General features: G+C 44.4%; 1 protein-coding gene across 1 annotated transcript; it reads right to left on the reverse strand.

Moving 5' to 3' along the window:
* Positions 1 to 4,342: 4,342 nt before the first annotated feature.
* Positions 4,343 to 31,945, reverse strand: LOC136480368 (probable flavin-containing monooxygenase 1). Its single transcript, XM_066477938.1, has 6 exons — positions 31,625 to 31,945; positions 11,998 to 12,234; positions 7,801 to 8,035; positions 7,483 to 7,658; positions 4,855 to 5,216; positions 4,343 to 4,752 (listed from the first exon to the last, which is right to left on the reverse strand). Exons 1-6 carry the CDS (start codon positions 31,943 to 31,945, stop codon positions 4,395 to 4,397), a joined length of 1,689 nt encoding a protein of 562 aa, XP_066334035.1. The 3' UTR covers positions 4,343 to 4,394.
* Positions 31,946 to 72,089: the final 40,144 nt, after the last annotated feature.

Raw genomic sequence — 72,089 nt, forward strand, 5'->3', positions numbered from 1 at the left:
TGTATTAAATAGCCAGGACACTTATATTCTAAAATAAATCTTAGTTTGGCTTTTAAAGGATAGGCCCAGCAGTGGCCCAAAGGTACTGTGCTAGGCCACATCCTGCTTATGGCCGAGCCGGTCCAGCCAACTCTCCCCTTAAAAACCTAATATACAGCCCACTTAGAAAAACCTAGTGGCTGGGATGATCTCATCTATTGAACTCAACGGACGGCTAGGATTTAGCCAAACAAAACTCATGGGTATAAGTACCCGGCCAAAACCCTAATATCTACAGTTACTCATTTTCATTTATGCTTCCTCGCACAGTAGCCACACAGGGACACTCATAAATCTTAGTGGGAAAGTTTATTTGAACAGAAAATACACTCATAAAAATAGAAATTAACATTAATCAACTCAAAACTTAATTAAAATGCTTAACTAGTGCGCTGAAAATAAATAATAAATGAAACTATGGTTCTCGAAAAAGAAAAACTCAATAAGGCCCATAAAATGAATGGACCCACTAAAGGCCCATGGCCACACTTCAGCTGGAGTGGCCTGCTAGGCCCACGTGGCCTCTCCCGTAGAGCCCAATAGCGGCCCAAACCATGAAACCCTAATAAAAATTCAATCTTGTCCATTGATTTCGATCGAACAGACATGGTTGATCCTTAGCTCATATAAATAAGATCCAAAACCCTAACTGACTTCTCACTCTTCACTCTCTTCTCCTCATTCATGCATGCGGCCGCACATCAGGGAGGGAGCAGTGCACGGCGTGACATGGCTAGCACCTCGGTGCTCGGCTCGCCGGTGTGCATGTGTGGCTGAGCCGCATGCGGCGGCGTCGAGCTCCGTAGCCCAGGTGCCCTTACGCGGCGCGGCGGCGGTGGTTAGGAGTAGCGAGATGGTGTCCGGCCTTTCGCCGGTTCCAAACTCATCATCACCGCCGGTTTTGGCCCCTCGGCAGTGAAAGTCATTGGTGATAAGAATGATCATCACCACCGGTTAGTAACCGGAAAAACCTATCGTGTTATGGGCCGACGGTGATTAGGATTTATAGAAATTCTAAAATCGGGGATCAAAAAATAGTAAAAAAAATTAATCCCAAAAATCCCCCACCCACCAGTCGCATGATTTTTCACACGAAATACGCGCGCTGCGTGTCTGTAGGATTCGAACCTTAGACCTGTGTCCTCGCGTGTAGCTAGTCTAACCATGCCAACCCTAAGTCACTTGTATGCATATGGCATATTCTTTCCCCTAGTACTCACTATTTAGGATTTAAAAATGAATATTTGGGACCCTAAATGACTTCAAATAAAAAAGTCATTAACTACAAAGTTGTAGTTCTCATCAAGATCTATAACTTTGTTTTTGATCGTTTCACCATCCGAGGTCGTTTGATAGACATGACTTTCAAATTGTCAGAACTTTAACTATACTTTTCGGACCTCAAATGATTTCAAACGAAAAAGTCATCAACCACAAAGTTGTTGCTCTCATCGAGATCTACAACTTTTGTTTTTGGTCGATTTTCCATCTGAGGTAGTTTGAAAATTTTGATTTTCAAAATGTTATAACTTCAGATACAAATTTGACACCATAAATGATTTCTAATGAAAAGTTGTCAACTACAAAGTTGTAGCACTCATTTAAATCTACATCTTTGTTTCTTATCATTGTTCCACCTGAGGTCATTTGTACAATTTGAAAAAAAAATGACTTCAAAATAGGAAAACTTCAAACAGAATTCTAGGACCGTAAATTATTTCAAATGTAAAAGTCATTAACTACAAGTTGTAGATCTCAATGAGACGTACAACTTTGATTTAAACTTTGTTTCCATACGATATTATATGAAAAGGTTATGAATTTTTTTATGCTACAGCACATAAGTCAAACCGTTGGTGAAATAATTTTCACCGCAGGTTCGTAACACAAACCGGCGGTGAAAATGAGTCAACCATCACCACCAGTTTACGAACTGGCGGTGATAATCGCCGCTATTTTCACCACCAGTTTGTAACACAAACCGGCGGTGATGAGCATCACCAATGGTTTGCAGCAAATCGGTGGTGAAAGTGGCAGCGGTGATGATGAATTATGTTGTAGTGGACGGCTGCTATAGGAGCGCGCGGCGGCGGCTGATGCGTGCTGGCCGTGTGGAGGCCGAGCCGTGCTTCCGTGGTGACTTGCCCTTAGGGGCACTGCGGCGCCCTCAGCCACGTGGCACAGCCAGCGGCGAGCCCATGCGGAGCTTCCTCATGCCTGTGCGGGGCTTTCTCATGCCCGCGCGGCAGCGCCCTCATGGCCTTGCAGGGCCAGCCAGCGGCAGCGGTGGAGATCTGGCCTTGAGAACGTGTACGAACCACGCGCTCGTGTGGCTGATGCGAGGCCGGCAACAGGTGGCGACCCGGTCTCCATACCGGACACGAACCACACAGGTATGCGACCGATCTCTGATGCTTAGGGTTAGGGTTGAGGATTTTTGAGACTTTTCTCGTGTTTTGCCCAAATCACCTCCTTCTAAGTGCTAAGTAGGGTTCTAATCTAATGGAAAACATCACTGATTACTTAACCATGATTAAAAGTGTTTAACAGTCAACCCTAAACCCTAATTACTTAGCTTAAAACATGAAATTAAACTTAGATCGCATCTAATTAATGTCTAAAACTTACTTGAAACTAAAAACACTTCTAAATGGAACTTTGATTACATAAACATACACTGAAACAGATCTAAATATGCATATAAACACCATCTAAAAAAACTTAACAGAGGCTAAAACATCATAGAAACTTTAAGGATCATGTTAGATCTATGACTGGCTTTGATACTGATTGTTGAAACTAATCTTAGGCATACACAGATGCATCTCAAACATAAACAAGATCTTATTCATAGTATAAAACATGATCACGAATTTAAAACAAAGTGTGGAATTCTTAGTCTAATGATAGACCTGAGTTGGGTGTCGTTATTAGAACCTCTTCGGGTGTTGGGGTCGGTGTACATGATGCAGGTTCACCGGCTAAGGGCTTGGATGACCTCTATCGATGAGGAGGAGATCGCACCGAGTAGCGGCGGCCTTCTGGACGATGCCACCAGGATTGCCCTGGACGTGGTGTGAACCTTCCAAGACCCTCCAGTGCTCTTTTAGATCGGCTTCGGTTGTGCTTCACGTGGTTGTTATGCCACGGGCGTCACTCCTTATATATAGAGCACTATGGGCCAGGGGGCCACACCCTAGACGACTTAGGGTTGCCGCCGATCATGGCAAAGCTTGTCTAATTGGATAGGGACCTGACAGTTTGACCAAAACTTAGGCTTTAAAGTTAATCTCATGATTAATGTTGGATTATCCGAGATCACCTTACAACAGTTTGCATTCTATTTGAATTAACAACATGATTCACTATGATACATTACTGCATCACCCAAATCCAGAAGTGATGCCGATTCTGGATCCCGGCAGCAGAAAATATGTGTTTTCATGATTTAAACTCAAGAGCTCAATATTCTTTCAAGCGTACATACGAGTTGAGCTACACAACAATTGTAACTATACAACTAGTACTATCTCTTAACTACACATTTACTAATCTTACATTGTATATTTAGCACTATAAACAATCTCAAATGAAAAGTTTTTTATTGCAAAATTGTAGATCTCGTCAAGTACTACAAATCCGATCCGATAACTTATATTGAATATTTGGACATGTAAGCCATTTCAAATTAAAAAGTTGCCAATTACAGAGTTTTAGAATTTCTTTGAACTCTATAATTTTGGTATGAAGTTTACCTTGATCCGACCTCATATAAAAAAGTTATGATTTTTTATGCAAAACAGCATATCACTACCGGTTGAAGCTACAAACAGACATCGATAGCTGACTTTCACTATCGCTTCATGGCTACAACAGGTAGTGGTATTATACTTCCTTTTACTGCCAGTTGAAGTCATGAATCGACGGTGAAAGTCCACCTATCACTGCCGGTTTCAAAGCATCCAACATGATTGCCTATTCTGTTGTAGTGGCTATGTTTGGACTCCTTAAAAGTTGAAAATTTCAATTCACTTACGCGCAATCAAATTGCCCCACATTTAATTAATTAACTTGACTGCCTAACATCATCACTAACCTTGTAATAATTAAATCAATCGTACAGCTACTGTCATAACGGAGATGCATTCATAGAAAAGGTTGTGGCCTGAGAATTGATTTATTGCCATATGCCAATCAAACAGTATTAAAACATCCATGGAATCGGTGTTATATTTTCCACCACACGTATGGTGTCCACGAATCACATCACAGAGTGCACACTGGCCACAGTTTCATCGACTAGACGTACTTGCCCGTCTGAGCTGGCTCGCCGCTAGCTAGAGGAGCCCCACACATCACTGGATGCCGGCATAGTCGGCGGGGCCGTATGGCTGCAGCCACTCTGCGAGGACTCCCCCCTGCTTCCTCTTGGCGCTGTACCCCATGTCCCGGCAGAGCTGGTCGTTGTACCACGTCGTGACGCTGGCGAAGCACGATTTCAAGCACAGTCCGCCGTTGCGCCGGTTGTTCCGCTGCGCCCACTGCTCCCACTCCGCCACGCTCCTCTCCATGGCGGCCACGCCGGGCAGCCGGAACGCGCCGGCGAGCAGGTGCGCAACCCACTTGGCCATCATCTCGCAGGGATAGATGCTCGACGCGCTGTCCAGGTACCCGGCGACCGCCATCTGAGGTATGCGTGGGTGCACGCAGTGCCTGCGGGCAACCGATCGACGAGCAAACATACGCGGATTAGCAGTTCAGTTTCAGTGCTAGACTTACTACAGCGCACAAAAAGAAAAACAAGAACGGACTGACCTGTAGAGAGGAAGCATGGCGGCGTCCGGAGGTCCCGCCACTATCTGGCGGAACCAGGACGACACGAAAACGTCCTTGAGTAGCCGGTCGGCGTCGAAGCCGGTGGCGAAGATGACCACGTCGGCGTCCACGTGCTCGCCGGTGCCGTCCAGGACCAGGCCGTCCTCCGAAAAGCTGAAGGAGTCGTGCTTCTTGAGCACGATGCTGCCTTGGTCCACACCATCGTTGAACCTCTCCGGGACCACTGATAACCGCCAGGCCCTCATGGATTGCATCAGGCTGAAGTCTGGTACCACCCCGGTTTTCGGTGTCGGGTTGTACATCTTGTAAAATGTCTCCCCCAGCTTACCCATCAGCGAAACCTGGTGGAGGAATCCAGTGCGGTTATTAGGTTCTTCGCGTGTAGCTTTATTTAGTACTCCCTCCGTTCACAATTATAAAACGTTTTGACATTTTTAGATATATATAGTTTTTGCTGTATACTTATATGTATAGTGAAAACAATCTAAGTACATAGCAAAAGTAATGTACGTGGAAAAAAAAAAGTCTTATAATTTGAAATCTAGGGTGTACGTATATTATATAGAATTTGGAGGAAACGTCTCATTCATTTTAATTAATAAAAGGTAATGATTACTTATTTTAGCCCTTGAAATATATTGCAAAGATATGAGATTTCTACTGCGGCAATTCCATCCTTATCTGGTCATTTCATCCAAAATCGGACAACTTTGTATTAATTGGCACTCCAACTATTAAAACAGTTCGATTTTCACCCTTATCTGCTTTCAGAGGTGGTTTTGCCACTAGTGCATCAGATTATGACGTGGCAACTGATCTGACAGAGACAAGGACAAACAGCCTATGTGGCACTTTATATACTACTAGTGCCTGTTCACCAAAAAAAAAAACAACTAGTGCCTACACTATCTAATAGCTGAGGAGGGGCCCTTGCGGCTGGAGGGCCTGGAGCGCCCGCTTGCCCCCCTTAGGGCCGGCTCTGTCATGCTAACCTATGTGGCAAAATTGTTTTCACGGAATTTAAGTTTGTATACTTAAATGACCATTTCCTGGCATAGTATCTGAATTATAGCATAACGGAAATCAAATCAAGTTAAAACATAATTTTATCATGTAACAAAAGGAACATGAAAACTAAAAGAAGATATGAATTATATTTAATCGGATCCATACTATTTTCTTTGAATTCCAGACATGCAGCCTCAACATCATCTGCTAGATCAGTCGCCATACTGGCAAAATTAAACCACTTTTAAGACAAACCATATGTGAAAAAAGAGTGGTTTTGATAGTTTGACGACCAAAATTACCTGGTTCTCGATTTAGAGTTGCAGCTTATTAGACTTTCAAATGTTATTGAGGCAAAAGATTAGACATTATTTCTTTAAATAGAACAATCCTTATTTGAGGTATGTCAAAAAGTGAAAAAAATGGAAATTTCAAAACTGACATAGGCCTGGCTAGCTGCAATCAGTTAGAGCATCTCTAATAGTTTTCAAAAAAATAATAGATAAATCAATGAGTTTTTCAAGTAGCTAAAAAAAGTAAGGAGCACATTTGTGGGTTCCCCCAATCATTTCCAAAATCTCGCTCCTAAAATATAGAAGGTAATTTTGCATCCAGAATCTCAGACTATTTTCAAATCGCCCCAACCAATTTTATACTCTTTCTCTTGTACAATTGCACTGGGAACCTCGTCCTTACTCCTTATTCTTAACCACGTCCTTCCACTTCCAGATTGACCAATCGATACGGGCGTGTATATTTCCGCGCGATCGGATCAATTTTCCAAAGTGTGCAAAGGTTGGAAGTTAAGATAGGGAGTTGCTAGAGCGATTTTTTTTCATTCTTGCCATAAAATTAAAACTGGGAATGGTTTTTTTTTTGTAAGGAAAAAACTAGGAGTGGGTTTTGGAAACTCTTAGAGATGCTCTTCCACTACCACCAAGGCTCCACCGCCCATGAGTGGTCAGCCAGCGGCTGTGCCACTGCCACTAGATGGCTAACAACCGTCATCCAGGCAATACATTTAAATAAAGGCGCTAACAAACACACGTGACTCCCTACATTCCTATGGATACAAAATAATACGTGTGCCCCCTTCCCTCTCCCTAACGCCAGCCTCTTCCCTCTCCCAGCCCGCCTCCTCTCCTTCCTCCCCCTACGTCGCCCCAAAAATAAGTGACCAATCGATAAGCAAAAATTGAAGTAAATGATGAGGAACAAAACTATTATATACATAACATTTAAATAAAGAATTTATATTTGTGCAGCGCCTGAAATGTAGTGGCCAGGTACGTACGCAGATGTTATTTGTCGGCAAAAACTTGTACTCTCTCCGTTCCAAATTATAAGATGTTTTGGCTTTTCTTCATTTATAGCTTTTGCTACGCATCTAGATATAGAAATGCCAAAACGTCTTATAATTTGGGACAGTGGAAGTACTACACATGGTAATATAAAAAACATAGAAGCTATATGAAATTACACTAAATATTTTCTATTAATACTCCCCCACGCCAAAAAAATAAAAAATACCCCCCACAATTTGACCCACAGTTTTTCTATAAATTTATTTATATAGAAATCTTAACAGGGTCGTCATACCAGTGGAGTGAGCAGTGTAGCAACAAGGCTCTGTGCGAACCCTTCTCCTGGCTTGTGAACCATCGACTCGGCCAATCGAGAGGTCATAAGATTCCCAAGTTTGGCACACCAGGGAAACTTGAGGTCTACCAGCCAATGTGCACTTCTGTACACCAATGTACATGGGTATTTGGAACCTGATAGTCACGGATAATTAACGTGTTTCCATAATGGACATACTGCATGCAATGCCCAAAAAAACAAAAAGGAAAAAGAAAACAAGAAGAATATAATAATCAAAGCCGAAACATGCATGCATCTGATTATATAGTCTCTGACCGTTGGCCTCGGCACACTGTGCGACGATATCCAGGCCTGACTTGCCGCAGCCAACCACGACGACACGCTTGCCCCTGATCAGCTCAGCGGCATCCTCGTTTGGCATTCGCGAGTAATCCGCGGAATGGAGGACGTGCCCGCGGAAGATTCCAGGGCCACCCTGGTGTGGAAATGCAGGGATCTTTGCCACACCGAATCTTCCAACACAGAGAATCAGGAAATCGAACTTGTACGTCTGCAAAACAAATACTAGGATTGTACCGGTCACTTGGAACCAAGTGACATTGAAATAGAGTGGTATACTAGAAATAGGGGCGCGGCGTTGCCACGCCTGCCCTAAACACTTCCCCTCTATTTGGGCCAGTATTACAATGGATAGGAGGCTCTTCCATCTGTTTCAATCCATTAGACTACCAATGGTGCGTATGTTTTACTTGTCTCTGCATCTGCTATAACACCAAGTCTAATAAAAGGCTGTAAACATGCTGAATGCTGAGGTGAAGGGGAGAGGAGATGAGAGAGAGGAGAAACGGGCTGTAATCTAACAGCCGGCTTAGACACGGGAATCGAGAAACTTTATGAGAGAGATAAGTGGACCATGTATTAATGCTGAAGAGCTAACTACTATATACTATATGGGTGGGTTGAGAGGTAGACTGCAAGGATCCCTGAAGCCAGCAGCCAGCTGTATTATTATTCTTGCTCTAAGAAACACGAGGTTTTCTTTACCATTTTCAGATGCTCCATGATAAGGGCCTGACCACTTTATCAATGATCTAATTATCATCATACAGAGAAATTGTTTGAAGATAGCTTGCTTTTCTCTACTGCCACTTGTGAAAGACAGGTGAGCTGGCTTTGGGAATCTCCCATTCACTGCATAGCCGTATATAATCTGTAACTGACATTAGTTAATGGGTAAATATTTTTTCAAGGTAATATCAAATTTTGTGCTTGCAGAACATATAGACCAGATTCTTACAACGATATTAATGCAGGCATAGCCGCATAGGTACTAATGGCTAGTGTAGGGACCTAGGCTAGTGCATGTGGCTTTGCAACTGGTAAGCCTGTTCGGTTGGCTGGTTCGTATCGTTACTCGTTCGTGAAGAAGTACTGTTGGCTGGTTTGTGTGAGAGAAAAATACTGTTCCGACTGAAAATTTACGATCATTTACGACAAGCCACAGCCAAACGAACAGGCTGAATAAGGCCTTCCACAGCGTGGAAGTGATGCCCACCAAAATCTAGGCCCCACCTGAAAAAAAATTGGCATCACTCAAGGACGCTGCAGTGTGCACTTTGATTCTTGGAGCCTAATTTCTGGAGGAAGAGTCAGAGGTGCAGAGGCTCATGTACGATCTCCCTCTCATATGTGCATGGCTCAATGGCGAACAAAATACTTGTTTAATGAATGGGCACCGGTGCTTCAACATGCGTCTTGCTCCAGAATCTTTCATTTCAGGCATCGGTGTTGGCACCGACTCACAGTGTGCGCAGTAGTGCCCCAAGCGGAAAGAGAAAATTTTAGCATCACTCTAGGAGCACACTGCGGAAGGCCTAACAAGGATCCCTAAAACACATTGCAACTATGAATAAACAGATCAGACATATTCTAGCTACTTGATCTAATAACAGCAAACAGTGCTATTTCTTTTCAGTCGCAGCATGTGTTCGTCCACGGTAGAAGCATTTATTTGAGGGGGTAGGAAAAGGAGTAGTGCCTTTCAATTTCTGTGCCCAGTTGCCCACCTATTTACATGCCTTGATGAGGAGTCAGTACTTGAAAAGCTTTAATAAGCACAGGGAACATGCTAGTATTACTCAATGTTTTTTTAACCGGAAAATCACTCTCTGCCACAACATCATACAAAAAGATTAGTGCTCACATTGCAGAACTAAACCAAACTAAAGTGGCTTGTATATTGACTGTAACTTTGTTTTGTTTAATAAACGGGCTAGGAGCAAGTTCAATTCAAATTCAGGCCATGGTTATCAATTTTAATTTCTCTGTAGCTATATCCATGCTTAAAGAAAGTTTCTTGGTTATGATATATTCAGTATTATAATACTTGTAGTCAAGTGAAAAAGGAGGCATGCAACATCTTTTGTACTACCTACCATCATCCAGCATCTAGTTTGTGGAACTTGTATGTTGCCTTCATCAGACACGGGAAGAGAAAACGGTGAGTTCCAAGTCGTGACATTTTGAAAGGGCATTTCATCGAACAACTTAGGAGCGTCCATCAACAAGTAGCTGCAGCAGGCATAGCGTTGGCTAGGCGTTGCACCACGCCCCAACTCTGCCGACTGCCGTCGTTGCCCCAAGCCGCGTCGGGCCTCCATCACCGTGGCCTTAGGCGCCTAGTCATGGAGTTGAGCTTGCGGTGTGGCTCCGGCGTTGGTGCAGCGGGCAGCCATGGGTAGGCGGGAATGCGGGATACGGCTGGGATGAGCGGCGGCCCACGCCGCAGAGATCGAGTCTCCGTGAAACGGCAAGCTTGGTCCTCGTCCGTGCTGCCGAGTGCCGACGCCTTCGAGGCAGCCCACGCCCACTGCGGATGAAGGGCCGGAAGGACAGTGGAGGGTGGTGTAGGCTGAGGGAGGCACAGGCGGAACGGGAGAAATGGGCGAGCGCCGAGGTAGGCGACGACGGTGCGAGAGGATCGAGAAACACGGCCGAGCAGGCTTCGCGACAGTTCGCGAGCGCTCAGGTTTACGGTTTAAACGGGCGACAGACCCCGAGACCCGCGACGTCCCAGATCGAACGTTCAATAACGCGAGTTTGCAGAATCCGACGGTGCCGAGCTTTGGAGGTGACGTGGCCGAATAAAATACGAGATGCTATGGTGCGACTTTCGTCTTGTACAAGATATGCAAGAAACGTGTGGGCTTACGATAATGCTGGCAGACGGGTTCCGTTAGGACGGCTCGTTCCCGGACCTGCGCAATGATCCGGCCCAATAGACCCCCACCGCTCCACCTTCAGTACGATGCGGTTTCTCCAGAAAATAAAAAACACAGCGACATTTCCTTTTCCCCACTGCCGCAAGCATCCACCGTGCCGCCCGCCCGCCGCTGGCCTTCTCCAACGCGGCGACCTTCCCCGTCCGGATGCCGCGCGCCCACTCCGCCTTGCTGCTGCCGCGCGCCCATCCCGCGTCGCTCGCTCCCACCCATCACACTCGTCTATCCCGCGTCGCTCGCTCCCGCCCGTCGCGCGCCCCTCCCGCCCAACCAAGCCTAGCCCGGTGCTGCTAGCGCCGGTGGTGGTGGTGGTGCTCGCGCGCCGCTGGCTGGAATTGTCTAGCCCCGGCCTTCCCGATGTTGCAAGCGCATGTTTCAATTGTTTTAGATGTTTTCTAGCTATATTTCAAGTGTTTCATGCAGATGTTGCAATAGTAGATCGAGACGCTGCATATGTTGCAATGGTTGTACACATATGTTGCAAGTGTCTGTTCCCAATGTTTAATCTGTTTTTTCGACATATGTTGCAAGTGTGTTTATCTGGATGTTGCATATGTTTCACACATATGCTGCAAGTGTTTTATTTAGATGTTGCATATGTTTACAATTATTTTCAAGTGTTTTTATGTGTTTTTGCAAGTGTTTCAGAAGCACGTTTTGAATGTTTTAGCTGTTCCGTACGTATGTTAGAAGTGTTTCATCTGAATGTTTGAAAAGTAGATCGGAGTGTTGCGCATGTAACAATGTGAGCCTACTGCTGCAGCCGCCTGCTGCTGCTGCTGCTGCTGGGGCGCTGTGCACAGAGGGGAGCGGCGTAGCTGACGTGAAGGGGCGCGGGAAGCGAGGAAGCTTGGAGGAGTGACGCGGACAGGCCCCGCCTATGCGTGCAGCAGGCGTTGGCGCTGGCGTTGCAGCAGGCGCGGGCGTCCGGGTGCCGGTGCTGCCGGTGGGCTTAAGGCTGCGAGTTTGAACCCGCGGCTACAGGTGTGCATTAAATCGTGTGAGTTTGTCCTTAAAAATCAACGATTTTTATATACATAGATAGAGGCGGACGGTCTAAAAACCTATTATAGCTGCCTCTAAAAACCATTCTGTGCGTCTATTTTTTTAGACAATGGAACAAAATTCCGGCGTCGGGTGATAATAAACAGCTGATAGTCACAAGAAAATACCAACGCCATTAAAGGTCCGGTCCTCTCGCTCCCGTGGACATTTCTTGGACGGTTCATACATACTCCAGGACGCCGAACCGCCGCGCGTACGCCGTGAGGTACGCCAGCACCTTGTCGTGGCGCGGGAACTCCTCCACCGCCGCCTCCGCCGGCCACGGGAAGTCGGAGAACCGGTACATGGTCCACGGAGTCTGCAGCCTCGTGCAGGCCAGCGTCCGCGTCCACACGCCGCCGGCCGCGGCGCCGGCCTCGAAGACCACGGGCCGGAAGCCCTTGGCTAGCGCGTGCTTGCACACCTAGCTATACCGTGCACACCTAACTATCGCCTAGTATACTTATTGTGTGGACTCAATCGATGTGTTGCATTTATATGATTAAGATATAACCATAGAAGTAGAGTTTGAATTATAGGAAACCTTTACTCTCTCGTTGTTCTGCCACCTAGCTATACCTTACTAGCTAGTTATCTTAAACTATCTTTATCTTGGCTTGTTGCATCAACCCTTCCTACCATAATTCGATTACCCCCTTGCACTAGTTGATACTAAGTTGAGGTAAACATATAGATCTCTCATTTATTATCATTCCTAGCTACCGCTTTCCCTTGGGAAAAAATAAATAAAGATACCTTGGAATACTCTCGGGTGAAGTGCTACAACGGTATATTCTCTGCGCTTGCAGAATTCTCCAATAGACATAAGAAATACCAACAAGCATTTCTGGCACCGTTGCCGGGGAAAGCATAGGCCAAGGAATTTTAATAAATTTGAATCTTGAGTTTGCCATCAATTTAATTATCGATTAGTTGTAGGGGCTTACCCTTGCCTTTGCTTCTCTTTATCCCAAAGCAAGGCATTGTATGAGCGGTTTCCAACTACCGAGCATTTTCATTGACGACCCCAAACAATTGTTGAGGAGAACTAGATGCCGTCAAGTTCCCCCTCAAAAGTTTATCTCAAATTTGGATCATTCGAGGAAGGAGGCTCCGCACCACCACTTAAGGAGGCTATGGCTCAGAAGACAATCTCCGACTTCTCGGACCCATTGGCTACCAATGTGGCCACGGGACCCCAAGTCAACTTGGGGATGCCACTTTTGAAGAATGGTTCTGAATCCAAGGTTTCTACCATGGGCTAACCAACATGGCCCGTAGTCACCTAGATGCTGCCGTTGGAGGAACATTCTTCACTCAATGTGAAAGATGCCAAGGATCTCATAGAGAAGATGGTGACCAATCAAGGGTGGAATGATGAACGCCTCCAACCAAAGAAGAGAGGTATGCACACCATTCATGTGGTGGACATGCTCTCTGCCAAAATGGATCTCTTGATGACTAGCCGTTAATGTTACAATAATAATTATAATAACCCTCCGTCATTGAAAGATCTTGTTTTAGGCCAATATAAAATTAATGAAAGTATTAATAAAAAGTAGTTTGCCAATGACAAGATTCTTGAAAATCTAAATACTAAAATGGACAGCTTTGCTTCTACCGTTAAAAATCAATTGAGTTTTAATAAAATGTTAGAAACACAATTAGCTCAATTAGAGGCCGTTGTCCCATCCTTCGAGCAAGGTAAGATCCCTGGAAAACCCGAGGATCTGGTCAAAACTATTAATTTGGTCACAACAAGGCTTGGTATGCCTCAGCTTCGCTCTAGCTATGGTCCACTCCTTGACCTGCCATTCATGACCAAGAAGGGTGATCCTGGCCGCCCAACGATCAAGTGCTCCATCGGACCCCAAGTCTTCCCTGAAGCTTTCTGCGACCTTGGTTTAGGAGTCAACATCATGTCCAAGGTAACGCACGATAAGCTACTATGTGGTCCTTTGTCTGCAACCTGTATTCGTCTGCAGCTGGTGGCTCAGACCATCTATTTCCTTGAGGGACTTGCCAAGGACGTCTTGGTAAAACTTCGTGAGGAGTTTGTCCCCATAGACTTAGTGGTGCTTGACATGGGAGAAGATGAGGAAATGCCTCTCATCTTGGGAAGGCCCTTCCTCAACACCACCCATGCCTGCATTTATGTGGGTTTCAGCTAAATTCATTTCTGCATCGGCAGAAAGAAAGAAAGGTTTGCTTTTGATTCTTCCACCTCTACAGAACATGCTAACAAGCAGGTCAAGGCAACTTGGCCCAAAAGAAAGCCAAAATCCGTGCCCCACAAGAGGAATCAACCCCCACAGGTAAAGAAGGACGAACCCGCCAAATCACAATTGAACCCACAAACAGAACTCGAACAGGTCTGGTAGAAGAAAGAGGTGCAAACATCTGGGTCTCTGTCTCCAGGACCGTCTGATGCACCCAAGCAACGAACACAATGGAGAAGTCCAACTCTAAGGACTTAAAACATGGAGCCCTCGCCGAAAGCTAACTCTCATATTTAATTTTCAATTGCATTTTCACTTTGCATTTTTGTTTTGAATTCTTCATGTTGGATTTTTTGACAAAACCTTTTCCTTCCATGCATTTGAATTTTAGATAAACTTTTCAAATTTTTTTGAGAAGATTTGGAGGGAAGAGTGGGGTCGACCGATCCCTCTAGGATGCCTTCTGCCACTTTGAGAAAGTGGAGAGCATGAAGTGACAATGGGGGAACAAAAGAAAAAGAAAAGAGGATCAGGGCTTGGTCGACCAACCACCCTACCATGGCATTTGATGGATTTTTGTCCTCCCCTCCCTTTGTGTTGGAATCCCATGCTTTGAGCATTTGGGAAAATGGGAGAAAAGAGAAAGGAATTGGTCGGCGACCACTCCATTTGAACTTTTGTGAAATCTTCTTTCACCATTTAGTATTGTTGGGAATCCAAGACAAATGCCAGTGAGTGGAGTGGCAGGATGAGGCAGAAGGAGGTCGAGGGACCTCCTCGTGAGGCCTCCATCTTGCCACATCCTTTGGCTATAAATTACCATGCTTGGGGAGCTCATCTTCAAACTCATACTTTAGAAATTTCGAGTTCTAGCTCTCCCTCTTCCCTCAAGTTCTTGTGAAGTTTTCTCTAAAGTTTAGTTCATAATTAGCCACTTAAAGAAAATCCAAAAATAGTTTCCTGTTTTTAGTTGCATTTCAAGCTTGTCTTTGATCTTAAGTCACTCTCCCAAGAACATTTGTGGTGGTTCATACACCCCGCAAGAATGATTTGTGGAGCATGACTACCCACAAGAATGGTTTGCGGAGGCAACTACACTCCACATGGACTACTAACTTGAACAACTAACGGCTAACACTAATGCTAATCTTTTGTCGTCCTAGTTGTGTTTTTGTGTCTCTTCTTGCTGCATAAATGAAGAACCCATTCAAGAAGGTGATGAAGAAGGTGAAGGATGCAGTTCATGGGAGCTCGTCTAGGCACTCCTGCCACTCTGATGATGATTCTAAAGGAGGGCGAAGAGGAGGTTCTACCCGCTTCTCTTAGGCAATAGAGGAAATGCCAAGCGACGAACAAAGCCAAGAGGAGCAGCATCATGGTGCATATGAGCAAGCTGCACCCAGTGAAAGTCAATATCATGGTGCAATTGTTGTTCCCCCACTGAGAGCAATGGATAATGAGAGTGGTCTCATGTTTAACCAACAAGAGTTCCAAAAATACCTCTCTATCAGTTGGCCAAAGCCTCCTTGACAGATCAGGTATGGATGTGGAATTCAATACCGTCTTTTCTACTATCAGTTGGCTAGGTTTCTGTAACTTTGCTGATGAACTAGGAATTAGACTTCTTACCATAGAGTTCTTGTGCTCGTTGCAAGTTTCTCATGATGAAGTTTATTTTCGCGTTTTTAATCAGGAGTCTAATCTTACATGGAGTCAGTTAAATGTTGCTCTTGGTTTCGATGATGCATGCTTGCTAGATTTAAACCTTGCCGCCCGTAGATTTAATAAAGCTGAGTTTTCAGAAGCTATAACAACCTCACATAACTATTCTAAGCCAAGACCCAATGACATCTGTAACCCAACCCTGCGCTTTCTTCACCGTTGGATGACTGTAACTTTTTTCCTTGCCATAATGTTCGGCCCTTAAGAATTGATGATTTAAGATTGTTGCATGCCATGGTCCATAAAATCCGTGTTTCACCTTTCAAGCTCTTAGGTACTCATTGGCAAAGTGTGTTTAGTAGAGATGGCTCCATCGACTTTACCTCTCTAATCACTCGCATTGCTGATACAATGAACCTGCTAAATGGTGCACATCAGTTTCAATATATTGCCACAGCTAGGCGCGTAATCACACAAGAATATTTTATTCAAGGCCACATGCTAAAAAGAGGTCCAAGAGGCTCACTTAAAATGATTCATCATGGCCATACGGCTGAAGTCGCACTTCCATGTGAAAGACTTCAGTTGTATAAGGTCCACCAACTAACGTTTGATTTGGACCAAGTGGCTGGACGCTGAAGTTTTATAGGTACAAGTACAGATAGGGTCACACGAAGTACTTCACAAGATTGCAATTTGAGCAAGGTGGCTATTGGTATTTCTTAACATTTACAAATGAATCCACAAGCACACGTATATACCGTTGTAGCGCTTCACCTATAAGTATTTAGGGTATCATATTTTCATAAGGAACAGAGGTGTAAAAGTCTCTTATCTAGTTCACCCAAGATAACAAGAGGGAGAGTGGCTCGGGTAGCGAGGTTTTATTAGGATAGAGATCTTAAGATAAGATAGCTTGATTGCTTATGAGCTTGCTTCGGGCACCGGATCGCACCTGATCTGCCAAGTGATGCCGGCCAATAGCTCTACGCTGAACCTAAATGTGGGGGATTACAAGGGACGGACAGAGCTATCACCACCTGCCGCCTACCCCTCAACTGTGGGGAACGAGGCAAACAAAGGTAACCTATAGCTTAGACACCACATCTACGCTACTGATTACTACTCTAGCATCGGCCAGGAACTTCCGTCTTCATGAGGAGTCCTCTACTAGAGCATTCGTTAACAGAACAGACGACGAACCCGCAAGCAAAAGGTAAACAAAGCTAACTTTACTTTAAGAACTCACCACCGTAGAAGAACACAAAACTCTGTACTCCAAGCAGCAAGAGATGCATTGAGGTACAAGTGTAGAGAGAGCCAACAACTCCAGCATTCCTCTAACCCTTCCTCACTCACTCCCTACACTAATGCTAGCTAAAGAGCTAAAATAGGAATGTGGTTCTTCTTCTTGTCTCTTATGTCTCCCCCTTCCTCCCGTCCAACCCTTTCTTTCTTTATATAGTGCTCCATGGTCAGTTTCTGGGGGAATATTCTAGGAATCCACCCCCTAACCACCTTCCAACGAAGCCTGATGAATCTCTTGGTCAGAAGGGGATTCTACTACCAATCTTCAAAACATTAAGGATTCTAGTTAAGTTGCTCGAACTTGGAATACAATTCTTAGTCCTTGGTGTCACCCGAACCCTGTTAGCACAATTCTCCATTGCTAAGGGCATTGGCCATGACTTTGCTCCTCGAAGTGATAGCACTTTTCCATGTTATAATCAATTTCATTCCAACAAGGATATCACAAGGTCAAGACCAACTTAGTGAAGATGTCCTGTAGATTCTTGTGATCCTCCTATATGTCACTTTTATGCCCAAGTATATAGTATCTCCATGCTCCACAATGGATGACTCCAGATCATACTTCAGATGTTCCATCTCATGCCTTTCTACATAAACTTGTACTTTTCTTCTTGCATAAGGACACATCCCACATCTTGACAAGGTGCATCATTGTAGATAGAAAAACTCTTGTCCTGATCTGGCAAAGCTAATACATAGGTTTTACTTCAACCTCTTCTTCCAAGCTTACCTGAGGTTTCTTGATCCAAACGAACTTAGTAATATTTCCCAATACCACTATAACCATCTTCTAATGATCTTCGAAAAACCTCCAATGAACCTCTTATAGAATCTTACTATTCCAAGGAACTCCACATCACTCTTACATACTTGGGTGGGTTACAACCAAACTCATCATTAACTTTCTCGAGTTCTTCTCCCTATTTTTACCATTAAAAATAACATATCCCAAGAAGAGAACTTCCTTCAACAAAAACACACTTGCTAACTTGGTGCAACATTGAGATGTTCTGAGTCTCCATTAAATCAACTGTAGATGTCCAATATCTCCTTCCTATGTCATCCATGCCAACTTATCCAGGGTATGTTGAAGATTGACTCCCAAATGATACTAACTCGAAGTGATAACCAATATGGTAAAATACCCGAGCTCATTAATCCAACAAGTAACACATCTTTAGCAAAGATACCTACGCTTGATAGTGACTTCTCATCCAAAGACATAACCTATACTTTCAAGTGAAGCACCAGAACGCGGGAAGCCTTCGTCTTGCAACTTCTTTCGCTTGGCAACCCCCCTTAAGAAAAGGTCAAATAGGGGACACAAAAAGGATAGCTTGCACCTTCTTCCAGATGAGCTAACTAGTATCAAGACGTTCTAACATCCCAATGATACTCTCGTGTATGGGCAGGAACAAGAAATCTGAAATTCCTCGCGGGTTGAAAAACAGCAGTGCAGTAAAACAGCTTTAATTCTCATTCTGTTAATCCAATGAAATTGTAGCTTATACTGTTGGAAATATTATAAAATTACCTACAACTTTCTTATAGAACACTTTTCCAAATTCTGCAGTTAACTTGGCTGAAAACAGTGTACAACAGAAACTGCTCTAGGCTTTAGACAGCACAGGTGCATTGTCTTGTGAATTTCATAACTCCATAACCAACAAAGCTATCATGGTGATTCTTGTGGTCGCAGAAAAATATCGAAGTCTACTATTGTCAAAAATTTTCTCTAGATTTCTGATCATAAAAAATTAGAGATATAAGCCAAAGAGTGCAGGCTGCTCCGAAAGACAGGATAGGGAAAACAGAAGAAAACTATAACCCAACTATTTATTTCATTAATCTTATACCTCAGGCCTATAAGCTAAATGAAATTGTGGGAACACCCAACAAGATCATTGCAGTCATTACAAAGATGCAAAACAATCATAAGCATAATGACAATTCAATAAAGCAATAAAGATGCACAACTCAATCATTGATTCAACTTGAGATAATATCATTTTTATTACATAAAGGGCACAAACTCCTATTCCGTAACTAAGGATCTTGGGTAGTCTAGCATGACTTCTCCATTCGTCACTCTTATTGAATGCTTCTTTCGGGTCGGGTATCACTGACACTTTCTAGTAGCAACTTTGTAGTGATCCAACTCTGGCCACTTCCATGGTACAATTATTGATTCTTCTGTGGGTAAAGTTTAACATAATGTCCTTCCTGCTGGCAATGATAACACTTTATCTTAGCTAGATCTTTTGTTATGTCATACTTCACCAAACTGTTGCTTGGTGTGTTGTCAGCTTGCTGACTTTGAAGGTTCATCTTTGTTAGACAGGACCGCTTTCTAGCTCGCTCGATCCTTCAGGGTTGAAACTCCTTATAGGTGATCGTCCACCCATCTATGCATACTTCATGTGGAAAGAGTGGAGTAATCTTAGGTTGAGAAACTTCTGACTCTTTAGAGTCCGAGTTTATCTGACCAGGGATTGGACCTGGATGCGACAATGTAGTAGAACTCGAATGTTGATTGCTTCCTAATTCTGGCTTTGGTGAGACCGCCTTCCTCTTCTTATCCACATTAGCTTCACAACTCAGATTCACCATGACTTTCCTTTTATTAGACATGTTTTGAAGACAGGGAAAACCATAATGCTTGCAGCATTGACATTGGTCCTGACTACCAAGCATCTTACTACCCATATCTTCATTAGACTTTATTTTCTTCCAAGCTTCTGCCACTTGTCTCTTCACTGGTCCCTTTGGCATGTTGGTTTGACCTTGTGGTAGGCACGGTTAAGAACTCCTAGGTTGAGTCATTCCTTCTAATACATGTTGCATAGCTAAAAGCTTCTCCTTGTCTAATGCAGTCAAGGACAATGTAGCTTGGTCCTCCTGACCTCTAATGCCGGTGGTCTCCTCATTACGACCCATCTACTTAGATGAAGAGAGATGATTCAGAATAGAGACAAGGTTTTCATAATAGAACAGAGGCTGAGGTGAGCATAACTTTTAGCAAATAACAAGGTTAGAGAGAAAGCAAGAACTAAGCAAAGATAAAAGCATGCTAAAACATCCCGTTCTATACAGGCTTGCGTCCTACAGTCAACATTGCTCTGATACCACTTTGTAACACCCGGTTTTAAGAACAAAACCAGATACAAACCATATGTGAGCCCAGGAAGTCAAATCTCACATATAGCTACAAATAAGGGTAATATCGATAGACAATGCTCAATATATAACAGATTTAGTATAAAGAATATAACCTTAGGTGGCAAACATCGGAAAGACAACTCCGATCCTTGGGTAAAGACTTCAATTCCACAAGGACAACCGACTGGTTGATCACAAGCCTAATTCCTCCAAACTCTAGCAATCTGGTACCCATCCGGGATTTTTATCCAAAGATTTAAAAAGTAAAGCAAGCATAAGTACATGTCGTACTCAACAAATATATCATGGGGTTCATGAGGCTCAAAAGGCTAACACTGGTTAACTGCGATTAGCTTTTAATGAGTCATCTTTTAGCAATTGGGTGGCAACAAGTTATTCACAAGCCCATATAAACACATGATCAGGTAAACATGAGTAATGAATAGCATAAACAGTAATCATTAGTGAGCATCTTTATCATCAGTATCATCAGTGTTCATCATCTATTCCGTAAATGTTCTAAGGCCGCTCGTGACCATGAGCACGGCTGTTATAACAGTTTTACACTTTGCAAATGTTGTACAATTTCACTATGAGTCGTGATTTACCCTTTTGCCCGAGGTCACGAGCCCCTTAACCCACTACCATGGAAGGTCAGCAGGGTTCACTATGAAGCCTTTCAAAGGTTCGTCTAACAAGTTAGGCCCATTAGATTCACTCGGCAAACAGATGTAGAGCCCCCCTTCCCGATGGCACATTAACGCACAGCCTATACACATGGGGACAGAGGCCACACTATACCTGATTCGTCAAGCCATTCTTATGCAAATAAAGGTAACCTCTAACAAGCTAGAAAAGGTCCTCATACTGAGCTCAAGCCAGAGCCATGTAGCCCTCACAGCTATACTGTAAGTCTTGGATGATCACTTACAGATAAGTCCTTAGGGAGACGAATCTAGAGCACCATAAAAATAGCCCAATGCTCTAGCCCCCTTGTTCCATGTTGCTAAAAGCATCTTTTAGTGTTTATTGCATATACCATTAGTCAAGTTACAAGATCATGACTTTAGTTGAGCACTAGCATCATACTACCCAATGCAATAACCCAAAGATGTCAAGGTACATGGTAACCAAGTACTAGGAAATCCTTAGTGGTAGTCAAGGTAGACACATGCAACATGAATTAAATGATTAAAGGTGTATAGGACAACAAGGAAGATCCCATGCTATACTTGCCTTAAACTGTGATCCTTCTTCAAGTCCAAAACTTCAAAGATTTGCTTCGTGATTCACTACGTATAGCTCACCGACTAGACATGATAAAAAAACACCACACAAGCATCCATGCAATCATACACGAAGCAAACAATAGAACTGAATCAGAACAATACACCAAATATATGAAACAACAAGTAAAAAGGTTTTAAAGATGTTCTACACATTGCTACGAACACACAGACGCGAAAAGCACGCTAATTGAAGCTAAATTATTTAAAGCCAAATTATATTTGTATTAGAAAACCAATATAAGATTAATCTTATGTTATTTATAAAAGACAGAGGTGAAAAACCCTAATTGCTTTTAATTAAAAAACCAATATAGATTAATCAAATTACTATTTTATTCAAAAGCTTTAAACATGTTAAACAATGTTACTAACACATAGATTACATTGTTACAAATCTAACGCAACTTGAATGGTTCAAATCGGAGCTAAAACGTAGAAGATATGAATTAAACAAGATTTCCTTTAATCAAATAATAGATTAAATCTAACCTCGAATTTAAAAAATTGAAAACATATCTAACAGTAGTATGAACATGTAGATTATGGAACTACGAACCTAACGCAAGTTGAACGGGTCAAATCGGAGTTAAAATGGAGAAGATGTGGCCTAATGAAGATAGTGGCAATTTTGTAAATAGATGGAGCTTGTTTTTCGAATTAAAATAAATAATGTCTGATTTTTAAATCTGACCGAGGACTGCGGGCACTATTTTAAGAAAAAGTAGGGATCCTTTTGAAAGAAACTAGGGACGGTGGGTTTATACTTAAAAAGATGGAGGGGGTTTTCTGCAAAAGGCCATGGCGAAGGGGTATCGATGGATGTGTGCGGTTGGATTAGATCTAGACGGTGGAAAAAGAAGGGAGGGAGATGGGGTTCTGCATAGGGTCAGCACGGCGGCACCATGGCCGGATCTCGCCGACAGCGTCGGCTTCGATGTTCCCAGCCACCACCGGACATGGGAGGACCACGGGAAGCAAGAGAAGCACGAGGCGAGCTCGATGGAGGGTTCGGAGGGAGCTACGGCGGCACGGTGGCGACCTTGGGCTTGGTTGGGTGGCTTGGAGCTCCGGCGACACTTCGGCAATGCGGCTAGAAGAAAAGAGAGCGAGAGAGAAGAAAAGGCTAGTACCGGAGACTTTCTTACCTTGCGTAGAAGCTTGGCAAGGCAATCTCGAAGGCGGAGGGGTGGCGGAGTAGTGAGTCCCACGGCGGTGGACCTCCGGCGGCGTGCGGCATTTGGAGCTGCAGCTGCTGCGGCTCAAGGTGAGGCGGTGGCTTGCTAGGGTTAGGGGATGGGGTGCGACACGGGCTCGGCTCCTATATACTGAGGCGAGACGTGGGTAGCACGCCAAGGTCGTGGTGGATACGGGGCGGCGGTGGACTTCCAGCACGGGATGGGCAGCACGCCAAGGTCGCAGCCGAACAGAGGAAGAGAGGAGGCGCGCATGGGCTTTGGCTCTTGGTGGGCCGCGGGGACATAGGAGACGAGAAAGCGGGAGCGGGCCGCGGATGAGGGAAAAGGAGCTGGGCTCCGGTGGCCTGCTTGGCTGCTGTGCTTCCAGGCCAGAAGGGATGGGGGAATGGAAAAAAATGAGAAGCGGGTCCGGGGAAAATGAGGAAGAGAGTGAGTGGGCCTTCGGGCCAAATTGAGAGGTGCGAGGATTTTCTATTTTCCAAATCCTTTTTCTATTTTGTTTTCAAAACCAAATTCAATTATGAACCACATGCAAATTCAAATAGAGTTTCAAATATACTTTTCAACTCAAATAAAATGGGCAAATTTTGGTAAGTTTCCAAAAATAAATTTTAAAACTTTTTAAATCCTTTTATTTTCATTTTTTTCTTTTATTTCAAAGCCAATTTCAAAAGCATTTTGAATTTTGGATTCAACCGCTCATTGCAATAAATTAAATGCACCGGCATGTATGCACATCCATGTTGATGCTCCATATGATGAATTTTAATATAATGAAAAATATTCTTTTTCCTATATTTCATGAGCACAAAAATACATAATTAAATTATTTTAACTCTATTTCAAAAAGACGCAAATTTTAGGGTGTTACACCGAGCCATTTCCACCTCCATGGCATATGTTACTTACACACATGTACTTATGGACTAATCACCTGTGTATCTCATATAAACACAATTAGTCCACCTAGGGTTGTCACTCAATTATCAAAACCAAACAAAGACCTTTTAGAGGGGACGGCAGGAGGGCCTCTGCGATGGCGGCGGCGTAGAGGTCGCAGGGAACCCATCTTGATCGATGAGGGCTTCTCTCTCCACCTCTTTCTCCTTTTTTTGTTATAGGCGACGGTGTGGGCGAGCGCAGACACGGATCGAGGTGTGGCGAGCGGTCCTTCTCCTTCTCGGTGATGATCCATCGGACGAGGATCAAGGTGGGGTGAGGATGACGGCGCGAGCACGAAGGGTGAGGTCGAGCTCTGCTTCTCAGCCCTCCGTCGGCGGCGGCAGCATGGCAGGGAGGAAGGGGCGGCGGCAGCACGGCAGGGAGGAAGGGGAGGCGAGGTCGACAGCGGGGGAGAGGAGGTGGCAGTGTGAGCGAGAGAGGGATCGTGAGTGTGATTTATTGGAGGCCGCGGTATCTCGAGCGTGATTGGAGGCGGATCTCTGCCGGCAACGGCGAGGTCGACAGCGGGGGAGAGGAGGTGGCAGTGTGAGCGAGAGAGGGATCGTGAGTGTGATTTATTGGAGGCCGCGGTATCTCGAGCGTGATTGGAGGCGGATCTCTGCCTATCGCGGGGGGTGCAGGGTATTTGCATGGTGGCATTTTATCGACGAGCGTTTGTGTGGGCCCACAGGAAGTGGCATTTTGAGGGAAAGGGGAGCGAGCAATATTTGGTAGATCGCATGTGAGGCAGACCAACGACCTCAAGGGCGATTGTCTCACCAAAACGGTGTCCAAGTTTTAGTCTTTTTATTTGCGAGAGATATAGACATATGTGGACCAATATGCACGTGAGAGAGACCAGCTGTATTGTTTAACATGGCATATACATGCGTTGACTTATAGATATCACTTGGAATGCCATGTCTGCATGAATGAATCATATAGATATGTGTGTGGAATATCACTTGGAAAGTCATGTCCGTAAACATGTGTGTGGACTGGCATAGTCACATGCATAGAGAAATAAAAGGTATAGACTTGTGCAGTATGGTAGTTTGAAGCCCATGCAGACTTTTCTCGTATGGAAAAAAATGTGTGGACCATAGAGACTATGCCAGTCCACACACATGTTATAGACATAGGCCTTGTTTGGATGTTATCGAATCCACATGCTCCACTCTAATCCACCCTAACACATGTGGATTGATGCGAAAACAATAACATCCAAACAAGGCCATATGTGGACCAATATACACATGAGAGAGACCAGCAGTATTGTTCCTGTACATAGATGATATAGACATGTATAAACCGGCAAAGCCACGGAGAGGGCGAAATTTTATCGACGGTACAGACATTTGAGGCCCGGCCGTCATATCCGTGTGGACGGACGGCACAAAATGAGTGAAACCGAAGCGTATGTATCACTGTATAAGCCGAAGAAACTAGAAACATTACGGGACACATGGGTCAACAATGTCGTGTCAAAGAATACGAGTTTGAATTCAAACTTCCCACTAGATGGGTTTGAAAATTTGAATCTGCACACATGTCAACGGTGGTGAACGAGACGGGTCAGGTTTTGGGCCAGCATTATTTCTGTACATGTTTTTGGTCCGAATGCGTGTTTAGGTATGAGACAGGGTTGTCTTAGCCCTTCACTGTTTTAGTTTTTCCTTTCAATTTTCCTAGAAGTTTCTTAATTAACTGTTGATGTATTCATTTTAATTTTTATGTATTGCACTATTACAATAATGTCAGCTGCCCATAACTAATACTTTTAAGTTACATACATGTATAGTTGCACAAGTTTAATTGTCGTTTTATGTGCCAGTGCATTTAAAAAGTGTGCATTCCCGTCTACATAGACATGTGCAGAGACCAGCATTGTCTTTCATGTATTGATATAGACTTGTGGACTATAGGCGTGAGAGACCAGCACTATTCTTCCTATACATAGATAATATAGATATGTATATAGACCGGCAAAGCACCGGAGAGGTTGACACTATTGTTCATATCGATGATATAGACATGCACGTGATCTGGAAAATCCATATTGTTTGCCGTAGCAAATATAATTTAATATTTTGTATAGATAAACATATGGAATCAATGCAATATTAAAGTCTCACAAAAAAGTCAAAGTTAACGACTAGTCATTTTTGTTAGAAAAGTAGAGAGCGAGAGACAAGCAAGTGATGTAAATGATCTCTTTGTATTCTATTGAACAGTGTTGTACATATATATACAGGGGCTGAAAGAGAGAGGGATGAAAATACACCCTTTGAATTAATTCCTAATTGATCATTAAATAATAATTCTCAACACTCCGCCTTGATCAATTAGCTTCTTGTAATCTTCACTGTTCCTCTATTATGCATCATTATGAATCTTTGGAAAACCCTGTGGGAAAAACCAAAGTAATACTGGTATACCATGTAAAACTCCTTAAAACCCAATGGAAAAAATAATGAGAAACACCATGATATACAATCATCAATGTTATTAGACCCTTTGAGATAAACCCAAAGCCCTAGTCTAAAAACACCTTGACCTTATGGTCAATATGCATCAAATATCATCTTCCAAAAACCCTGGTGGAGAAAAAATAGATGATAAGCATATAACTTTATGTTGACATTGCCTCATCAAAAACTTCATATGAGAAACCATAAATGGAAAACTCACATAAAGAAAATAGTGCAATGCATTTTATGTCACAATATCATCGACCAAAAAACCTCTAAGGGAGAAATGGATGATATGACATAACCTTGTGTTGATATTGTCTCATTAAAAACTTTATATGAGAAACCCAAAGGGAAAAACTCATACAAATAAAAGAGTGCAATATGATATTTTTAACAAGTTATTAATCAGAGAGACTTTCTCCCTGATACATGCAAACCTCGAAGTAAATTCATACCAATGCACTCAACACATAAAAATATGGAGTATGGTAGGCTTTGTGAATATCTCTGCGAGATTATCACAATACATAGCTAGAAAATGTTCATATGCCCATGTTATCTATGGAACAGAACCATCTTAGTGTAAAAATATTGTATGAAGTATAACTTGTCTCCATCTACACATGCGATTGTGATGTCTACGTCAGCAAGGCACACAAGCATTCGTTGTCCACATCAACATGTCATGCAATCCACTAGTATTAATTTATAATAGTTTATTCTTTCATATAAGTAATTATATATAGTCTAATTTCATTCTAAATCATCCGTAATTTCCGTAACAACGCGTAGGGTATGCTTCTAGTTGTATAGAAGCGTAGAATCCATAACTCATAATCCTAAACTCTATTAGCGATGTATCTCAGCATTCAAGCTGTTCACCGCAGCAATGCACTATCACATGCAATTAAAATCCAATAGCGCATGCAATTGTGATGTCTACGACAGCAAGACACACGAGCATTTGTTGTCCACGTCAACATATCATGTAATCCACTAGCATTAATTTATAATAGTTTATTCTTTCATATAAGTACATATAGTCTAATTTCATTTTAAATCATCTGCGATTACCACAGCAACGCGTGGGGTATATGCTTCTAGTCAGTGGCGGATCTAGGATTTTACCAAAGGATATGCCGTGTGAAAATTTTGACATGCATTTTGGTAAAAATCCATTTATCGACTCGGTAAAAAATTGTAAAATTTATAACTCAATTTGGTGTATAAGGAATAAAAATACGACAAGTCTTCAAGTTAAAGATTAAGATGTAAAATTGCATGAACTAAAATTCATTCACATGTCGAGGGTATATGAATGTGCGATGTAAAGGAAAAAATATGAACGGGATGAAAAAAGAATGCAAACTAAATGCTAACTAAAATCTGTCACAAGTAGAAATAAAAGATGAGAGAATATCTATACGAGAGAATATCTATAAGAGTATTACGTTAAAATAATACTAGTATACAGACTAAATGCTAACTAATTCTGGTTGCAGGATACCCAGCAGGTAGAGGAGAGGCCGATGGCAGGATACTAATAAAAGATGAGAGAATATCTATACTAAATGCTAACTAAATGCTAACTAATAAAAGATGAGAGAATATCTATAGTAAATGCTAACTAAATACAAACTAAATGCTAACTAATAAAAGATGAGAGAATATCTATACTAAATGCTAACTAAATGCTAACTAATTCTGCGTGCGGAGGTGCAGTTGAAAGGAGGGGAGGGAGTCCCCGAGCAACGGGCAGAGGAGAGGCCGATGGCAGGAGCCACAAGACCTCTAGCCCAGGGCACGCGGGTCGACCCTAGAGCCGTGCCTGGGTGCTCGGGAAGGCAGCGCCGGTTCAGAACCATCTACCGGGAGTCCGACGTGTAAGTGTCCTTGCCTTGGGATCATTGGCTGTTCGATCTTTATAGTTGCCATGATTCATGAACTGATCTGATGCAGAACAAGGCGCACGAAGGTTCTCAATCCTTTAGGCGAAACTGGCGAGCAGCCGGGGCTGGTCCCGGCGTGGAGGCAACACCGGTAGACCCCATCCCGGAGTTCCCGAGCGCTCAGCGGCCGGTGGAGGAGTCGACCACCGCAGCTGATGGAGTTGGCATCGGATAACGGTTGGCGACAATGGCGGCTGATGCGACGATGACGCCAGGAGCAACGACGGGAGCCGCCGAACCTTCGAAGGCAAGAGTGGGAGTTGCCGACATCGTGACGTAGTCTGAGGCGCAGAGGCCAGTGGTGTCAGAGGAGCAAACACGCGCCCTGAGCTATCACAGGGTGTGGTCAGATGCTCTGTGTGTGCCACCGAGCCCCCGGAGAGTGCCACCTGCTGTGGATAGAGAGGACGAGGTTGAGGAGATTGAGCGTGAAGAATCATGACCTCAAGCCGTCCGAATCATCTACAAGTAGGGGGATGAAGTGGTGGTCATGGAAGAGGACACCTCTAGGGAGGTGAAGAGGCTAGGGTCCACCCTTTCTGCAGCCATGAAGCAGATCGATGTCAGTATTTGTGCCGATGATGTCCATCTTTGACGTTGGAGATTGGAGTTCTTCATAATCTTGGTGCTCTGTAGGGTGTAGCACGAACTGTCGTGCACTGGTAGCAGCTCATCAAACGGATGGAGCCTGTTGCCGAGGAGAACGTGAAACTAAAAGAGGCGTTGAAGCTAATGGAGAAGAATGTCCAGAGGGCCTAGCGCGAACGAGATCTTGCCGCATCAAATGTGAGGGACCTGGAATACCAGAAGGGGGCTTTATCCGAGCAGCTGATGACCATCATTGAGCAGCTAAGGCATGACTCTGAGCAGCTGGAGCGCAACTCCGAGCAGCTAAGAAGCATCTCCGAGCAGAAGAAAGGTACTGCAGATCGGTGAACTTGCTCTATATTGCCGAAAAAACTAGATGTTGATGATCGTCACTTTTGCAGAGCAAGATGCAAAGCTCGGCTAGTTGCACTAGGTCTTCCGTCAACTCTAGGAGGAGAAGGAGGCGACGTCTGGGCGAGTGGAGAAACTAACTGTGGAGTTGAAAGGTGAGTAGTTCATGGTCGGAGTTGTTGCTGAAGTGATTTCTTCACTTGATGGATCCTATTGGTGCCTGCAGAATACCGTCAAAGGACCAAGGCATAGTTCAATGTGCTGGAGCTAGAGGCTAGAACCCAAAGGGGGAAACTTGATGCCATAGTCGCCGGGGTCAAGCCTGTGCTCGACTATGTCAACATGGAGGTAGCTTCTCAGCCCGACGACATGCCACCACATTCGGACACCATCATCGACAGATGCAAGGCGGCGTGGGAGAACTTCAAGAGCTTCAACTGAGACGCCACTGTCTCCGCCATGACACATGCCCTAGTGGTGGTCTGGTCTCATTACCCTTCCATCGATCTTCGAGCGATAGGGGCTGGATTCGCCAGAGGGACGGGTGCGACGAAGCAGCAGCAGCTGGAAGATGAGGTGGAGTATGCGGCGAAAAGGCTGGCTGGTGACGTTGATCTGTTCGGCGAGGTGGACAGTGAGGACCAACGGCAATGACCTGCTTGGAGAGGAACCTGTATAGAATAGTTAGATGCGCGAGGGCATAAGTGAACATTTATGTATTCATATAAATGTTGTTTGTAGACATGTGCATGATTATGCGTCTTGCTACCAGTTTTGGTGAAATGTAGATGTAGTGGTAACCCTAACGCAATTATACATGGTATAAGTAGCGTCTGAGCAGTTAGTTCGTTACTGGGCTCTTGGCCTTGGCTAGCCCGTATTCCATAACATCGAGCGCGGAGCCCATGCACGTGTATGAGGAACAGACATGACCGAGGAACCACAGCCGACCACCCATAACACAGAGCGTGGAGCTCGTAGCACGTGTAGGGATAGATCGGAGACTGGGTCTTTTCCAAAGAACATAGAGCGAAACATGTGCTGCTCAGCGGTTGGCGAAATATCTTAGAGATATTTTAGTATGGAGAAAGGGGGCGGAGCTTTTTTGGAGATCATGTATTGGAGTTTAAGCTGGAGTAGCATAGAGCTAGCAATCGCAAATGGAGATTAAACCGGAGTGGAGAAATAACGGAGACAAGTTATGGCGACAAAAACTTCATTCATTAAGGAGTGGAGAGTACATATCTGGAGTGTTTCAAGGATAGAAACGTATAAGGTGCTTGATGTTCCATGAATTGGGGATATCGATTCCATCCAAGTCACATAGCCGGTAAGACTTTATTCAGGTAACCTCTTTGACCATGTAAGGCCCTTCCTAGGGGAAGGAGAGCTTGTGCAACCCTTCAATTTTCTATTTTCTACGGAGAACGAGGTCATCGACAGTAAATGAACGACCTTTGATGTTGTGATTGTAGTATCTTCACAGGCCTTCCAAGTATTTGGCTGTGCAGATTCAAGTGATTAGGTGTTCTTCTTTGGCCCTGTCGACGTTATCTGTCCGAACAGCTACAGCTTACTCTTCATTATAATGGTCCACCCTAGGTGCTCGGAAGGCAATGTCCGCTAGAAGTATGGCTTCTGAGCCAGAGACCAAGAAGTATGGAGACACACCAGTGCTACGACTAGCTTGATTGCGCAGTCCCCAGACCACAGCTGGAAGCTCTTTGAGCCATCTGCCCGGATGCTTTTCCTCTTTTTGGTATAGCCTTTTTTTGAGGGCATCGAGGATCCTGTCATTTGCCCGTTCGACCTGGCCATTGGCTCTAGGATGGGCAACTGAGACGTATTTAACAGAGATGCATCGGTCTTTGCAAAAGTCCCAAAAATGATGACCAGTGAATGTGGTTCCGAGGTCGGTGATAATGCTGTTCGGGAGACCAAATCTATGGATGATATCTTCGACGCGCTCGACTGTTTTTTTTGCAGTGGCCCAAACAAACGTCTTGTATTCAATCCACTTGGAGAACTTGTCAGTGGCGGCATAAATGTACTAGAAACCGCCTGGTGTAGGCTTGAAAGGCCAGATCATATCTAGTCCCCAGCATGCAAAAGGCTAAGAAGCCGGGATGGTCTACAATTCCTGCGCCGGTACATGTATCTGTTTGGCAAAAAATTGACATTCTTCATAACGTCGGACGAGGTCTTCTGCGTCGGCGATGGCCATGGGCCAATAAAAACTAGCTTGGAAAGCTTTGCCAACCAGGTTTCTTGAGGCCGCGTGATTGCCATAGGAACCAGAGTGCATTTCAAGAAGTAGTTTCACTCCCTCTTCTTGGGTGATGCATTTATGCAGTATCCCTTCCTTGACACTTTTCCTCATCAAGTCCCCATCTACCAGCATGTAATGCTTGCTACAACGGATTAGGCGTTTAGTTTCGGTCTTGTTGGTGGGTACATCGGCGCTAGTGAGGTACTTGATTAAATGCTCGCTCCAATTAGTGGTCGGCGAAGGTACTGTAAGTACTAGCTGCTCGGCAGGGGGGATTTCTTGACCTTCCTTCTCTTACTTAATGGACGGCGTAAAGAGGTCTTGAATGAAGACCCCAGGTGGAATCGTGGCATAAGAGGAGCCTATCTTGGATAGGTGGTCAACGAGCTGATTTTGGTCTCATACCACCTGGTGGTACTCGATACCGTAGAACTTCCCTTCGAGTTTCCTAATTTCAGCGTAGTATGTGTCAATCTTCTCACTAGAACAAGACCAATCTTTGTTGAGATAGTTGATGACCAGTGCAGAGTCTCCGTACACCATGAGGCATTTGACACCGAGCTCGATGGCTATACGGAGTCCGTGGAGACATGCTTCATATTCCACGGTGTTGTTGGAGGCCGGGAAATGTATTTGGAGGACGTACCGGAGCTTGTCCTTGGTCGGTGTAATGAATAAAATGCCAGCACCAGCACCGTTGATGTTGAGAGCGCCATCGAAGTACATCACCTAGTGTTCGGGGCAAGTAGCGGGTATAGGTTCTTGGATTTCAGTCCACTCAGTGACGAAGTCAGCCAGCGCCTATGACTTAATGGTAGGCGTGCTTCTGAATTTGATGGAGTAAGTATCGAGCTCGACATCCCACATGATGATGTGGACATTGGCTTCTTTGTTATGGAAGATGTCCCCTAGAGGGAACTTGGTGACCATGGCGATCTTGTAGTACTCAAAGTAATGGCGGAGCTTGCGCGACGTGATTAGAATGGCATATAATAGCTTCTGAACTTGAGGATAACAAGTTTTGGATTCATTAAGAACCTCACTTATGAAGTAGACTGGACGTTGCACCTTATAAGCGTGTCCGACTTCCACGCGCTCAATGACAATAGCTATGCTAATGACGCGAGAAGTAGAGGCGATGTTGGTTGAGGCGCCGTCATGATCGGAGGCTTTGTTAGAAACAGCTTGAGGTACTCGAAAGCTATATCAGCCTCTTTCAACTAGGAGAAACGCTCGACAGCCTTGAGTAGTTTGAAGAATGGTAGTCCCTTCTCGTCGAGGCATGATATAAAGTGGTTGAGAGCAGCCATGCACCCTGTGAGCTTCTGTATATCCTTGACGTTGGTTGGCCGTTTCATATTGGTGATGGCGGAGACCTTGTTAGGGTTGGGTTCGATGCCGCGGGTGCTGATGATGTAGCCTAGGAGTATGCCGGATGGAACTCCAAAGATGCACTTTGAAGGGTTCAACTTCCATCTATATCTTTTCAGATTGACGAACGTTTCTCTGAGGTCGGAGATAAGATTGTCGGCGGTTTTGGATTTGACGACCACATCATCGATGTAAGCTTCAACATTGTGACCAATCTGTTGGTCAAGGCACATCTGGATGGCCCTTTCATAGGTCGCCCCGGCGTTCTTGAGTCCAAAGGACATGGTGGTATAGCAATACGCACCGAAAGGCGTGATGAACAATGTTTTGATCTGGTCGTCTTCTTTGAGGGATATCTAGTGATAGCCGGAGTCACAGTCAAGGAAGGAGAGTGTTCATAGCCGACGGTGGAGTCTACAACCTCGTCTATCCGAGGCAGACCGAAGGGGTCTTTAGGGCAGTGTTTATTGAGATTGGTGTAATCAATGCACATTCTTTATTCTTTTTTTGAACAAGAACAGAGTTTGCTAACCACTCAGGATAATACACTTCTTTAATAAATCCGGTAGCTAGGAGCCATTTTATTTCTACCCTAATAGCCTCCTTCTTGTCTGACGCAAATCATCAAAGTTTCTGCTTGATTGGTTTGGCGGTCAGCGAGACATTCAAGGAGTGCTCGATCTTCTCCTACGGTACCCCCAGCATGTCTATAGGTTTCCAAGCAAACACATCGGTGTTGGCACGTAGGTAGGAGACAAGCATGCTTTTCTATTTGGGGTCGAGGTGAGCCCCAATCTTCATAGTCTTGGTGGGGTCGTCGAGGCCGAGGCCGACCTCCTTCGTTTCTTTAGACTTGGTAGAGGCACGTGGAGGCTCTAGCGCTAGGATCTCCAGGTCATCGGTGGGCACTGTCTTTGCATCGGTGACCATGCTAGCCATCTGGATGGAGAGGTTGGTTTCTTCGGTGAGGGCGAGACTCTCTGTCTCATAGGCGTAGGCGATGGAGAGGTTGGCCCATAGGGCTAGAACTCCTGCAGGCGAAGGCATCTTCAACACCAGATAGGCATAGTACGGTATGGCCATGAACTTGGCCAGAGCTGGCTGACCAAGTATGGCATGCTAGGCGGCGTTGAAGTCGGTGATGTAGAAGTTGATGTGCTCGACACGGTAGTTTCTAGCCGTGCTGAATTGTACTAGGAGGGTGATCTCTCCAAGAGGTTTGGATGCCCCGCCAGGTACAACACCCTAGAAGGAGGAGTCAGAGGGTGTGAGGTCTTCTATTCCAAGGCCTAGCTCCTTTAGGGCTCCGGCAAAGAGGAGGTTTAGAGCACTTCTGCCGTCGTCGAGTACCTTCCTGAACAACACTTTCCAAATGGTTGCATCAAGAACGAGGGGGAAATGCCATGAAGGACTGTCATCATTGTCGTCGTCTGGCTTTTTGGCCTAGAACTCCTTAGCCAAGCCAAGACATTCCTTCTCTTATGCTTGCTATTCTTGTGGAGGGGGCACGGGTCTTCGAGGATCTTCTTGTACTGCTCATCGTAGTTACGCTTGGCGCAAGGTTTGTCTACGGCAGCGACGATGTGGTCTGGTCAGCGGTGGCGATATTCACCGGCTCTGGATCCTTCCAGCCGATCATGGCCATTGTCCTAATGGTGGCCACGGTCGTCATAGCGGCAGTCATTGTGGCATCGGTCTTCGGGGCGCTCGTCACTGCGGCGAGTTGGGCTGTGAGTGTCTGCATCCTTGTTGAAGCAAACTTTGGCCTCTTTGGCATCGGCGTACTGATCGATGGTCGTGATCATCTCGCCAATCCCCTTTGGTGGCTTATGATTGAACTTGGAGCGGAGGTCGTGGTGATGGAGTCCTCGGACGAAGGCGGTGATGACTTCAGCTTCTGTGATGTTGGGAATAGAATTCCACATCTCAGAAAAACGTCTAATGTAGATACGTTGGAGCTCGGATGGCTTCTGATAGATGCTGTTCAGATCATGTTTGGTGCCCGGCCGAGTACACGTGGCCATGTAGTTGTTAGGGAAGACCTTCTTCAGCAATTCCCAAGATCCGATGGAATCTGGGGCGAGGCTCGTGAGCCAGTTCATCGCGGTTGGCATGAGCATGATGGGAAGATTGTTTGCCATGACACTAGTGTCTCCCTCGGCGGTGCGCACAGCGGTGGCATAAGCTTGTAGCCACTGTGTGGGGTTCATCCACCCCTTGTACGGCTCGACCCCAGTGATTTTGAAACCATGGGGCCACTGGAGTGTTTGGAGTGCCCTTGTGAATGCTCGGGGCCCTTTGGGATCATCACCGTCGTGATTGGCGGTATTGGTGGGGTTAATTGGCTAGAGGGATGTGTCCGGATTACCGAACTCTTGCTCATATTCATAGCGCCAGCGTACTTCCTCTTCGTGGCGAGAGAAATGGCACCCATCAATGTGATGTCACGCATCCCAGAGGTTGTTGATGTGCGCTCGGATGTCTTGGTTGACTTCTTGGTCATGTTGGTGAGGGTGGTCGATGTGGTTCCCCCTAGCTCCCTCCTAGAGGGGCTGTCCATCATCACAATGATGGTCGGTGAAATGGCTTCTGCTGGGGCAGTGATTAGATCTTGGCACGGCGGATCGGTGAATTGAGCTCGCCGAGTAGGAAGGTCTCTGATCCTGGTGGATCTCGTTGACCTGGTAGTGTGCAGCTTTGAGCATTGCGGTGACCTTGGTGACTTCTAGCGTTTGCTCGAGCTAGGCGAGCTTGTTGGTGGCCATGGCCAAGTTGGCGCTTGGGGTCTTGTAGACATCATGGCTGTCGACACGGACGAATTCATCATCGAGGTTGTGTTTGGGTGGGCTTGGCCTCCCTTGCAAGTTGAGCTATTCGATGTGAGTAGCCTCGGCTAACACAATGGTGGCCGCATTTGCTCGGCGCTGCACACGGTTGGCATTCCTATCGACATGAGCGACGCGATCCTAGTAGGTTTCTCTATCCCGAGGAGGGCTGTCGATGCTGACATTAAAAATCCCACCTCCGCGGAAGGGTGGGAAGGGAGATCGGATGACGGCAGTTTCAGCGATAGTCTCCGTGGAACCCTGGCACTCAGAGCCTGAGTTTTCCTCCAGGATGGTGTGGAGGGATGCTTCGGGGCATCGGCCGAGGTGCAGCATGTTGATAGTCGGCGAGAGCTGGTCGGCGATCTGGTTGGTGAGAGGATGGATGTCTCCCATCTAGTCAGCAAATTTGCCCCTTAGGGCATCTTTGTAGGAGGCGGCGTTGTTGGTGAGCCCAAAGGGTATGGCCATAACCTCTGGAGTTTCCTGATCGGCCTCTGATAGATCTGAATCGGAGGGTGGTCGGTGCTGAACCTAGGTGGTCAAAGCCGATTCTACGATGGAGAGGTAGTCGGTGAGCTTCTGGCTAACCTAATCGATGGATGCGATCAGATCGTCATTGTCGATCCGCTTCCTCAGGTAGCAAGGGAGCGGGTGGTGAATTGCTGATGAAGGTGACCTCGATGGGGGTTTTGAGATCGGATCTGCAGTCGCAGGTGTTAGGGTGGTCGACATAGAATCGTTCTGCACTGACTTGATGATCTCTCCGTCTCCGTTAGCGTTGATGATCCTGGAGATCGATCCGACCGTAAAGATCTAGCCAGGCTATGGGAAGGACGAAGAGCCTGCAAAACATACCATCTTGTTCGACATGAAAACAGCACGCACACCCCTACCTAGCGCGCTAACTATCGATAGAGTATCGTCGGCATTCCTCCGAGGGTATCCCACGAAGGTAGATTGATCAGCAGAGATGCGTGTAATCGAGAACAAGAAGGCAACAGAGACACAAGAGTTAGACAGGTTCAGGCCGTCAGCACAACATAATACCCTACTCCTATGGTCGGTTGGATTGTATTGGCAATCGTATGATATTGCGTGCATTTTGAGGGGGTCCTTGCCCGCCTTATATAGTCTTGGGGGCAGGGTTACAAGTCGGTTAGATCTAGGAGATAACCGGAAAGTAATAACAGATTACATGAATCATGGGATCAAACATATCCTAACAGATCTCGTTGTATCTCCAGGATATCGCTCTTGATGTCTTGCGGTGCATGTCGAGCAGTGTCGTGCACCGTAGGTCTTCGTCTTGTGGGCTGGACCACCCCTGGGAGTGCAGCCCATGTAGTTTGCCATGGGTATCCAGGGTCGTACCCCCCACAGGAGGGGAGCGGCGTGGACGCGCAGGACGGCTTGGTCACGCTGTAGCGAGCTCGTGCTTGGTTACCCAGAGACGGCGGGAGGTACGGGATGTGAGCCTGGCAAGTGGGCCCCACCTGGCAGCGGTGTGGACAGAGGGGAGGTGGCGTGGGTTGGCACTGCTGCTGTGCGAGGATGGGCTACGGCCCAGAAAGGAGGGAAGGGAGGTGCAGGTGAGGATAGTGGGCCAGCCTGGGAGAGCGAATGGGCTCGCAGACCTTCAGGCCCAAAGAGGGGAGGGAGTGAAGGAAATCATTTTCTTTTTCTATTCAGCATTTTTCCAACTCCATTTTGGGCTTTGAAACTATTTAACTTGAGTTCAAAACCAATCAGTACAAAAATATAAATGCACCAGCACAAATGCATAAACATGTGTCTATCCTTATATTTGATTTTAATTTGTTAAAAAATATTAATTTCCTACATTTCAATGCACTTATAATTGCATAATTAAATCAAATTAATCTATTTTGAAAAGAGGCAATTTTTAGGGTGTTACATAATGCTCCTGAGCACGTCATGCTGCTACTTGACTTTTGAGAGTTAAGGTTGTTAAATTTTTAAAAATATACGACACTGATAGTTGCCACTTAAACATATATATGTGGCATGCTTGTTAAGTTTGTTGAGAATTATTATTTAATAATCAATTAGGAATTAATCCAAAGGGTGTCTTTTCACCCCTCTCTCTCTCTCTTTCAGACTTGTAACTGTCTATCCAGGCCCCTGTATATATATGTACAACACTGCTCAATGGAATACACAGAGATCATTTGCTTCACTTGCTTGTCTCTCACTCTCTACTTTTCTAACACGTTATCACTCATGTTTGCTTTCCACTGGTTTTGGCCAGCAAGCAAGAAGACGACGATGCTAGCAACCACTGCCAGAAACAGTAGCTTTGCCGTGTGTCCACGGCACATGGCGAAGCCCAAAAAATACTCGGCAAAGGCTTTGCCGAGTGTTACACTCGACAAACAGCACACATTGTACACAGTGCCGACAAAAGTTTCTTTGTCCAGTGTTCTTTATCGGGCACTCGGCAAAGACTTTGCCGAGCGCTAAAACTGACACTCGGCAAAAAAAAGCAATGTGACGGCGTAGAGATGGTCACAACGTGTTTGCCTAGTGTCTAATGGCCTAGGCACTCGGCAAACATGCCCTTGTTTGTCGAGTGCCCTAGCCCTGGCACTCGGCAAACATGCCTTTGTTTGCCGAGTGTCCCGGCCCTGACACTCACCAAAGAAGCCATGTTTGCTGAGTGTCACATCCCGAATACTCGGCAAAGACTGTCCTCTTTGCCGAGTGTCCCGGCCCTGACACTAGGCAAAAGAAGCCATATTTGCCGAGTGTCACATCCCGGACACTCGACAAAGACTATCCATTCTAGGCCTAGATTTTGGCCTCTTTGTCGAGTGTCACAGTGACACTCAGCAAAGATGGCCATTTTGGGCCCAGAATGCATAGATTTTTGCCACGTGGCCTCTTTGCCGAGTGTATTTCGCATAGCACTTGGCAAATAGCCCATTTGCCGAGTGTAACACTCGGCAAAGCTACCATATATATCCAGTTTATTTGGTTCGGTCACATATAATGTACCACACTCGAATAAACATTACATCCATCACAGATAGTTCATAATAAGCATCACAGGCAGTTCATATAGATATATCAACAACACATCACATATGCAAATGAAGTTCACAATCACAAATGCAAATAAACTTCAGAATCACAAGTAGGTTTGTAGGTTTGTTCATAGTCGCTCTCCAGGCTCATCAGAAATGCAAATAAATGTAGTCACTATGACCATGGTGACCATTGTGACCATGGTCGGTCATAAGGCTCATTCGATGCCGCAGATTGATTCTGCACAAAGGAGAAGAGATTAATCATTCACAGTGATTGAGAATGAAACATACAAGTATTAGAAATAAACTAGCAACTAGAAATAGTGATTAATTCTACAAAAACTAAAAGTAGCTAAGTTATAGTGATCGAGAATGAAACAATGATTACAAGGTTAACTACAAACTAGAAATAAACTAGAAATTAGAAACTAGAAACATACGCACATCACAAAGGAGAAAAGTTTAATTCTGCATAAACTAGAAACAGTGATTATAAGGTTGTGAACTGACTCACAGTGCTGGAAATAGTATTTGGAGCAAGTTGAGGAGGAGGGACTAGCATCGCTGGCGGAGGTTGACCGATTGCAGTGTGAACACCCCTCATCATTTCAAACATCTGCAGCCGCTCTGCCTCCATCTTTGGATCTAGCTCCTCTCAAAACCTCCTTTCTTGTTCCAGCTGAGCCTACAATATTTCATCCCAATGTTACAATGCAATGCAAAAGTATGTTAAAATCAATGAACGATGAATAAAACATAAATAACCTGGACTGCGTCCATCTGGAACCGTGTAGAGTCCGGTCGTGGGCATATCACCGTGCTGGAACTCGTGCACCATGCTCGAATCTAGGAGAGAGTGGGAGTACTAGCCGTGTTGATTCTGCCATTGCCAATCCAGAACCGTCCATGCTTTTTGCCTCCTCCTGCCCTCATGACCACTTCTCCATCAAGGTCATGGGCACTCGGATCATAATCTAGGCCATGGACCGCCCTTGCCAACGATGTGTATCCATCGAGGCGGCTGTGGATGGACTCGTTGCTACATGCTGAGGGTGGGTCCTCTAGGTTGTAGGCGACGTCGGCCGTTGCCTTGCCCTTGTGGGCCAAAGCATATGCCTTGAACTGGGAGCAAGGCTCGCCACCATGTGCCACCGACTATAAAAAAAGCAATATGATTAGAAATTCTGCAGAATTGAGCGTTAGAATAAAGAAATGAAATTACGTACCCATCTAGCCGCGTATTCTAAGAGGTTGAGGTTGCCTTGATAGTGTGGTGCACCCAGCATCAGCAAACGCCGCTCCTGGCAAACGTTGTGATTCTCCTCCCACACGGGGTCACACCACCTGTCCACCATCCGGGCCCAGCACTGCAGATCATAGGCGCACCACCATAGAGGCACCTACGCCATCAAGTATATGACATATAGGATGATGAAACTAAGCGTAATTAATCTCAGAAAAAATAAGTATTAATGTTCTATATTTTCCTGCAGGTATTGTTCCCGAGTCAGGTTCATGGTTCTTGCCTCACTTTTAGGGACCCTCACTCTACGGATGTCCACGTGGCATTGGATCACAGCCTAGACGCGCGCCTCATAGTGCATGTTCTTGACGATTTTCTTGGCAACTTTGTCAGCCACAACATCTGCCTTGGCCTCGTATCGCTCCTCGCATCTAAAGAAATCCTACATATAGACGCAATGTATCGAGTCATTATTTCAAGAATGTCCAATCAATGCAATGTATTGAGCAATGTAGAGCGAGAAAGACTTACCCAAAGCTTGGCCTTGACACGCTGCACCTTGTTGGTGAATACCCTACCATCCCGATCAGGGGCGTCGGGGACGGCGACATAGTGGGCCCACGTGTAGGCCGGCTCGATAGTTCCATCGAACTGCACCAGGCTAGGGAACTTTTCCCTTATCAAAAGACCAAGGATGTCGTTCATATGGTGTGCGTGATCACCCCCACCAACCTTCCTCCAACCCCTACCCAAGTGATTAAGATAAATTATTAGTTTCTATTGTAACTTTTAACATATCAAACAAAAAATTAGTGATGACTTCTAAAGTTACTTACTTGTCTCCATCGGGTCGAATCAGCGGGCGTCTCTTAGGAGGTATTGGTCGCCTGGGGACGGTCAAGGGACTTCGCAACCACACACACGACGAAGTAGAGGAAGAGGTACCCCCTACCTTCTCCTCCACCTGTACCTCCTCCTCCTCAGAGCATGAGTGAGCGGAAGGTACGTCCTCAGACCCAAACATCGATGAAGATATAGGCGACTCTGGCCTCGTCTTGCCTCCACATAGGCGCCATTCTTTTCATGTATGCAACCACGGTACGAGATAACTCCTTAGCACAAAGCTGGCAGAAGAAATTGCTCAACTCCGCCAGCACTATCTAGACATGCTTAGGGACATAGCCTCGAACCATCACTGACAGTAGCCGCTAAATCCATATGTGGTAGTCACGACTTTTGAGCCCGTTGATTCGCAAAGTAGCTAAGTTCACTCCCCTCTTCAGATTTGCTGCATACCCATCAGGGAACAATAACATTTTGAACCATTCTAGTACTTCCCTCCTTTGGGCCCTCATCAGAACAAAATCGGCCTTAGTCTTTCTCCATGACTTCCCGCCTCCGAGAGGTGCCATGTCTAGCTTTGGTCTATTGCATAACCTCGCTTGATCCACTATAGCCTTAACATTATCCTTTGTCTTATCACGAATGTCCATGATTGTACCAAAAATTGCCTCGATGACATTCTTTTTAGTGTGCATTACATCAATGTTATGTGGAAGAAGAAGGTCATCAAAATAGGGGAGGTTCCACAAGCACGACTTGTGAGTCCAGGCATGTTGCTCACCATATCCCAGAAAACCATCTCCTTGGTCATTGACCTCACGAAAGTCTAACTAAGCATGAACCATGGCTCCAATCATCATCTGGGGTGTAGGGCCTTCAACTACTAGATCTTTCATAAAGTTCTTGATGTCTCATCTAAATGGATGGTCAAGAGGGAGGAATTGTCGATGTTTGTCGAACGAAGAATACTTGCCACCCTTCATCAACCAAATGAACATCAGAGATGCCTTGCATACTAGACATGAGAACTTCCTATGAACACACCAGTCGCATAATATCCCATATGCCGGAAAGTCATGTAGGGAGTATTGGTACCAAACATGCATTTTGAAGTTTGTCTTTGTAGCTCAGTCGTATGTCCATACCCCTTCCTTCCAAGCACGGACCAAATCATCAATCAGAGGCTCCATGTACACACTCATATTATTCCCCAGGTGTTCAGGAATTATCAACGACAAGAATATGTTATGTCGTTGAAAGAGGACGCCAGGGGGGAGATTGAGGGGGATAATGAACATGGGCCAACAAGTGTATGAGGCAGCCGCCATTCCATAAGCCAATCTATTGCTAGCGCAACACATACATTATGAGCCTCTAGAGCTTTCTCACGATGAATCATATCAAACCTTGTCCATCCTTCACCATCGGATGGATGCACCAGCTTCTCAAGATTGTATCGACGTCCGTATTTGTGCCATGTCATATGTTTCGCGGATTCCACATTCATATAAAGTCATTGGGTCCTTGGTATGAATGTAAGGTACCGTAGGATCTTCACAGGGATTGTGAGCTACCTCCTCTGACCATCACCAGAGTCTACCTCTAGGAACCTAGAGGATTTTCACTTCACATAGTACTTTGGTTCCGCATGTTATTTCCTAAATAAGATGCATCCCTTCAAACAAGTATGTATCCGCTCATATGGCATCTTAAGTGCATGAAGGAGTTTCTTTGCCTCATACATGCTCTTTGGCATAATGTGACCATCCAAGAGCAGGCTACAAAAAACTGTCAGCATAACATCGAAGGCTTCTCGACTCTAGCTAAATTGGGACTATACGACCATTAGGCGTGCAACGGCATCCAGTTGAGAAACCTTGGTATGCCCGTGAAGGGGTTGCTGTGTCGCAAACAACATATCATAATACACTTTTGTGGTTGGCTCTAGCTCCTCCTCCACGCGTCCTTCATCAAAGTGTGCTTCATGAAAGTCATTTAACATGTATCCTACCCTGGCATCATAATCCTCGATGCGTTGTCTCATGACCTCGTCTCTCACATGATTGGATTCACCATGGTAGATCCACCAGGTATAGTCTGCCATAAATCCATTCTTGCAAAGATGTTGACCCATGACCTCCTTTGCTTGTCGATGTGAGTTTGCACAAATACTACAGGGACACCAAGTGACACGCGCTCCTTTAACCCTTGCAAATGCTAGTTCCAAGAAAGCATCGGTCTTCTAAATACATTCATCGGTCAACGAACCCTGACTAGAGCGGCCCGTGTACATCCACTCACGGTCATCCATCCTCTAACATATCAGCAAGTAATATAAAAATCAATTGCATCTACAAGTTCCTATACTATCTAATAGGTGAAGATAGGTCCTAATCCCACCCGAGGATGTGTAGATGGGGTTAGTTTCCATGCTCTACTCCTATCTAAGATAGAATTTCTGCAGCACCTCCCCGCTGTTCTCCAAATACACAGCAGGGAGATTGTGTATCCAGAGAATACCAAGGAGATGCTGCCAAAACTCTATCTCAGATAAGAGTAGAGCATGGAAACTAACCCCATCTACACATTTTTGGGCTGTCCAAAAAATGTGGACAATTCGGAACAGATACGGTTATAGATATGCAAAGATCTGCATATTTCCAATCGTATCTCTTTTGAACGGAAGACGCCTAGCTAGGTTTCGCATCCTATGTTTCACACCTTATAGAAAGAGGGGTGTAGGATGCCTCACCTTGCTTTAGGGCAAAGTGAGGAGTCGAGGATGGTGGGGAATGATCTTAGCAACAACCTCTCCTACAACAAAGGAACATAATAGTGTCAATTATAAATTTCAGTAGCACCTCTCCTGCACGGTGAGGTAACCACAACCTGCAACAAACCAACAGCATGATGGCCGACAACCACATACACAACTTATACCATGCAAAACCTAGAACTACCACAGAAAGTAGCCTCTCATTGCCGACCATAGGTGACGCGTTGAGTAGTTTATCCTACATGTTTGCATGAATACAATGGTGTCATATCCAAATCATTACATAATACTTCAATGAATTCTTTCTTTTCCAATCTAATGTAATTACCTTGGTTCCAAAATGAGCACAACACAGAGCGGAGCATGGTAGGGAGCTAGGAGACAGTTTCCATTGGGAGAAGGTGAACTCCAATTATTCATGCCTCACCACGGTAGGGAGAAGGTGGGGGCGGCAAGGAGGCCTGACCGCACCGAGGAAGGGGCGGGGAGGGCCTCACCACGACAGCGATGGGGTGGGGGACGACTATGAGTGTGGGGGCAGTGGGGAGGGGCTGCAGAGGGCCTCATCGAGGCAGGTAGGGGGTGGGGCGGCCTCACCATGACCAAGAAAGGCATGGGGGTGGCGGGAGAAGGCGAGGAGGGTGGGGGCGGCCTCACCGTGGCCAAGAAAGGCATGGGGGTGGGAGGGAGCCGGTGGAACTGGCGGCATGGCCTGGGGAGAGGCATGGGAGGGAGCCAGCGATGCTGGTGTGGGACATACCGGTGGCGGCGGCGCAGCGCGAGAGGTGAGGGAGTGTGTGTGCGTGTTGCGGTTGAGGGAGCGCCACGGGCTGGATATGAAGAATCTTTGCCAAGAGCCTAGATCCGATCGGGGCACTCGGCAAACTCAGCTTTGCCGAGTGTCGGATCGGGCACTCGACAAACCCTAGCTTTTTCGAGTGCCAGATTAGGGGCACTTAACAAACCAAGTTTTTTTTTCATTTTCCTTCTTTTCTTTCTTTTTCATAACGTGTTTTTCCAAATTATTTCCGATGTACTTTGAAAATACGTTGTCAAATTCACTCAACAATATACATTTGATTTTCTATGAATACTATTCCATTATTTCATGCAGTTATAGCTCAAATTCAATTTATATCAATTAAAATTCTATAATTGCATCTTAATAAATTAAAATTATCAAACGGATCCAAAAACTTACCAAAATTTCACATGAAACAATCTATGTTCTCTATTGCCTATACAAAAAGTTTTGAAGCCGAACCCTAATTCGACCATCACTTTGTCTCCAAATCTTACCGAATCCTTCTCAATGCTATGATTCTTTTTCTGAGATGCTTCGGTTTGTAAACATCATACGTGACAAATTGTGCGAAACCTTCTCAATTTTTTACCATAGCCTCCTATCGGCGCAAAAATATGGTGATGCGCCTGACACACAGCAAGCCGGACGATCTAAGCGAAGTCAACCTGGAGATCTGCTTGGCTTCAAACACAAGACTAGTCGATTCTGAAAAACCAACAACGTGCCAGTCAATTTGACCTGCAATTGATAAGGAGAGAAAATCTCATCAGTAGTTTAAGGAGGAACATGTCGGTGTTGCTCCAGACAGTTCAAAATATGTGGATAAACAGCCGATTCGATAGGGCTATCGACTAAATAGTCGATATCCAACATATCAGTAAAGCAAGGATCACTGAATTGAAGATTATCAACTTATATCAATGATGATGGTATGAATTCAAAATAACCGATACTCATGAGTCATAGCGATTTTATTATGATTGATTAATCCAGACAGAACAAGTACGATACACCCCGGTATAAGTAATATAAAGAAACATCATCACCTAGATGGATATAACCAGTGTAAAGCATTGAGCCGATAAGTTTAACGAGAAAGGATATAACATGCGAACAAATTGACTCTCTAGTACAAATGAATCTATAAACGCTCTAAATCTAATCTGTTACCATCAATAGTGAGGTACGATCAGATCGATACTGCTATGATAATAATTACAAACTAAAGCCAAAGAATCTATAAAACCATCTATACATTAACAGGTTCGTGAAAAACATGCTATATGTGTGAAAGCACAGGCGAATCGGCTAAAATAGTAGATGCATGCATAGCAAACAAACATAGTACATATCTCGATCATGAACAAAGCCTCTAATTGATAATCTCTAATCCAAAGTCTTACCACTGAGGTTTGACTGGGTCGATGCAGCTATGGTAGTGTCATTAGATTAGATCTTATTAACTGGTGAACTTACTCAAAATAGCCGATGCATGCATAGCAAACAAACAGAGTACATATCCCGATGCATACTATGTTTGATTGGAATAGAGATAAAACAGCCGATCTAGCGGAATTAAGTCGTCAATTATGATATTTAAAGCATGACCAGATCAAAGGATGACCAATTAAGATGATATAATACCGATCTATTTCTATCTCAATCAGGTGATTTGTTATAATTAATAAAACATTAATTATAACAAGATCGATAGCTGGTGAATCAACCAAAAATAGCAAGGAAAATCTTACTAATCTTAGCAAATTCAATAACTGGTGATATTGTATTAAATAACAAGTTATTTAACACAAGATCGATAACTTTGATCTATATTATAATTCATAAGAGAACAATTAGCTGATGCAGCCGTACAAACTACGATACAGATCGATAACTGACTTATATTATACTCGTAAAAGATCAATCGGCTGATGTAGCTTTACAAGTATGATACAAGTCATGACGGTACTCATGAGCAAGCCAGAGGTCGATCAGTCGATGCAGCCCTATTTGCTAAAGAACTCATCGAGATCTATAGTACTCCTACTCCTAATGCGATGGCGAAAGCCAGAAAGGTTATGTTGATTGATTGTTTTTTTCTTTGTTCAATAACCAGGGTCCAATATTTATACCCGGAACCTAAACATGAATCCTACTCAAATATGACTCATTACAATTCTTGGAATAAAAGAAAATATTCCTAACTTAAAAATAACTTAGACCCTAATCTTTTCCTTTTTGTAGAGTCCGACATATTTTTCCCCTACGCCATCCGTACGTACTCCATTGACATTGTCTGCTGACGTCATCTATAAAATAGCCGATTCCGACACTGCATCAAAACCATCCGATATAGATTCACATCTGATTGATTCCCTGATGATACAATCTTAGAAGCTTCGAGTTCCCGCGTTCTTTTTTCCAAATTTTGGTGTAAACACATGCCCCCCAATTTTGGGATAAAAATGATTTTATTCCAAAATTTCTATTTACCTTCTCATCGTGTCGCAATAGTTTATTCTGAAATATACGTTCGACTCCTGATTTCTCGGTCTGAATTTTATATAATACCCCAACAGTATCATTTCTAACTCACTCAGCCTATTCGCTTTCCCCTTCTTTCTCGAGCATGCCTCAACAACCAAAGCCGCCATTGCCAAGGCTTTAACCCTAGCAAATCCTCTGCTCTATCAAGCTATTATTCAAGTAACTTTCCTCAGATTCAGATCCATTTTGGCTGCAATGGCGACTAGTGACCACATCCCTGAGGTATGCTTTCAAGTTCCCGTCTTCCAAGTATTAGTCGTTACCCTATATTTTCTTTCTTCTCAAATTTATTCTATCTAGTTTCTAGGAAATGAGGAACAAAATTTTGATTCCATCGGCTATTGTTCACAATGTCTATTATCTTGGGCCTATGGGTGACCCTGATCCATCTGACTTTATCGGTCAAGAAACCAACCGAATCCCCTTCAAACAATTTCTAGTAAATTTGTCCTCTTGGAACACCAAAACTCCCTTTAGAAACTGGCCCAAAATGCCTAAGGGACGGAGAGATTGGTTTCATAGGGTATCAAAGGAAAAGACTGAAGATTGGGAGATTTATGATTTGAATCAATACTTGACAATCTCACTGTCTAGAATGGACAGGAATTATTCACTTCTGATTTCTGCATCTTACTTCTAGTCCAACACCATAAATGCTTTTGTTTTTGGTCACTGTAACGTCCCGCCTCTCCGAGGCCGGGCCCGCTTACATCTGGCAGCTTCTCTAGGATATAGACTGCCCTCACAGACCAACACAGGTCTTTTCTGCGCACTTTGTCCTCACTTGTGCGCACCCGGGAAGAACTTCCCGGTCGGTCACCCATCGCTCCAGGCCAAGCACGCTTAACCTCGGAGTTATTTGCAGATGGGCTTCCGGAAAAGAAGTTGCAACTTATTGGTATGAGTATCCTATTAATCCTATTAAGCCCTAGGCCGGGATGTTACATCCTCACCCCCTTAAGAGATCGACGTCCTCGTCGATCAATCCCAAGCCAGGAGCGTCCTCTCTTGGCCACGTCCGTGTGTCCAGAGCCAGCGCATGTGCCATGCTGTGTGACCACGACGGATCCACACCAGCCATGTGCACCATGCCTGCGCAACTGCGACACACGCGCCCGTGAAACCGCGAGAGTCGGCTCTAATACCATTCTGTAACGTCCCGCCTCTCCGAGGCCAGGCCCGCTTACATCTGGCAGCTTCTCTAGGATATAGACTGCCCTCACAGACCAACACAGGTCTTTTCTGCGCACTTTGTCCTCACTTGTGCGCACCCGGGAAGAACTTCCCGGTCGGTCACCCATCGCTCCAGGCCAAGCACGCTTAACCTCGGAGTTATTTGCAAATGGGCTTCCGGAAAAGAAGTTGCAACTTATTGGTATGAGTATCCTATTAATCCTGTTAAGCCCTGGGCCGGGATGTTACAGTCACGGCCCAATGACCATCACTTTGGTCGATGTTTATATGTTGACATGCCTTAGAATAATAGGATCAATGCAACCTTATGACATCTGAAGTGCTGGATCCAAGAAATTAGCCAAAATATCAGATTGCACAGGATGGGCAGGCTACATTCTGAACCACATTGGAGATGGATCAACTGTTGCCAAAAGGGAACATGTAGCTTTCTTGAACATGTGGCTGGAAAGATTCATCTTTTGTGGATCATCGTGTGGTCCAACTTTCAATCATAAATACTTAGCAAAGCGTCTAGCAGCTGGTAATGAAATCCCTGTTGGAAAATGCCTACTAAGATTTGCTTACCATCTGATGCACTAGGTAGCTGTCTAATTGCTAAAGAATGAACCGGTGCATACCATTAGTGGCCCTTGGTGGTTGATACAACTATGGCTGAACCTGTATATGCACAAGATTGTAAGACCCGATTTTAGAAATCTAAGCTTTCCTTCTTCCAACTTTACTGAAGATTACAAAGGAAATGAAGGAAGAACTCGACAGTGCATGAATTATGGTGAAGCTACATCAGCCATAACAATTGATGTTGATTTAGGCCATCTCTTTAAGAAATTCTATAGAGGATTTGATGCAAACATCTTGACTTGGCTGCCTTATGATGAAGATGAAGACAATGAATTTGTTCTTCTAGTCAAATTTTGGTTTGAATCAGGCTGCTCAGATCAAATAGCTACAACAATTTTTAGTGGCATCATCAAACCCTGTGTACTGCCAGCTAAATTTCACCATGGCCATGGCAAAATGGCAACCGGTTCTTTTCTCCCAGAAAATCTTCCAACTTACGAATTCTACAATCCTTGTTTCATGGCCCATCAATTCAGCCTTGGTCAACTGCCCCCGCGGCTATTTTTCAAAGATATACTGAAACCAAGAGAAGGCATTAGTGAGGCAATGGAAACTTCTAGAGTTTTCTAGTTAGGATCAAATCCTCCTTCCCTCTATCTGCATGAATGGACCAGAGCCACCATCACTTTAAATTTATACGATTCCTGGTGGCAAGGATGGCACTCCCATCTCTTCTGTAGGCCAGTTCATCCTAGCTACATAGTTTTGGATGATAATTTTGCTTCTAACAGTGAGGTAACTTACCATTCGTTTTCAGAAAAATTATTCAATAAATTCCCCTACCAACTGTTCTAACAAACTTTTTCAAGACATTGAATTCGATCCCCCAAGCATGGATAGGAAGGGGCATCCCATAGAATACTATCCACCATGTCCAGCCTCAAGAATGGGATCCACAACACCCATCTTAAAGAAGCTGATGAAGACCCCAGCTGCTCCAGCAATACTTACATACCAGTCTTCCCAACGCAAGGCAGCTAGAGGTGTGACTCAAAATACCACCACTGGGAAAAGACTTTGCAGAACCAAACCATCAGCTGCTCAGGTAAATCAACTGATCTCCCTTCTCACATTAATATTTAATTTTTAATCCAATTCCCTTTTGTAGCCATCAAGTATTTTATCCCAGTCTATTTTGGGTGCTAAACTATTGTCCTAGGCACTTGAATCAGCATCCACCAACCTCTCACCGTCTGTTCCCCTTAAAGAGTCGATTACAGTTGAAACAACTAATGTTTCTAACAGACCTCAGGTGACAGAAGATGAGCATCTCTCTATTTCACCTCCTGATGCTACCAAGGTATCCTCTCAAGCCTCCTAATTTTATATAATTTTATTCTCTTCTGACCATTTACGTTGTCAGACTCTACCCAAAAAGACATTTGCACAAGAACAAAGGTCTAATAATTCACTAGCTGATGATCATCCTGCTTACACTCATGCCCAAACTACCGATTCTCTAGCTCAGCAAATGGTTGATGGTAAGAAATTCTCATGTTCATCTATCATTTCATAGCAAACATGAACTGAAACACTCCTTGATGCTTGCAAACACTATCCCTGAAAACCTAGAGCTAATTCAAATGACTGTTGAAAAAGATGTTGGCACATCATCGGTTGTTCCTTCTCTTCAACTAGAGCCTCTTCCAGAAAAGGTATAGTGTTTACTTCACCATTTATCTTATTATCAACTGATTCGATCCTCCTAATAAAATTTCCTTTGCTCATATATAGACACTTAATTCTCTAGCTCAGAGCTACTCCTTCAACTTTGAAGAATACATAGATGAAAGTGAGATTAACTCATCAACCACCTCTCTCCAAGAGACTTTATCAGAAGAGACTAGAAATCAGCTAAGGGACATATTGCCAATGCTTGAGAAGGATATAGCTGATTTGGTCCAAGATGCAGATCCAATGTGAAGAATCTTCTTAGCTATCAAGGATAATTTGTCCCCAGATCTCATCGAAGCCTTGATACCTTTATCCATCATTGAAGATCAAGCCCCAAAGGTGAAAAAAGCTTAAAGGAATCTGTCTGACCGTGAAGCTTTCACGGCCAAGAAGAATTCCAATAAACAAGAAGCCAAAGAATTAGCACAACTGATTGACAATCTGAAGAATTCCTTTTCCAGAATTGAACAAGAGTTGAATCAGCTGAGAGCTAGGCGTGCTGAACTTGAGAAAGATCTGGAAAGTGTGAAGGCCACCATCAATTGCCATGAGTCCAACATGGTTCAGATCCCTAATGCCATGAAACAGAAGAAACAAGAGATGCTGACCAAGGTCAAAGAAGGCAAGGCCATTCGCAACAGCCTTGAGAACATTCCTGGATTAGCCAAAGAAGACAAGCAACAAATTGCAGAAGTTGATGCTATTCGGCTGAAAGCTCTGAGAGCAATCCATGATGTTCTTAATTCATAATCCACATTTCAATAGTTGTAACATATAACTTGTGTAAAACTTGCCAATAACTATACCTTTCCTGCTACTATGCTATATCTTTCAGTTCGACTAGAAGAGTTGATTTGAAATAGTCAATTTCTGACTTCTGACTTTACTCCAACTTAATTAATTCTGAAAATGGCCTTCACTACGAAAAACCCTTCGAATCCTCTCTCACTCATCAACGCCGCACTTTCCTCGGTACCAGTGGTGTGGTGCTTCCCCTTCCATTAATTGTAGTTACTCTTCGCATGTCCCGAGATATCTACCATCCCGTCTCCATGGCTATAAATACCAACCAAGGACTCCGGGCTCAAACCCATCTACACTTGCAACCACCTTCATTTTCTCGCATCCTCCATCTTCTCAAACCCTGTAGTGGATTCTTCCTCCTCTCCGTAGATCCAAACAAAATCCATGGTCGGCGGGGACAACCGCGGCAAGCGCACAGCAGAGGAGGTTCCAAAGGAGAACCTGCCGATGAGCCAGCGCCTCCGCCCTATGAGGTAAGACCAACATTTTTTGCTTATGGCAATGAATCCTTCTAACCCGTTTACTGGTTCATCATAAATGACACCCTTTGGCCACTTCCTCCCAAGGCTAGTGAGCCTTCTGCCGCTGCATCTGCTGCTGCCGCGACGGACTCGGCGTTGAACTCCTCTGACTCCTACAATGGCAATGATGCCTAGCATTTCCTCCGAGAGTGGAGGGTAGCCAAGGACCATTACTCTAAGGAAACTTGGGAGAACGGTCAACTGGAGAGCCACCTCGAGGCCTCTCAAGCCGCCCTCCTTGCTACCGAGGAATAGGACAACACCACCTGGGTGCGGTTGGCCAAATTCGACGCCATGGTGGCGGGTAAGATGATCTTCAAGAAAACCTCTGTTCTCACTACCTCTGCTTCTGTTCTAACAACCCATTTATTCCTATGATTGCCAGCCCTGACGGTCCAATTGGAGAAGCTCCAACTGGCGGCGAATGCGGCTATGGCGTCCGTTAACACTCGGGGCCCCTTCATCTATGCCTGCCTCCATGATGTCCCAGTGTGCATCCAGGAGATCGCCCTTCACGACGTTTGCCGTGGTGCATCAGTAGCCCTGGCCACGGCGCACATCCAGACCAGGTACGAGCTCCACACCATGGAGACCGGCTTCCCAATGGGCGACAATCCTGAGCTGCACGAGGAGCTGATCGAAGACTTCGACGATGCAGCGGAGGCCATTGTGGACATCATATCTGCCCAGGATGTGATAAATAATGTTTTTGATTAGTTTGTACTTAGGGGCAAACTAATCAATAAACAAAACTTCTATTTTTTATGAATGTGTCTCTGTGAATGCACTGTGATATGAATGTCTTTGTGTGTTTTTGCTCTATAGGCGATACATGTTGCATCGGCTTTTCCCTTAGGGTTAACTCTTCTATTTTTGCGCTAGAGGCGATACCCTTTGGTATCGGCTATTAGAGCCGACGACTAACAAATCGGCTATCAAATATTAACCCAGACACTAGGATAATACTTCTTTAGATATTTCCCATTGATCGCTCTATCAAATTCTTCTCTCCCTTCTAGCATTTTCAAAATGTAAGCATTGCCAGGCGCACAATGACTAATCCGATAAGGACCTTCCCAATTAGGTGACCATTTGCCAAACTTGCTGTCCTTAGACCCAATCGGCAATTTTACTTTCCAGACTAATTCTCCTTCACCAAACTGCTTGTTCTTGACCTTTTTGTTATAATGCCTTGCAACCCTTAACTTATTGGCTTCAATATTCTCAAGAGCATGTAGCCAATGACAACTTAAGTCCTCTAAAGCATCCATCATTAGATTCTTGTAGACTTCGGTAGTCAAATCATTCTGTAATGTAACATGTCTTGATACAGTCTAGATTTCCCAAGTAAGAACTGCATTATGCCCATATACTAACTCATAAGGTGATGATTTAATCGATCCATGGCAAGCCATCCTATATGCCCATAATGCCTCATTGAGTGTTAAGTACCACTTCCTTGGTTGCTCCTCAATTTTCTTCTTAATCAATTTAATCATAATTTGATTGGATGCCTCTGTCTAGCCATTAGCCTGAGCATAGTAAAGAGAAGAATTTAATAACCAGACCTGCAAATAATCCATTTCATCTTATAAGTCAATTGATGAGCTCCACATATCCCTTCATGTAGTTCACCTATCAACACTTTAGCTTCTTCTTGATTTAAGCATTTAAGCAACACCCCATCGACTGTCTTGTAATATAGCTGATCATCTAACAAAACATACTTAGTCGATTTATACCTTAGTTTCCTAGTAACCTTCTATGCTGGATTCTTAAGGTAATCGGCTATTTCAACTCTCCAATCATTAGTCAATATTTCACTACTTAAGATCTCTTGAAACAATCTAAGCTAACTGATTAGCCTCTTGATTCTATGCTCTTAGAATATGCTGAAGAGAAATATGGGGAAACTCCTTGAGTAACCTCTAACATTCATCATAGTATCCCCTCAGAATATCTTCTTTACATTCATATAAGCCGATCAACTGATTAATAACTAACTATGAATCTCCAAATACTTCAATTGACTCGGCCTTTACTACATGAAGAAGTTAAAGTCCCATAAGAATAGCTTCATATTCTGCTTGATTGTTGGTAGTCATTGGTTTAATTGGAAAAGCAAACTCAAAACTTGCCCCCCGAGGTGAAACAATAACAATACCAATGCCACCACCTTGCTTGCATGATGATCCATCCAAGAACAATGTCCAAGGTATTAGGTCTACATAGCCAATACTTGGTTTATGATGCTGAGTAATAAAATTGGCTATTATTTGCCCCTTGATTGCTTCAGCCGATTCGTACCTCAAGTCAAATTCCGATAATGCAAGAATCCACTTTCCTATTCTCCCATTTAATATTAGTATTGATAACATGTGCTTGATCACATCAGCCTTAGACACAACTGTACACTCAGCTGATAACAAGTAATGTCGTAACTTAGTGTAAGAGAAATATAAGCATAACATAACTTTTTAATAGGAGAATATCTTGTTACTGGATTCAAAAGCATTCTACTTAAATAGAAAACAACTCGTTCATTTCCTTCAAACTCTTGCATTAAGGTCAATCTAATTGTTTGGCTATCGGCCAACACGTACAACTTAAAAGGCTTACCTTGCTGAGGAGGGACCAGCACAGGTGGACACTTCATATATTCTTTTATCTCCTCAAACGCCTTTTGTTGTACGTCACCCCATTTAAATTCTTGATCATTTTCAACTTCAACAAAGGAGAAAATGGCAGAACCCTTTCTGACAAATTTGAAATAAACCTTCTGATAAAATCAATCTTACCAAGCAAAGATTGTAATTCTGTTTTAGTAGTCGGGGGTACTGCCTCATCAATTGCTTTCATAATTTTTTGACCAATTTCAATTCCTCTCTCGTGGACCATAAAACCCAAAAATTGTCCAGCTGATACTCCAAAGGCACACTTATTAGGATTCATCTTTAAACCATGTTTTCTTATGCACTCCAATGTCTCCCGCAAATCAGCTAGATGTTCTTTGTACCCTTTGGATTTCGCCACCACATCATGAATGTAGATTTCAACAATCTTGCCGATCAACTTATGAAAAATATAATTCATTGCCCTCTGATAACTTGCACCAGCATTCTTCAAACCAAAGGTCATCACAACCCATTCAAACAAATCGATTGCGCTAGGGCACCTAAAAGCTATTTTTGCTATGTCTTCCTCAGCCATAAAAATTTGATTATATCCTACATTGCCGTACATAAAACTAATAACCCTATGCCTGGCTGCTGCATCTACCAACATATTGGCTATTGGCATCGGATAACTATCCATGGGTGTAGCCTTGTTTAGATCTCTAAAATTGATGCAAACACTTAACTTCCCATTTTTCTTATACATGGGAAGAACACTCGATATCCACTCTGCATAATGGCACGGTCGAATAAATTTTGCTTCTAGTAATATTTTAGTCCCTTTTTTGATATCATCAAGAACATTTGGGCTAAATCTCCTTGGAGCTTGTTTAAATGGTCGATATCTAGGTTTGATTGGCAACCGATGTTCAACAATTGATCGATCTAGACCAGGCACCTCATAATATTCCCAAGCAAAACAATCTTTAAATTCCTTTAATAAATCTATCAACTTCCGCTTATACTCAGGATCCAACTTAGCACTTACATACGTTGGCCTAGGCCTATCTCCAGGACCAATATCTATCTCCTCTAATTCATCGGCCGATGTAAAGCCATGTCCTAGTTTACCATCTGTACCATCTATTGGATTATCCATTAAAACAAACTCTCAGAGCCGACTGCTTGGATCGGCTGTTGGCTTTCATCATTGATCTGAATGAAGCCTCCTTCCCATCGCTTGCCAGAAAAAACACTCAAAATCTTCTAGTTCCCAATACATTGGGTCAGCTATTGCTATATTCACAGAATCATCAGCATGAACCAGCTCAACATCATCTCCATGCCACTGAATCAAGCATTGATGCATAGTCGATGGTACACAACAATTTGCATGAATCCAATCATGACCAAGGAGTAAACTATATTAACCTTTTCCATCAATGACAAAGAATATAGTGAGTAAAGTCTTACTTCCAATTGTCAATTCAACGTTTATTGCCCCCTGGTCTTGGATGCATTACCCCCAAAAATCTTTAAGCATCATGTCAGTCTCAATCAAATCTCCTGGTCCCTTACCAACATTTTGCTCATCGGCTTCCCATCTGAAAGCATCTAGGCCCCTATTAAGGTTTCAGTGATTAATGACAATACAAGATTACTATGACTAACGTGTGTTTTGCAGATGCAATTAAGTTAGGTTATGGTAATGGAGATCAATTTGGCAATCGAGGTGGTCATGCCCCTACGATGGAAATCGTTTCGATTTCAAAGGATGGACGACAAGGTTAAGGATGACTAGTTCTAAGTGTCGATTGGAGTTGGAGAGACACTTAGAGTAGTTTAGTACTTTGTTTTTCCTTTGGTCGTACTATTAAGGGGGGTATGGACGGGTAGCTTGACCTAGGTGAGTCTAGTGAGTTATGTGTGGTGCACACTTGTTAAAACTAGCGCTAGGTAGCTCCTACATATGCCTAAGATCCAATGGAGCAAACTTCATTCATATATGATCGAGAGTTGGAAGTGAATGGAGGGTCAAATACTGACCGGACGCTGGCTTCGGTGTGACCGGACGTTGGCGCAGAGTCCAGTCAGTTCATTTGACTATGGTGAAATCGTTCGGTGTGACCGGACGCTGAGAGCCAGCGTCCGGTCGTTTCCAGTAAGGTTCCAGAGAGGGAAAATCATGACCAGACGCGTCCGGTCACACTATAAACACTAGAGTTCGGGGTACACTGACCGGAGCATCCGGTCAACATGACCGGAACATCTGGTCACCCCGTAGAGGCACATAACGGTTTGTTTTCCAGCCGGTGTTATAAATACCACCTCCACTCGTGTGTGGGGGTACTTTTGCTCATTCCAACAGCTGAGAAACACCTTAGAGAGTGCCAAGAAGAGCAAGGTCCTAGTGAGGTGATTGAGATTTGAGAATCCAAAGAGAGCCCTCAATAGTGAAGATCAAGAGTAGCAAAGTGTGCATCCATCTTCTCATTAGGCTTGTCGTGGTCAAGTGAGAGTTTGTGCTTGTTACTCTTGGTGATCACCATCACCTAGACGGCTTGGTGGTGATTGGGAGTTTGGTGATCACCCGGCGGAGCTTGTGGGTGACCCAACTCACGTTGTGAGCGATTGTGGGTGATTCACCGTGACGGAGTGTCGAAGAATCAACCCATAGAGAGCACTTGATCCTTGTGCGGATCAAAGGGGAGCTACACCCTTGCGCGGGTGCTCCAACGAGGACTAGTGGGGAGTGGCAACTCTCCAATACCTCGGCAAAACATCGCCACGTTCCTTTCCTATCTATTTACTTTGAGCACTTACTTTGAGCATTTACTTTGAGCAATTCAATTCATGTCTTTACATTCTTGGAATTGCCATGCTAGAGTAGGATTGGAACTTAGGTTGCATGTCTTTTGTGCGGTAGAACAATCAGGAACACTTTCTAGGCACAAGGGGTTAATTGGGCTAACCATAGGATTTAATTATTGCGAAGAAATTTAGAATTAGCACAATTCACCCCCCCCTCTTGGGCATCTTGATCCTTTCAATTGGTATCAGAGCATCATGCTCACATTTTTAGGCTTAGCCGCCTAGAGCAAGATGTCTCACGGGGATGGGCCTCCTCCTATCTTTGAGGGAGATGACTTTCCTTATTGGAAAATTCGCATGGAGGCGTATCTTGAGGCTCTAGATGTTGGTATACTTAGAGCCGCCTCACACGGCTTCCCAAAACCTTGGAATGCCACTAACCTACAAGGCGATGAGGTGAACTATGAGAAGTGGAATGCAAAGGCTCAAAACACTATCTTTAGAGGCCTTTGCAAAGATGTGTTCAATCGTGTGAGGAACCACAAAGACGCCCATGCACTATGGTCGGACGTTTGTGCGCTCCATTAGGGAACTAAGAGTGAGCGTGAGGAACACTATCATCTTGTCATGAAAAAGCTCAACTCTTTTGAAATGCTTCCTAAAGAATGTGCTAATGAAATGTATTCACGTTTGAATGTTCTTGTAGATTAAGTCAATGGGCTTGGACTCACTCAAATGCAACCATCCAATGTTGTAAGAAAGATCTTGAGTGTCCTCCCCATTGACAAATATGGGCATATTGTGACCGTGCTACATCAAGGTGATCTTTCCACCGCTACACCGACACAAATCTTGGGGAAGATCAATGCTCATGAGATGTACATGCACATCACTCCACAAGATGGCTCATCCTCTACAAAGAAGAAAGAAAAAGATTTAGCATTCAAGGCTAACCAAGAGAAGGGCAAAACAAGACTTGAGTATGAGAGCTCAAGTGAAGATGAAGTTGATGATGAAAGTCTTACTCTCATGGTGAAGAAGACCGCCAAGATGCTAAAGAAGCTCAACAAGAGTGGCGTCAAGTTTGATGGCAAGAAGAAGAAGTTCTTGACAACCTCTAGAAGGAAACCAATCTCTAAGATGGATTGCTACAATTGTGGAGAGCTTGGTCATTTAGCTCATCAATGCACAAAGCCTAAGAAAGACAAGTTCAAGAACAAGAACAAGGGCAAGAAAGATGACTCAAGCAATGAAGATGAAGATGAGAAGAAAAAGAACAAGCCATACAGGAAGAGAGATGGCAAGAAGGACTTCCACAAGAAGAAGAAGAGTGGAAAGGCTTATATCGTCGGTGATTGGCTCATGGACATTGATTCATCTAGTGGATCATCCGATGATGAAAGTGACAATGAGAAGGTGGCCACCATTGCTGTTGACTCATCATCTTCACCGCCACCACCGCCATCATCCCCTACACACCTATGCCTTATGTCCAAGGGTGAACGCAAGGTATCACATGATGATGATAGTAGTGGTGATGATCATGCTCATAATGATGATAGTGATAGTGATAGTGATAGCGATGATGAATATGAGTCACCTACTTATGATGATCTTGCTAAATTACTAAAGAAATACACTAAGATCATTATAAAGACTAGAGCTAAAAATGAAAAGCTTGAGATTAAGAATGATTCTCTTTTAGCTAAATGTGAGATAGCCGAAAAGGCTAGTGTTGAGCTTAGAGAAGAAAATGATGCTATGTCATCCAAACTCAAGGAGCTCAAATCTTCTAAGAAAGAGCTTAAAGATAAACATGATAAACTTGAGTGGGTGCACAAAGAGCTCATCACTAGCCATAACAAGCTAAAATATGAATACACTACTCTTAAGGTTAATCATGATACCCTTGTTATTGCTCAAGAATTCTTATCCAATGAGCCACATGATGCTACTAACGATGTTGTTAAGATTGATATAGCTACATCATGTGATGACTTGATTATTGAGAGCATTGAGCAAAGTTCTAGTAGCAAGGGCAAGCAAGTGGTTGAAGCCAATGACTATGATGAGCTTGTCAAGCTCAAGAATGATAATGCAAAGCTCAAGAAGGATCTTGAAGAACTCAAAACCACCAAGCCTATTGTGCTAGAAACTATGGTTCATGATGATGGTTTGATCCTTGAGAATGAGAAGCTCAAAGATGAGAACAAGAAGCTCAAGGAAGAAAAGAACAATGATGCTCTCAAGGAAGAAAACAAGAAGCTCAAGTTGGAGAAAGAGCATCTTAAGATTGGATTGAGCAAGTTCACTGGAGGCAAATATCTTCAAAGTGAGCTTCTAATGAACACCATCATGAAGATGGATAGAAGTGACATTGGGTACATGGCAAACAAAGAGAAGAAGGCTCAAGCTCAACAACAACAATCAAAGCCAAAGCCAAAGCCAAAGAGATGCTTTGAGTGTGGACAAGAAGGTCATTTTGCTCATGAGTGCCAAACTCCACCACCACAACCCTTGCCCAAGCATGCTAGACCCTTTGCATTCAATGCTCACTATATGCTTAGGAAGGATTCTAGTGGAAAGATGAAAGTGATGTTCTTAGGACCTCCAAATAAGAATAGGCCTAAGAAAATTTGGGTTGCAAAGTCACTTGTTGAGAAGGTGAAGGGCCCTCAACAAGTTTGGGTTCCTAAAGCTTGATCTCTTGTGTGTAGGTGAACTACAAGACTGGTGGAAGTCATTGGGTTATTAATAGTGGTTGCACACAACATATGACCGGTGATCCTCGTATGTTCACTTCACTAGATGAAGAAGTAGATGGGCAAGAAAGAATCACATTTGGAGATAACTCAAAGGGCAAGGTCAAAGGATTGGGCAAAGTGGCAATATCAAATGATCATTCCATCTCCAATGTGCTATATGTTGCTTCATTGAGTTTCAACTTGCTATCCGTTGGACAATTGTGTGATCTTGGCTTCCAATGCTTGTTTATCGAGAAGGAGGTTGTTGTATCCAAGAAGGATGATGATCATGTGATATTCAAAGGATTTAGATACAACAACCTATATCTAGTGGACTTCACCTCCGAGGATGCAAACTTGAAGACATACCTATTCACCAAAACAACACTTGGGTGGCTATGGCATAGAAGACTTGCTCATGTTGGGATGAGCTCACTCAAGAAGCTTATGAAGAATGATTTGGTGAGAGGGTTGAAGGATGTGAATTTTGAGAAGGACAAGCTTTGTAGTGCATGTCAAGCCGGCAAGCAAGTTGCAAATACCCATCCAACAAAAGCTTTCATGTCAAGAAGGATGATGATCATGTGATATTCAAAGGATTTAGATACAACAACCTATATCTAGTGGACTTCACCTCTGAGGATGCAAACTTGAAGACATGCCTATTCACCAAAACAACACTTGGGTGGCTATGGCATAGAAGACTTGCTCATGTTGGGATGAGCTCACTCAAGAAGCTTATGAAGAATGATTTGGTGAGAGGGTTGAAGGATGTGAAGTTTGAGAAGGACAAGCTTTGTAGTGCATGTCAAGCTGGCAAGCAAGTTGCAAATACCCATCCAACAAAAGCTTTCATGTCAACCGCAAGAGTGCTAGAACTCCTTCACATTGATTTATTTGGACCAACAACATACAAGAGTTTGGGAGGAAATCTTTATTGTCTTGTGATTGTTGATGATTATTCAAGGTATACATGGGTATTCTTCCTTCATGACAAATCCGAAGTTGCATCTTGCTTCAAGAAGTTTGCCAAGAGAGCACAAAATGAATTTGAAGTGAAGCTCAAGAAGATAAGAAGTGACAATGGGAAAGAGTTTGACAACACAAACATAGAAGCTTATTGTGATGAAGTTGGAATCAAACATGAAGTCTCCGCAACATATACTCCTCAACAAAATGGTGTAGTTGAGAGGAAGAAGCGGACATTGATCACTCTTGCAAGAACAATGCTTGATGAGTACAACACCCCTGAAGCTCTATGGGTGGAAGCAATCAACACCGCATGCTATGCATCAAACCGCCTATTCGTTCAAAAGTTTCTTGGCAAGACACCTTATGAGTTGCTCAATGGGAAGAAGTCGGACGTCTCCTTCTTTAGGGTGTTTGGTTGCAAATGCTACATCTACAAGAAGCAGCAACACCTAGGGAAGTTTCAAAGACGTTGTGATATTGGCTTTCTTGTTGGTTACTCATCAAAGTCCAAAGCATATAGAGTATTTAATCATGCCACCGGCTTGGTTGAAGAAACATATGATGTGGAATTTGATGAATCTAACGGCTCCCAAGGAGCACATGAGAATCTTGATGATGTAGGTGATGAACCATTGAGGGAGGCTATGAAGAACATTCCAGTTCGAGATATCAAGCCTAAAGATGATGTACAAGTGATTGATCCACCTTCTTCATCAAGTGTGCCACAAGATGATGACAAAGATGGGAGAGTAGAAAATGAAGATACTCATGTCTCCCATGAACAAATGGTGGTACAAGCACAAGATGTTGATGCTCCACAACCTCCACCTCAATTGGTCAATAGAAGAAATACACCTCTACTTCAAGACCATCCACAAGATCTCATCATAGGGAGTCCATCAAAGGGTGTAATGACTCGATCTCAAAAACTTGCTTCATTTATTGCTCATCACTCTTTTGTCTCTTGCTTTGAGCCTACTAAGATAGAGGAAGCTCTTAAACATCCAGATTGGATCAATGCCATGCATGAAGAGTTGAACAACTTCACCCGCAATGAAGTTTGGACTCTTGAAGAGCGGCCAAAAGGTGCAAGAGTCATTAGAACAAAGTGGGTGTTCCGAAACAAGTAAGATGATCAAGGTGTTGTTGTGAGGAACAAGGCAAGACTAGTTGCAAAGGGGTTCTCTCAAGTTGAAGGTTTGGATTTTGGAGAGACCTTTGCCTTGGTTGCAAGATTAGAAGCCATCCGTATCCTCCTTGCATATGCATCACATCATGAAATAAAACTTTATCAAATGATTGTGAAAAGTGCTTTTTTAAATGGCTTTATAAATGAACTAGTCTATGTTGATCAACCTCCCGAGTTTGAAGACCCTAGATATCCTAATCATGTTTATAGGTTGTCCAAGGCACTATATGGGCTTAAGCAAGCCCCAAGAGCTTGGTATGAGCGCCTTTGGGACTTCCTCATTGAGAAGGGCTTCACCATTGGGAAGGTCGACACCACACTATTCACCAAGAAGCTTGATGGGCATATCTTCATTTGTCAAGTGTATGTTGATGATATCATCTTTGGATCATCAAATGAAGATTCATGCAAAGAATTTGGTGAATTGATGTCGAAAGAGTTCAAGATGTCAATGATTGGAGAACTTACATTCTTTCTTGGTTTTCAAGTCAAGCAAATGAGAGATGGGATTTTCATCTCTCAAGAGAAATATACTAATGATCTTCTCAAGAGATTCAAGATGGATGAATGTAAGCCAATCAAGACTCCAATGTCAACCAATGGACATCTCGACCTAGATGAGGGAGGTAACCCGGTTGATCAAACTCTCTACCGCTCTATGATTGGTAGCTTGTTGTATTTGACTGCATCTAGGCCCGACACCATGTTTAGTGTGTGTATGTGTGCTAGGTTTCAAGCTAATCCTAAGGAAACTCATTTAATTGCCGTAAAAAGCATCCTTAGGCATCTTAAGCACACACCAAGCATTGGTCTTTGGTATCCCAAAGGAGCTAGATTTGAATTAATTGGCTATTCTGATTCGGATTATGCCGGATGCAAAGTTGATAGAAAAAGCACATCCGGAGGGTGCCATTTGCTTGGTAGATCACTTGTGTCTTGGTCCTCCAAGAAACAAAATAGTGTGGCTTTGTCCACCGTCGAAGCAGAATACATTGCCGTGGGTGCTTGTTGTGCACAAATACTTTACATGAAACAAACTTTGCTAGACTATGGTGTAGTTCTAGATAAAGTACCTCTTTTGTGCGACAATGAAAGTGCGGTAAAACTTGCAAATAATCCGGTTCAACACTCTCGCACCAAGCACATAGATATCCGCCATCACTTTCTTAGAGATCATGTTGCTAAAAATGATATATCACTAGAAGGTGTAAGAACCGAGGATCAATTGGTGGATATTTTCACTAAACCGCTAGATGAGGCAACATTTTGTAGATTGCGGAATGAACTCAATGTGCTTGATTTTAGCAATTTCACTAAAAATTAAGCTTGTGTTGTCCCTTGCATTGCATTGTATTATACAACATGTTTAAAGCTTTATAATGCATATAGGGCTTGTCTAACATGGTTAAGATAACCGCCGAAAAGCATGTGAAGAAGCTTAACCTTGGATCAAACTTGACAAGCAACTAGATTTACATTCAAGTATTGCATATGCATGAATGTTGTTTTATCGTTTATCTTAATTTGCCCTCTTATTGCCTAATTTCTTAAAAAGAATTATAGCCTAAGGCAAAATATTTTTGAAAAACTTGAGGGTTTGAGAGAGGTCACTCACATCAGTCCCAATTGGTGTTTATTTAGATCTTATTTGAGTTGGGACTTGATTGGGAATAGGCAGCTCGAAGGACTTTGAAGATTTGTTGAAGAAGGAGTGACCGGATGCTGCACCGGACTCGAGTGTCCAGCGTCCGGTCAGTTCACAGGAGGTGAACCTGCTACTGAAGGAGTGACCGGACGCTGAAATAGTGTTTTTCCAGCATCCGGTCAGAAGGTGCTTCAGCGTTTGGTCGATGACGAAGACGTCAAGGCTAGGTGACCGGACTCTGGCTGCGTCCGGTCAGTGTCCACCGGACACGTCCGATCACGATTCTAGAGGATTTGGACCTCTCTAGAATCGACCGGACGCTGGGTAGTAGCGTTCGGTCGCTACCACCAGAGCGTTCGGTCAGTAGAAAACGTGCGGCTTATGGTTTCTTTTCTCCGTTTCCTTATCTAAGTCGTGGGGGGCCACCTTATAAGCAATCCGCCGTGCGCTGTTGACCTAACCCTATTTCGCCTCCATCGCCAAGCTGACATCGCCGCAAGCCCTAGCCACCGTCGACCGCGCGCCACCGTAGCGCCACCGGTTGCCATCCTCTAGCGCCGCCGCCCACAGTGCCTTCCCACGCTGTCCACACCCCTTGCCGCCGCGTGCTCTAGCGCCATTGCAGCACCGCCGGTTGCTATCCTCCAGCGCCGCCATCCACAGTGCCTTCCCACGCCGTCCATGCCCCGCACCACCGCGTGCTCCAAGCGCCGCCACTGCATAGCATCACCACCCTGCTCCACCGTGCCCTTGTGTGCCCTAGCGTCACCGAGGCTACTTCACTCCAAGCGCCACATTAAAGCCTAGAGCCTCCATTCCATCACTCGGCCGTTGAATTTTTCATCGCCGAAACCTTAACCTAGCCGGTTCTAGTGTTTCCCCCGCGTGACGCTTCTCTTTTCTTCAGATCGCCAGTTCGTCAGGTAGCAATGCCCTGCGTTTCAATTTCATGCCTAATTGCTTCCTTCCTAGGGTTTCGCATCTATTAGATACATTGTACTTATTTGTATATCCTATCTATTCCATCGTGTAGTGAGTCGGTGTTGTTGAGATCGTGTGGCAGTTGTCAGTTAACTCGGGGCCAAACTCACGAGTACGGATCGAGGCCAAGCCTCGGAAGCGACAATTTGACAGTTGATCTTTGTCAGCGGTAGTTTTTCTTTAGACTATCAGATGGCTCGCACAAAGAATGTCGGTGGTGGTCCCGGTGATGAGGATCTGAGGCCCCCGCCTCGCCAGTCTATAGATCCTAAAGGCAAGGTGACCAAGAAGCTAGCAACCCAAAAGCGCAAATATCCAGATGCAGAGACAGCGAGAGCAGCAGCAGTTGCAGAGGCCGCAGAGCATGCCAAGAGAGGAGGCGCTCGTAGTGGAGTTGTTATTGCAGATCATCTATCACCAGAAGCACAGGGTAGACTTGAGCGTATTGAGTGTCTTCATGGTAGTCCACCTGGGACTGTCATGATGCAAGGACGATGTCTTGCCATTGAGGAGCCTCAGCCTCAGGGGGAGTTACAGCAGGAGCCACAGTAGCAGCCCCCACCAGTAGAGCCGACAGAGCAGACTCAGGAGGGCCAGCAGGCTGAGGAGACAGAGCAGGCACCTCAGCCACAGCCTCACCGCTCTGGTCGTACCCGTGCCCTAATCACACCGAGGGCTGACACACAACGGAGGGGTTCTCGTCCACCGCCCAGACCATAGGGTCTGCCTCCAGTGACCCATCTTGACTTGAGGGCCGCCACGGCCAAGCAGGTTCAGCAGCTGAGATTTGTTGATTTTGAGGTATGGTTTCCGTCGAGGAGGGATGAGAGGGCTTCAGAGGGCTTCTACACTCCACTGCAAGAGGATTTCTACAATGCCTATCTCAATAGTGGGGCAGTTATCAGATCTCAGAGGGTGTGCCACATTAACTCTATAGTTGCAGCAGCTGGAGAGCACATTCGCCCCTACCTTACATATCTACCAGGGCCATCAGGTTTGATTGGACAAACTGGACTATATGTTCCATCTTGGGTTCGGCAGTTCTATGCTTCCCTCTGGATTGACCCGCATCATAGATATATTCACTTCATATTCGGAGGAAGAGACTACCGCCTGATGAGCCAGAGGGTCAGGGAGATACTAAGACTTCAAGAGCAGCTAGTCAGACTTCACGAGGTGTGCTATGGCCAGACAACACCCCCCCAGACACCCTCATGGTGGTAATGTGCCCCCTACTGACTTGGTTCGCCACTGCTTCACTGAGCCTTTCGGCGAAGGATCACGTAGGAACCCTAATGACCTAAATCCCACTGCTCGCATACTTGAGGCTGTTATGAGGAGGACACTGCTTCCTAGGATGGGATACAGAGAGGGCTTGACACGTATAAAGTTGTGGCTGATCAACTCTCTAATGTAGCAGATAGTTTTTGATATTTGGGATCTTCTTCTATCAGAGATGGAGGATACTCTAGCTGAGGGCTTCAGAGGTCACAGGTAGTTGTCCTATGCTCACTGGATTACCTGGCTTATCCATAGAGCAGTCATAGTGAGGCCAACAAAGATGCTTGCAGAGTATAGTGGTGCTACGACTAAGTTCCCTGCCTATAACAAGACACAGATGATTTGTCATTGATGAGGACATGGCACCTTCGGATATGAACAATGATTATAAGGTGCGCTCGTTCCTACATTTGCATAGTGGCTTTGGTTATAATTCACTTGGTTCCACATGTACATGTCACTATTTGATTGTAGGTTCAAATGTGTTTTATAATGGAAGTTCATCAAAGTTGAACTTTTGGTTCGTCGACAGCCCGACAGTGCCTCATTGGGAAGGCCATAACTCATCCATCCGGAGTGCGATCGAGGTCAATGAGCACTTGATAGAAAGCTTGTTTGATAAGCTTTCAAATAGATCTGGTTCCATCTCAATATCACATCGGCAAGGCCTCCAAATCACCAATACATTCTGTCGACGTTTCTGCTGGGAGCTACACTGTCATTATGGGCTTGTTATTCATCCTTGGGACCCTGGCCCAAGTGAGAGCACACCCCAAGGACTTGGAGAACCCACCAAGAAAGCCCTTGGACGTCCTCCTCCTTGGCGACCACCTTAGGAGGCCAGTAAGGACGTCCAAGCCAAGCCAGAGGCCCAGTCCAATCCAAGTTCGAGTCTGCCTCGGCCGTCAGGACCAGTCTGCAATAAAACGGACGCCCAGGACACATCCGAACTCCGTTTTCGATGATCCACATATGGATGGAAAGATAATTTGATAAGGAAGCCAATCCAAGTGGTTTCACATCAAAAGCTCTTCGGAAACAACAGGAATAGTCGAAACAAATCAGCGTCCAGAATCTGCCAGGGTGCTGCGACACCTACTTTTGGTCTGTTGGACCGTGTATTATGTTTGGGCCCATTAGGGGGCGCGTCCAGGATAGGCGACGACCCTAAGACCTTTATAATCATACGCCGCCACCATCATTAGGTTTTGGGTTTTGCTTAGATTATTCTGTCAAGAAACAGTTTCGCCGTTCTTCGGTTTGTGAGACCCCAACTCGTGAGATTAATCATACATCTACAATTTGGTTGCGATCTTTCTTGTTCTTGCTTGTGTTCTTCGTTGCGCAGGCAGGGATTAGCCTTCTTGGCGAGGTCAACCTGGTCCGAGACTTGGTTGATAACCAGAGGAGCTGTGGTGCTAAGATTGCAGGGTTCGATCTTTCGATCTGAAGCCGGATCGGTGTGTCACTCTCCGCCACAACGATAGTTATCATCACCTGACGGAAGATCGGGATCCCCGTCTCCATTAAGTGGTATCAGAGCTTCAGGTATGCCATCAAGTTCACATCTTACCCTTAGTTCGAGTGTTTTTGCTTTTATCCCATAGTCCAATGCCATATTTGTTTCCTATCATATAACCATCCGCGCCATAGCCTTTGCATGATTCAGTTTCAGAGTCCGCTTTGTTGAGTTTGTGTCCTAGGTCAAAGTCTTGTTGCTGGTTAAGATTGTGTTCTTTTCTAGTTTGTGTTGATCCCTTCATCCGCCGCTATTCCGTATCACCATCGGTTTGCATCTTGTGTCCACTAAATCCCTGATTCGAGCAGCTTCCTTAAAACAGTCATAACTTTTGCATCCGAACTCGAAACGGAAAAAATTTTATATCTACGGAGAACGCTAGAAAATTTTAGATCTATTTCATCCCAGCTTAGCTGGGTTCGCAAAAATTAGATTTGCAAAATTCGATTAGGAAAATTGAGTTTCTGAGCCCACAAGTTTTGGTATGCTTTTTAGAGCACAGTCCTAATTTTCTATAGGCCACATCTTTTATTCAATTGAGCTCAAATTTTTTGTGGTTTATTCTTGTGTGCTCCTTGCTGAGAAAAAAATATCAAAAGAGCAAAAGCAAGAAAAAAAAGATTAGACAAAAAAATAAAAGAAAAAAATAGTAAAAGAGAAAAGGAGCACATAAGGAACACTCAATAGCTCTATTGTTTGTGGTATCTTTTGCCTTGTTCATATCCGTTGCTACCTTTAATACTTGTTTCCTTTCATCCTTGTTTCCTCTCTTGTTTATCACAACTGGTGATAGAAACACGTATAGGCCAGCAACTAGGACAAGTCCTCTGGACATTTATTCAATATTGCTGTCTGTCACTGACTTGTGTGCCACATATATATATATTTGTTTTTTTTCGTGCCTCCCAAGCTCCACATATATACTTCAGATCAGTACAGAAAAAAGGTCCTTGCAATCTTGGTACCACTACCTCATAGGTATCACGAACCAGCCACCGGTTGTACCGCCCACTGCTTGCATTAGTAAGAACTTTGCAAGAGTTGGTAAGACGCTTCCACTTGCTGTCAAAAGTGACACCACTGCAACAACGTAGTCATTTGATAGGGATAACTTTCACCGTCTGTTCCTTGTTTTTGTGTTTACAATGACAGGTTGTTCGTATCCACCGACTTATGATGGTATAGGTACTGATGAGTACATGGAGTGGGAAATTGCCATCGATAACATATTTGCTACTCGCTTTATGTGTCCAAGGAGGAAGGTAAAAAATGCAGTTAGTGTTTAGCGACATTCTGCTTTATCTTGGTGGGAGTCTTTAGATCCTTCTGATAAGCCTCAAACTTGGAATGATATGAAACTTCTTATGCGAGAAACCTTTGTTAATCCACCTCCTGTTTTGACTTCATATGATGAGGTGCACCATTTAGAGGAAGAGTCTGTTGTTATTCCTCCTGCTATGCCTAACCTTTTGTAGGACAATGTAGAAAAGAGCAAGGATGACATGACAGAAAATGAGAAGCTCACAGCCTCATGTGAAAATTTAGAACCATCAACTATTACCGCTGCTGAACATGAGAGCAAAGGTAATGCCCGTGATGCTAAACTCACAGAAGGTGAGAGTTCTCTTGATGTGCTGAATTTTTCCACCAAGCATGCTATGATAGAGCAAATTTTAGTGAAGCATTCGCTTGATTTACCTTTGTCACAAGATGATTTGCTTGATGTTTCTTATGACGAAGATGACTTGCATGATGATATTTATGTTATACCCATGCAATCATTGAAGAATGATCACGCTATATGTGTGCTGAAAATGAGCACTTGTGCTGAAAATAGACTTGTTATTCATAATGCTAGTGAAGTTGATGAGCTGAAATTGTTGTCTTCTTTAAATACTTTGGGTGACATTGAATTTGATGTTCTGTGTCATCTTAGTTCTTTAGAGGAGAAACTTTATGCATATGCTGATTTGCCATGGTTCTCTAGACATACATATCATTTTATTGGAAAATATAATTGTAAAGGAGAGTATATGGTGCATCGTGTCTATATTTGTTCAAATCTGAATTCTCCTTATATTGTGCAAAAGTATGATCAACCAAAGGATTGCAATTGCTATAATCTTGTCATGTCAAGTTCCCCTAGTTTTGTTATAAAGAAACATGTTAAATTTCAAGAAGGGGAGCAATGTTGGCTACTACCGACAACTTGTCCACCAGCTAAGCTCAAACCGAGGACGGCTTGTTGTCAAGAAGGGGAGGATGATGAGGACATGGCACCTTCGGATATGAACAATGATTATAAGGTGCGCTCGTTCCTACATTTGCATAGTGGCTTTGGTTATAATTCACTTGGTTCCACATGTACATGTCACTATTTGATTGTAGGTTCAAATGTGTTTCATAATGGAAGTTCATCAAAGTTGAACTTTTGGTTCGTCAGCAGCCCGACAGTGCCTCATTGGGAAGGCCATAACTCATCCATCCGGAGTGCGATCGAGGTCAATGAGCACTTGATGGAAAGCTTGTTTGATAAGCTTTCAAATAGATCTGGTTCCATCTCAATATCACGTCGGCAAGGCCTCCAAATCGCCAATATATTCTATCGCTGTTTCTGCTAGGAGCTACACTGTCATTATGGGCTTGTTATTCATCCTTGGGACCCTGGCCCAAGTGGGAGCACACCCCAAGGACTTGGAGAACCCACCAAGAAAGCCCTTGGACATCCTCCTCCTTGGCCACCACCTTAGGAGGCCAGCAAGGACATCCAAGCCAAGCCAGAGGCCCAGTCCAATCCGAGTTCGAGTCTGCCTCGGCCGTCAGAACCAGTCTGCAATAAAACGGACGCCCAGGACACATCCAAACTCCGTTTTCGATGATCCACATATGGATGGAAAGATAATTTGATAAGGAAGCCAATCCAAGTGGTTTCACATCAAAATCTCTTTGGAAACAACAGGAATAGTCGAAACAATTCAGCGTCCAGAATCTGCCAGGGTGCTGCAACACCTACTTTTGGTCTGTTGGACCGTGTATTGTGTTTGGGCCCATTAGGGGGCGCGTCCAGGGTAGGCGACGACCCTAAGACCTTTATAATCATACGCTGCCACCATCATTAGGTTTTGGGTTTTGCTTAGATTATTCTGTCAAGAAACAGTTTGGCAGTTCTTTGGTTTGTGAGACTCCAACTCGTGAGATTAATCATACATCTGCAATTTGGTTGCGATCTTTCTTGTTCTTGCTTGTGTTCTTCGTTGCGCAAGCAGGGATTAGCCTTCTTGGCGAGGTCAACCTGGTCCAAGACTTGGTTGATAACCAGAGGAGCTGTGGTGCTAAGATTGCAGGGTTCGATCTTTTGATCTGAAGTCGGATCAGTGTGTCACTCTCCGCCACAACGATAGTTATCATCACCTGACGGAAGATCGGGATCCCCGTCTCCATTAGTCATAGCACTCCATAGGCACCCAGTCAGCCGCACCATCGTCCCGATGTGCCAGAGTCTACGGCCCAGCAGGATGATATCATCAGAGGCATTGCAGCTACAGAGGAGGAGGAGCTTGCTCAGCAGGAGGGGATGGTCATGAGCGACCCCAGTGATAGTTCTGATGGTGACTATCAGCCCATCCCTCGGATGCCTCCTTAGCAACATGACCATGAGGCCGGCAGCTCTAGCTTAGTGCCACCTGCCCCATAGACCGACCCTGCTCTCCTTGCTATACTTGAGCGGATGAGGCAGTACTAGACACGACAGGCTCAGGAGACAGCTGCTACATTTGCTCAGTTCTAGACTCGACAGGATGAGTTCCAGCGCTAGCAGCAGCAGATCAAGCAGCAACAGCTAGCTATACATCAGCAGACTTAGGCTCTACAGCAGCAGCAGTAGGCCATGCATCAACAGTAGATACTCATGCAGCAGCAGCTCCTTGGATTTATGCAGCATGTTGTGACTGCTATTAGGGCTCCACCGTCACAGCCTTCGCCCCAGCTTGGTCAGACTGCCACTACCTTGATAACTCCAGCATTACAGCCTAGTGGGCTTCAGAGTCAGGGACAGCCACCAGCATAGTTTGCTTCTCCTACAGAGTAGGTGTCCCAATATTTTGCTACGTCACTGCTAGCTCCACAGTTCACACTGCTTCATACAGGCTTTACACCAGATGAGACGCCCTCGCTGCTAGTGCCAGAGACCATAGTGTCCAGGAGCCTTGGTGCTTCCTTTAGTGAGTTGATAGGGATGCCTACTCCTCCATATCTACATGTCCCTAGTCCTTCTACTATTGCACCAGTCACCAGGACTACAGAGACGCTCCCTTCCTCAGTGGCATCATCAGAGCCTACTATAGTCCTACCAGCTTAGTCTACAGCAGCGCCAGTTCCTGATCTGACATAGACTGCTACAGCACCGATTATAGCTACAGAGGGTCAGACTGCTCAGAGCTCTGGATCAGATGATGATGCCAACTAGTTTCAGCTTGCTCCTCGTACTTCAGCGCCCGGCTCGTTCGCTGTAGCCTCGCTGACCGACCCTTAGGTTTTGGCGTTTGACACCAAAGGGGGAGAGGGATCGAGTATGATAGATTTAGGGAGAGCGACGTATATAGGGGGAGCTTAGTTATCTTATTAGCTTTTATATTACATTTGGAGTTTTTATGTGTGATACACTATTATGCATTCATCGTGTGTTTACTTTCATGCATTGAACTATATATATGTGATAGTGATATCTATGTGACCATGATATATGACATGTGTGCTCTCTACTTTGAATTCTTTATATGTCATATCACTTGTGTTTTGCTCATTTGCCTTTGCTTCCGCGTTTTACTCCAATGCAAA

The sequence above is a fragment of the Miscanthus floridulus genome, chromosome 9 (assembly GCF_019320115.1).
Source record: "Miscanthus floridulus cultivar M001 chromosome 9, ASM1932011v1, whole genome shotgun sequence".
Classification (NCBI taxonomy): Eukaryota; Viridiplantae; Streptophyta; class Magnoliopsida; order Poales; family Poaceae; genus Miscanthus; species Miscanthus floridulus.

What these genes read in the sequence shown, in the direction of transcription:
- LOC136480368 (XM_066477938.1), bottom strand. Translation starts at nt 31,945, where the DNA reads ATGTACTTCGATGGCGCTCTCAACATCAACGGTGCTGGTGCTGGCATT. An exon ending in ACAGTGTGCCGAGGCCAACG is followed by an intron (nt 7,659 to 7,800) that starts GTCAGAGACTAT and finishes CGTGACTATCAG; the next exon opens with GTTCCAAATACCCATGTACA. An exon ending in CTACACTGCTCACTCCACTG is followed by an intron (nt 5,217 to 7,482) that starts GTATGACGACCC and finishes TTCCTCCACCAG; the next exon opens with GTTTCGCTGATGGGTAAGCT.